This window comes from Triticum urartu, chromosome 1A, assembly GCF_056163025.1.
Source record: "Triticum urartu cultivar PI428250 chromosome 1A, HENAU_Tu73, whole genome shotgun sequence".
Taxonomy (NCBI): domain Eukaryota; kingdom Viridiplantae; phylum Streptophyta; class Magnoliopsida; order Poales; family Poaceae; genus Triticum; species Triticum urartu.
Genome location: NC_141873.1, coordinates 62,276,951 through 62,349,039, shown reverse-complemented (window position 1 = coordinate 62,349,039; position 72,089 = coordinate 62,276,951). Strand labels below are relative to the sequence as shown.

Genomic DNA, 72,089 nt, shown 5'->3' with positions numbered 1-72,089 from the left:
GGCCTGTTGAATAAATGGCCATTTGACCTTATCATACGCTTTCTCAAAATCCACTTAGAAAACTACCCCATCTAGTTTTTTTGTGTGGATTTCATGAAGCATTTCATGTAGGACCACAACCCCTTCTAGGATGTTTCTATCCGGCATGAAAGCAGTTTGAGACGGCTCTACCACATAATGCGCAATCTGCGTAAGCCTATTAGTCCCAACCTTGGTGAACATTTTGAAGCTGACATTAAGAAGACAGATCGGCCTGAACTGCTCAATTCACACAGTCTCTGTTTTCTTAGGAAACAAAGTGATCGTTCCAAAATTCAAGTGAAATAACTGCACCTGTCCAGAAAATAAATCATGGAACATCAGTAGCAAACCCCCCTTAATAATGTGCCAACACTTTTTATAAAACTCCGCCATAAAACCATCAGGTCCTGGAGCTTTATTATTCTTCATTTGTGAAATTGCTTCAAACACCTCTTTCTCCGAAAATGGGGCAGTCAAAATATCATTCTCAACCGCAGCAAGTTGAGGGACATCCTCAACGCTGGACTCATCCAAGGATACGAAATTATCCTCGGGAGGCCCAAACAGCTGCTTATAGTAATTGGTGATGTATAATTTTATGTTCTCATGTCGTAAAATCGTCCCCTCATCCCGCTCAAGCTAAAATATTCTCTTATTTCGATGCTTGCCATTCGCAATCATATGGAAGAATTGAGTGTTATCATCCCCTTGGACGATATTGCGAACCCTAACTCACAGTGCCCACTTCAATTCCTCCTCTTGAAGCAGTTCTTTCAGTCACATTTCCGCCTCCACTTTAGTTTCTGATAACCCATAAGTATAGGGGATCGCAACAGTTTTCGATAAGTAAGAGTGTCAAACCCAACGAGGAGCTAAAGGCAGAACAAATATTCCCTCAAGTTCTATCGACCACCGATACAACTCTACGCACGCTTGATGTTCGCTTTACCTAGAACAAGTATGAAACTAGAAGTACTTTGTAGGTGTTTTTGGATAGGTTTGCAAGATAATAAAGAGCATGTAAATAAAAGCTAGGGGTTGTTTAGGTAAAGACACAACTAAATTAGTTTTAGTAGAGAGCTTTTTGTCAAGAGAAAGTTATTTGTCCCTAGGCAATCGATAACTAGACCGGTAATCATTATTACAATTTTATTTGAGAGAGAGGCATAAGCTAACATACTTTCTCTACTTGGATCATATGCACTTATGATTGGAACTCTAGCAAGCATCCGCAACTACTAAAGATTCATTAAGGTAAAACCCAACCATAGCATTAAAGCATCAAGTCCCCTTTATCCCATACGCAAACAACCTACTTACTCGGGTCTGTGCTTCTGTCACTCACGCCACCCACCATAAGCAAATCATGAACATATTGCAAACCCTACAATGGGGATCCCTCACACTTGCGCGACACGGAGAGCACCATAGGACAGCACCAATAATAAAACATGCAACTCAAACCAATCTTGATCATCAAATAGCCATTAGGACAAAACGGATCTACTCAAACATCATAGGATAGCCATACATCATAGGGAAATAATATATAGCATTGAGCACCATGTTTAAGTAGAGATTACAGCGGGTAAGAGAGAGGTTACACTGCTGCATAGAGGGGGGGAGAGTTGGTGGTGAAGGTGGTGAAGTTGTTGGTGAAGATGATAGTGATGATGATGGCCCCCGGTGGCACTCCAGCGCCACCGGAAGCAAGGGAGAGAGGGCCCCCCCTTCTTCTTCTTCTTCCTTGACCTCATCCCTAGATGGGAGAAGGGTTTCCCCTCTGGTCCTTGGCCTCCATGGCGTGCGAGGGGCGAGAGTCCCTTCGAGATTGGATCTGTCTCTCTGTCTCTCTCTATTTCTGCGTTCTCAGATTCTACCCTTCACCGTTTCTTATATTCCCGGAGATCCGTAACTCCGATTGGGCTGAAATTTGAACACGATCTCTATCCGGATATTAGCTTTCTTGCGGCGAAAGAAGGGCATCAACCGCCCTACGGGGTGGCCACAAGGGTCAGGGGCGTGCCCCCTACCTCGCGGGCCCCTCGAGCATTATCTCGCGTTGGTTTCATTTCCCAAAAATCATATATATTCCAAAAAAATCTCCGTCCGTTTTTATCCCGTTTGGACTCCGTTTGATATGGATTTTCTGCGAAACAAAAAACATGCAACAAACAGGAACTGACACTGGGCACTGGATCAATATGTTAGTCCCAAAAATAGTATAAAAAGTTGCCAAAAATATATGAAAGTTGAATAATATTGGCATGGAACAATCAAAAATTATAGATACGACGGAGACGTATCAGCATCCCCAAGCTTAATTCCTGCTCGTCCTCGAGTAGGTAGATGATAAAAAGGATAATTTTTGATGTGGAATGCTACCTAGCATAATCTTGATCACATATCTAATCATGGCATAAATATTAAGACACGAGTGATTCAAGCCTACTAATAAAGCAATCATCTCTTTTCAAAATAACAAGGCCAAAGAAAGTTATCCCTACAAAATCATATGGTCTGGCTATGCTCCATCTTCACCACACAAAATATTCACATCATGCACAACCCCGATGACAAGCCAAGCAATTGTTTCATACTTTTGACGTTCTCAAACCTTTTCAACTTTCATGCAATACATGAGCTTGAGCCATGGACATAGCACTATAGGTGGAATAGAATGGTGGTTGTGGAGAAGACAAAAAGGAGGAGATAGTCTCACATCAACTAGGCGTATCAACGGGCTATGGAGATGCGCATCAATAGATATCAATGTGAGTGAGTAGGGATTGCCATGCAACGGATGCACTAAGAGCTATAAGTGTATGAAAGCTCAAACTAAAACTAAGTGGGTGTGCATCCAACTTGCTTTCTCACGAAGACCTCGGGCGTTTGAGGAAGCCCATCATTGGAATATACAAGCCAAGTTCTATAATGAAAATTCCCACTAGTATATGAAAGTGATAACTCAAGAGACTCTCTATATGAAGAACATGGTGCTACTCTGAAGCACAAGTGTGGTAAAAGGATAGTAACATTGCCCCTTCTCTCTTTTTCTCTCATTTTTTTGTGGGCTTCTTTGGCCTCTTTTTTATTTGGGCCTCTTTTATTTATTTTAAAAATCTGGAGTCTCATCCCGACTTGTGGGGGAATCATAGTCGCCATCATCCTTTCCTCACTGGGCAATGCTCTAATAATGATGATCATCACACTTTTATTTACTTACAACTCAATATTACAACTCGATACTAGAACAAAGATATGACTCTATATGAATGCCTCCGGCGGTGTACCGGGATGTGCAACGATCTAGCATAGTAATGACATCAAAAAACGGACAAGCCATGAAAACATCATGCTAGCTATCTTACGATCATGCAAAGCAATATGACAATGAATGCTCAAGTCATGTATATGATGATGATGGAAGTTGCATGGCAATATATCTCGGAATGGCTATGGAAATGCCATGATAGGTAGGTATGGTGGCTGTTTTGAGGAAGTTATATGGTGGGTTTATGGTACCGGCGAAAGTTACGCGGTACTAGAGAGGCTAGCAATGATGGAAGGGTGAGAGTGCGTATAATCCATGGACTCAACATTAGTCATAAAGAACTCACATACTTATTGCAAAAGTCTATTAGATATCGAAACAAAGTACTACGCGCATGCTCCTAGGGGGATAGATTGGTAGGAAAAGACCATCGCTCGTCCCCGACCGCCACTCATAAGGAAGACAATCAATAAATAAATTATGCTCCGACTTCATCACATAATAGTTCACCATACGTGCATGCTACGGGAATCACAAACTTCAACACAAGTATTTCTACAATCCACAACTACCCACTAGCATGACTCTAATATCACCATATTTATATCGCAAAACTATTGTAAGGAATCAAACATATCATATTCAGTGATCTACAAGTTTATGTAGGATTTTATGACTAACCATGTGAATGACCAGTTCCTGTCATCTCTCTAAATAGATATAAGTGAAGAAAGAGAGTTCAATTCTTTCTACAAAAGATATGCCCACGCTCTAACAAATATAAGTGAAGCAAAAGAGCATTCTACAAATGGCGGTCGTATATGTAAAGAGAAACAGGCAATCCAAGCTTCAAATGATATAAGTGAAGCACATGAAGCATTCTATAAAGCCATACTCAAAGAATATAAGTGAAGAGCAAAGAGCATTCTATAAATCAACCAAGGACTATCTCATACCAGCATGGTGCATAAAAGAAAAATAAAAACTAAATGCAAAAGACGCTCCAAGATTTGCACATATCACATGAATGAAACGAATCCGAAAACATACCGATATTTGTTGAAGAAAGAGGGGATGCCTTCCCAGCATCCCCAAGCTTAGACGCTTGAGTCTCCTTGAATATTTGCTTGGGGTGCCTCAGGCATCCCCAAGCTTGAGATCTTGCCTCTCTTCCTTCTTCTCACATCGAAACCTTCTCAATCATCGAACACTTCATCCACACAAAACTTCAACAGAAAACTCGGTAAGATCCGTTAGTATAATAAAGCAAATCACTATTCTAAGTACTGTTGCAAACCAATTCATATTTTTTTTGCATTGTGTATACTTTAATATAACTTTTTAGTGGCTTAATCCACTAATATAAATTGATAGTTTCATCAAAACAAGCAAACTATGCATCAAAAACAGAATCTGTCTAAAACAAAACAGTCTGTAATAATCTGAACATTCACCATACTTCTGATACTTGAAAATTTCTGCCAAAATTAGGAAAAATAAAAAATTGTATAGGAAGACAGTGCAAAAAGGATCAGAACCATTTGATGTTCCAGCAAAATATGTAAAATCGCGCACTACAGCCAAAGTTTCTGTCCTGCACCATACAAACCATCAAGCAAATGTAAACATCCTAAAGGCAAACCTTGGCACATTATTTTTATTTCTAAACTTTACAAAAGCACACAAAATAAATAAATGACTCTCTAAAACTTCCGGGTTTTTCTCCCTGGCAGCGCTTTCTTTAAAGCCATTAAACTAGGCATTTAGTGCTCAAGTAATGAATCCACCCGGATCCCAAGGTATATCAAAGCCAATTTTAATTAACAATGATTTAGCATTTAGTAGTGATCACAAAGTAACATATATCATGTAACAAAGAAGTCTAACTCTCTTCCTATGCATCGGCATGTCATAAAAGAACAATTCATGCACACATAGTAAAGGCCAATGCATAGTATAAATAGTTTCTTGCAATTTTATCATATTGGAAACATAGAGAGGTGGAGATATAGTTCCTCTCTCATAATAATTGCAAGTAGGAGCAGCAAGCACATGCATATTATATTCATCAAAATCATCATGTGCAATGGTATAAGGCAACCCATCAATATAATCCTTAATAAGCACAAACTTCCCCGATATAGTGTAGTTTGGAGAATTCAAAAAGATAATAGGACTATCATGCGTGGGTGCAATAGCAACAATTTCATGTTTAACATAAGGAACTATAGCAAGTTCATATCCATAAGCATAATTCATATTGGCATCTTGGCCACAAGCATCATCAAAAAGGGATATTTCAAAAGAATCCAAGGGATCATAACAGTCATCATAGCAATCATCCTTCGGTAAGCACGAAGGGGAATTAAACAATGCATGAGTTGAAGAGTTACTCTCATTAGAAGGTGGGCACGGGTGATCAATCCGCTCTTCCTCCTTTTGTTCTTTGCTCTCTTCCTCATCTTTTTCATCCAATGAGCTCACAGTTTCATCAGTTTCTTCTTCCATGGACTCCTGCAAAATATTAGTATCTTCTTGGACAGCGGAGACTTTCTCAATAAGTGCATTAATTTCGGAATTGTATTCATAATTCTCATAGCAATATTTAGGATAGCTAAATTTTCAGATCTATAAATAACATCATCAAAATCTTCAAACTCTTTACACATAGATTCAATTTCATAAGCACCCATAAAAGCAACAAATTCTTCTATTTGTTCCACATCATAGTAATCATATATACCATTAGCATAAGATGCTAAGGTTTTATTATCATTGAATTTGCATGAAAAGGGAAGGTGTGGAGCCTTCATCCTAGAGCAACAAGTATAATCATAACTCACGCATAATTGCCAAGCATACCACTTCAATATATGAATTTGATCCCATAATAGTTTCCCTTTTTGTGTCAAGCGATAATCCCTAAAGTATTCACGTTGATCTAACGTTACTCCCATTACATAATTAAATGGGGTTTTCTCAGGATTATTAAAGTAGTACATAATATCTTTCACATAACCAGCATCGAGGGTTTTAGGAGGTTCCCCATCTCCATGAGCAGAAAGTACACATAATTTTTTTGGTATTTCGTGTTCCATATCCATAACTAAAGATAGAGAACAACTAAGAACAACAAATAAAAATTACTTAGTGATAAAGCAAACAAGCACACACGAGAATATTCACCCCACGCTATTGCTCCCCGGCAACGGCGCCAGAAAAAGGTCTTGATAACCCACAAGTATAGGGGATCGCAACAGTTTTCGATAAGTAAGAGTGTCGAACCCAACGAGGAGCTAAAGGCAGAACAAATATTCCCTCAAGTTCTATCGACCACCGATACAACTCTACGCACGTTTGATGTTCGCTTTACCTAGAACAAGTATGAAACTAGAAGTACTTTGTAGGTGTTTTTGGATAGGTTTGCAAGATAATAAAGAGCATGTAAATAAAAGCTAGGGGCTGTTTAGGTAAAGACACAACTAAATTAGTTTTAGTAGAGAGCTTGTTGTCAAGAGAAAGTAATTTGTCCCTAGGCAATTGATAACTAGACCGGTAATCATTATTACAATTTTATTTGAGGGAGAGGCATAAGCTAACATACTTTCTCTACTTGGATCATATGCACTTATGATTGGAACTCTAGCAAGCATCCGCAACTACTAAAGATTCATTACGGTAAAAACCCAACCATAGCATTAAAGCGTCAAGTCCCCTTTATCCCGTACGCAAACAACCTACCTACTCGGGTATGTGCTTCTGTCACTCACGCCACCCACCATAAGCAAATCATGAACATATTGCAAACCCTACAACGGGGATCCCTCACGCTTGCGCGACACGGAGAGCACCATAGGACAGCACCAATAATAAAACATGCAACTCAAACCAATCTTGATCATCAAATGGCCATTAGGACAAAACGGATCTACTCAAACATCATAGGATAGCCATACATCATAGGGAAATAATATATAGCATTGAGCACCATGTTTAAGTAGAGATTACAGCGGGTAAGAGAGGGGTTACACCGCTGCATAGAGGGGGGAAGAATTGGTGGTGAAGGCGGTGAAGTTGTTGGTGATGATGATGGCCCTCGGTGGCACTCCGGCGCCACCGGAAGCAAGGGGGAGAGGGCCCCCCTTCTTCTTCTTCTTCTTCCTTGACCTCCTCCCTAGATGGGAGAAGGGTTTCCCCTCTGGTCCTTGGCCTCCATGGCGTGGGAGGGGCGAGAGCCCCTCCGAGATTGGATCTGTCTCTCTCTGTTTCTGCATTCTCAGATTCTACCCCTTTACCGTTTCTTATATTCCCGGAGATCCGTAACTCCGATTGGGATGAAATTTGAACGCGATCTTTATCCGGATATTAGCTTTCTTGCGGCGAAAGAAGGGCATCAACCGCCTTACGGGGTGGCCACAAGGGTCAGGGGCGCGCCTGCCCCCCTGGGGTGCGCCCCCTACCTTGTGGGCCCCTCGAGCATCGTCTCGCGTTGATTTCACTTCCCAAAAATCACATATATTCCAAAAAAAATCTCTGTCCGTTTTTATCCCATTTGGACTCCGTTTGATATGGATTTTCTGCGAAACAAAAAACATGCAACAAACAGGAACTGGCACTGGGCACTGGATCAATATGTTAGTCCGAAAAATAGTATAAAAAGTTGCCAAAAGTATATGAAAGTTGAATAATATTGGCATGGAACAATCAAAAATTATAGATACGACGGAGACGTATCAGTTTCCAGCTCCCTGGTATCTAGAATGGAGGACTCAGCTTTTAAATCTAGGGATTGAATAAGTATAAGGAGCCTTTTCTTTTCAACCTTATATATCCCACTCAAATGTTTGGCCCACCCACATAAGAATCTTCTTAGGTGCCTTATCTTATTCTGCCATCTTTCAACATTCGACCTCCCTGCTGAATCTTTAGCCCATTCTCTTGCTATCAGATCTAGGAACCCTTCTCTTTCAAACCACGCTAATTCAAAAGAAAAAGTATTTTTATTCCCCACATGCGTTGCCTCTTCAGAGTCAACCAACAATGGGGTGTGGTCAGAGATCGAGCGCGATAACGCTTGGACTGTTACCAGGTGAAACTTCTGCTCCCATTCGAAATGATGAATTAGTAACTTAGTTGGCTCATTCAATCACAAATATAGCCAGGCAAGATGATCTTTTGTACTTTGCTTCTGAATCTGGAACACTCTTGTTCTTGGAACAACTCAAGTAGGAAAGAGAAACAAAAAAGGCCTATTCTTTCTTGCGAAGAGTATCCTTATCTTTTCCTCTTCTAGCGTTTTTTTGCGAGGCTCTTTCTCGGTGTCAAAACCAGCGGATCTCGGGTAGGGGGTCCCGAACTGTGCGTCTAGGCCGGATGGTAACAGGAGGCAAGGGACACGAAGTTTTACCCAGGTTCGGGCCCTCTCAATGGAGGTAAAACCCTATGTCCTGCTTGATTAATATTGATGATATGGGTAGTACAAGAGTAGATCTACCACGAGATCGAGGAGGCTAAACCCTAGAAGCTAGCCTATGGTATGATTGTTGATGTGTACGTTATCCTACGGACTAAAACCCTCCGGTTTATATAGACACCGGAGAGGGTTTGGGTTACACAAAGTCAGTTACAATGGTAGGAGATCTTCATATCCGTATCGCCAAGCTTGCCTTCCACGCCAAGGAAAGTCCCTTCCGGACACGGGACGGAGTCTTCAATCTTGTATCTTCATAGTCCAGGAGTCCGGCTGAAGGTATAGTCCAGCTATCCGAACACCCCCTAATCGAGGACTCCCTCAGTAGCCCCCGAACCAGGCTTCAATGACGATGAGTCCGGCGCGCAGATTGTCTTCGGCATTGCAAGGCGGGTTCTCCTCCAAATTTCGTGTACCTGTCGAATAAAGTCCGGTTTCTTGTAGATGTTTGCGCTCCTTGGCTTCTATGCCCAATAATGGCCGCTTCCCACGTGTCAAACGAATATGAAAAGTCTGAGTGTTTTTACATTCACACCCCTAGCCGCGTAAATGAGCTGCCCTATTTAAGGGGACGAGGATTTAGATCCAATCCACACCTTCTCCCCTCCGCGAGTGTTCATCAGAGCGCATCCGACAAAGGTCCATTCCACCATGGCCATCCATCACAACTCCTCCCCTCGCCCTTCCAGCCCTAAGCCTGGATATTGGGAGAGATGTTCCATCCCGCATAGCGAGCTAGTGACGCTCCAGACCAAGGGATTTCTCCCCCGACCTATATGGTCCCAGTTCGAGCCGGTCTTGCCGTCTACAACGGCGGACTGCAATCAGAGAATGCCCCTAATCCCTCCAAAGGAGAGCGGGTGTGCCTCGTCCCTTACTTAATAAGGGGGCTCGGATTTCCAATCCATCCATTTCTCCGGGGGCTGGTGGAGTTCTACGGCCTCCAGCTACATCATCTCACGCCTGCCTCAGTATTGCATATCGCGGGCTTTGTAGCCCTCTGCGAGCTGTTCTTGGGTGTTGAAGCTCATTTCGGACTGTGGAAGGAGCTATTTTGCCTCGTGCCCCGTTCCAAGAAGGGGTCAATGTATCAAGTGGGCGAAGCCGAAGTGTGGCGCATTGCCGGGACCGGATATCTGTCCGGAACCCCAAAGAAGGCGTCCGAAGACTGGCCCTCGGAATGGTTTTATATAGAAGATGTCCCGCTGCCGGATCCTGTCCGGATCGACCTCCCTGAATTCAACAGTGCTCCCTTAAAGAAGCGCCTTAGCTGGCGCCCACGGAGCCCTCAGAGGGGAGGTGACAGGGACATCTTTTACCTGATGGGCCGAATACGATTGTTAGCCCATTCCGGACTAACCATGATCGGGGTTATGGCTGAATGCATTATGCGGGGGGTGCAGCCGTTTCAGTATAGAAGCCGCCCCATGTGGGACTTCAACGGGGAGGACGACGCCACCCGCTACGGCCGTAAGGGGCCGGATTCAGCTTCTGCTCTACTAAAGATCTTGTCCACTTTGTATAAGGGAGAAGAGGAGGAATTTCTCTGCGTCAACCCTCAGGGTGTGTCGTGGAATTGTCACGGCAGGTGTCCTTAGTGTCAGGACTTAGTCGCGAGGCCAACGCATCTGTGTGGTAGCTTGAGAGGGGTTGAGCGCGACGAGAGATGCGATGTTTACCCAGGTTCGGCCCTCACGGTGGAGGTAAAAGCCTACATCCTACTTCATTGATATTGATGATGATGACCATGGTTACAAGAGTGCTCTATCTTAAGAGCTATTGTCTAAACCTAACTTGTCCAACTTGTGGAACTTGTGAATCTTCTCTCCTTTTGGGGAGCCCTGCCCCTCCTTATATATGTTGAAGGGGCGGTTTACATGTGGAGTCCTATTAGGATTAGGACTAGTCTATCTCTAATACAAACCGGATACAAGTCCAGGTCTTAGCTCCTTGTAAGATAATGTTCCTCATGCCTTTCCTCTTAAACCGGCCCACCGTTAAACGTGAACCAGCCTTCTGGGCTTTGGGCCTTGTCATCCGTCGATCCCGCACGCCGGATCACCAGTGAGTCATAATGACCAGGTGGGTTGCTTGTAAACCGCCAGGTCAGGGCAGGTCGCCAGTAACTCGCCAAGTGTCAGCGGGGTCTTCAGATAAACCGCCAAGTCCGTCCGGGTTAACTTCCGGCCGGTTTACACCGCGGGGTATATCCCCGACATTAGCCCCCAAGTTTAGCTTGGATTTATTCATGGTAAACTTATGCTGCAAAATAAACACAAGAACAAATTTGACAGGTTATGCTCCGGGTTAAGAATTTTTGTAAACCGGTACCTGATCATCCTTAAGTCCTTGTTATTTCCTCCTTCTGGGAAATCCGGGTCAACAGACCAGCTTCATAATCAATTTGCCGATATTGGCTTCTCACCGAGAAATATTGTGAAGAATAACTCCTTTTACTCAGCTCCGCTGGTTTAAGAAATATGGGTCTGAAAATACTTATCTGATATTCAGCCGGTTTGAAGATGTAAAACTTGCCGGTTTAATTGAAGGAAATATGCCCTAGAGACAATAATAAAGTTATTATTTATTTCCTTATATCATGATAAATGTTTATTATTCATGCTAGAATTGTATTAACCGGAAACATAACACATGTGTGAATACATAGACAAACAAAGTGTCACTAGTATGCCTCTACTTGATTAGCTCGTTAATCCAAGATGGTTATGTTTCCTAACCATGAACAATGAGTTGTTATTTGATTAACGGGATCACATCATTAGTTAAATGATCTGATTGACATGACCCATTCCATTAGCTTAGCACCAGATCGTTTAGTATGTTGGTATTGCTTTCTTCATGACTTATACATGTTCCTATAACTATGAGATTATGCAACTCCCGTTTGCCGGAGGAACACTTTGGGTGCTACCAAACGTCACAACGTAACTGGGTGATTATAAAGGAGCATTACAGGTGTCTCCAAAGGTAGATGTTGGGTTGGCGTATTTCGAGATTAGGATTTGTCACTCCGATTGTCGGAGAGGTATCTCAGGGCCCTCTCGGTAATACACATCACATAAGCCTTGCAAGCATTGCAACTAATGAGTTAGTTGCGGGATGATGTATTACAGAACAAGTAAAGAGACTTTCCGGTAACGAGATTGAACTAGGTATTGGATACCGACGATCGAATCTCAGGCAAGTAACATACCGATGACAAAGGGAACAACGTATGTTGTTATGCGGTCTGACCGATAAAGATCTTCGTAGAATATGTAGGAACCAATATGGGCATCCAGGTCCCGCTATTGGTTATTGACCGGAGACGTGTCTCGGTCATGTCTACATTGTTCTCGAACCCGTAGGGTCCGCACGCTTAAGGTTACGATGACAGTTATATTATGAGTTTATGCATTTTGATGTACCGAAGGTTGTTCGGAGTCCCGGATATGATCACGGACATGACGAGGAGTCTCGAAATGGTCGAGACGTAAAGATTGATATATTGGAAGCCTATGTTTGGATATCGGAAGTATTCCGGGTGAAATCGGGATTTTACCGGAGTACCGGGAAGGTTACCGGAACCCCCCGGGAGCTAAATGGGCCATGATGGGCCTTAGTGGAAAAGAGAAGAGGCAGCCTTACATGGGCTGTGCGCCTCCCCCTTCCCCTAGTCCTATTAGGACTAGGAGAGGTGGCCGGCCCCCTCTCTCTCTTTTCCCCCTCCGCGAATCCTATTCCAACTAGGATTGGGAGGGGGGGAATCCTACTCCTAGAGGGAGTAGGACTCTCCTGGCGCACCCCTTGTGGCCGGCCAGCCTTCCCCCCTTTGGTCCTTTATATACTGAGGTAGAGGCACCCCAGAAACACACTAGTTGATCCACGTGATCTATTCCTTAGCCGTGTGCGGTGCCCCCAGCCACCATAGTCCTCGATAATACTGTAGCGGAGTTTAGGCGAAGCCCTGCTGCTGTAGTGCATCAAGATCGTCACCACGCCGTCGTGCTGACGGAACTCTTTCCCGACACTTTGCTGGATCGGAGTCCGGGGATCGTCATCGAGCTGAACGTGTGCTCGAACTCGGAGGTGCCGTAGTTTCGGTGCTTGATCGGTTGGATCGTGAAGACGTACGACTACTTCCTCTACGTTGTGTCAGCGCTTCCGTAGTCGGTCTGCGTTGGGTACATAGACAACACTCTCCCCTCTCGTTACTATGCATCACATGATCTTGCGTGTGCGTAGGAAATTTTTTGAAATTACTACGAAACCCAACAGTGGCATCCGAGCCTAGGTTATTTATGTTGATGCTATATGCACGAGTAGAACACAAGTGAGTTGTGGGCGATATAAGTCATACTGCCTACCAGCATGTCATACTTTGGTTTGGCGGCATTGTTGGACGAGACGACCCGGACAAACATTACGCGTACGCTTACGCGAGACCGGTTCCCCCGACGTGCTTTGCACATAGGTGGCTTGCGGGCGACTGTCTCTCCAACTTTAGTTGAACCAAGTATGGCTACGCCCGGTCCTTGCGAAGGTTAAAACGGAGTCTATTTGACAAACTATCGTTGTGGTTTTGATACGTAGGTGAGATTGGTTCTTGCTTAAGCCCGTAGCAGCCACGTAAAACTTGCAACAACAAAGTAGAGGACGTCTAACTTGTTTTTGCAGGGCATGTTGTGATGTGATATGGTCAAGACATAATGCTGAATTTTATTGTATGAGATGATCATGTTTTGTAACCGAGTTATCGGCAACTGGCAGGAGCCATATGGTTGTCGCTTTATTGTATGCAATGCAATCGCGATGTAATGCTTTACTTTATTTACTAAGCGGTAGTGATAGTCGTAGAAGCATAAGCTTGGCGAGACGACAACGATGCTACGATGGAGATCAAGGTGTCACGCCGATGACGATGGTGATCACGACGGTGCTTCGGAGATGGAGATCACAAGCACAAGATGATGATGGCCATATCATATCACTTATATTGATTGCATGTGATGTTTATCCTTTTATGCATCTTATCTTGCTTTGATTGACGGTAGCATTATAAGATGATCTCTCACTAAATTATCAAGAAGTGTTCTCCCTGAGTATGCACCGTTGCGAAAGTTCTTCGTGCTGAGACACCACGTGATGATCGGGTGTGATAGGTTCTACGTTCAAATACAACGGGTGCAAAACAGTTGCACACGCGGAATACTCAGGTTATACTTGACGAGCCAAGCATATACAGATATGGCCTCGGAACACGGAGACCGAAAGGTCGAGCGTGAATCATATAGTAGATATGATCAACATAACGATGTTCACCATTGAAAACTACTCCATCTCACGTGATGATCGGTTATGGTTTAGTTGATTTGGATCACGTAATCACTTAGAGGATTAGAAGGATGTCTATCTAAGTGGGAGTTCTTTAATTAATTTGATTAACTGAACTTAAATTTGTCATGAAACTTAGTACCTGATTATTATCTTGCTTGTTTATGTTTGATTGTAGATAGATGGCTCGTGCTGTTGTTCCGTTGAATTTTAATGTGTTCCTTGAGAAAGCAAAGTTGAAAGATGATGGTAGCAATTACACGGACTGGGTCCGTAGCTTGAGGATTATCCTCATTGCTGCACAGAAGAATTACGTCCTGGAAGCACCGCTGGGTGCCAGGCCTGCTGCAGGAGCAACGCCGGATGTTATGAACGTCTGGCAGAGCAAAGCTGATGACTACTCGATAGTTCAGTGTGCCATGCTTTACGGCTTAGAATCGGAACTTCAACGACGTTTTGAACGTCATGGAGCATATGAGATGTTCCAGGAGTTGAAGTTAATATTTCAAGCAAATGCCCGGATTGAGAGATATGAAGTCTCCAATAAGTTCTATAGCTGCAAGATGGAGGAGAACAGTTCTATCAGTGAGCATATACTCAAAATGTCTGGGTATAATAATCACTTGATTCAATTGGGAGTTAATCTTCCAGATGGTTGCGTCATTGACAGAATTCTTCAATCACTGCCACCAAGCTACAAGAGCTTCGTGATGAACTATAATATGCAAGGGATGAACAAGACTATTCCCGAGCTCTTCGCGATGCTGAAAGCTGCGGAGGTAGAAATCAAGAAGGAGCATCAAGTGTTGATGGTTAACAAGACCACTAGTTTCAAGAAAAAGGGCAAAGGGAAGTAGAAGGGGAACTTCAAAAAGAACGGCAAGCAAGTTGCTACTGAAGAGAAGAAACCCAAGCCTGGACCTAAGCCTGAAACTGAGTGCTTCTATTGCAAGCAGACTGGTCACTGGAAGCGGAACTGCCCCAAGTATTTGGCAGATAAGAAGGATGGCAAGGTGAACAAAGGTATATGTGATATACATGTTATTGATGTGTATCTTACTAATGCTCGCAGTAGCACCTGGGTATTTGATACTGGTTCTGTTGCTAATATTTGCAACTCGAAACAGGGACTACGGATCAAGCGAAGATTGGTTAAGGACGAGGTGACGATGCGCGTGGGAAACGGTTCCAAAGTCGATGTTATCGCAGTCGACACGCTACCTCTACATCTACCTTCGGGATTAGTATTAGACCTAAATAATTGTTATTTGGTGCCAGCGTTAAGCATGAACATTATATCTGGATCTTGTTTGATGCGAGACGGTTATTCATTTAAATCAGAGAATAATGGTTGTTCTATTTATATGAGTAATATCTTTTATGGTCATGCACCCTTGAAGAGTGGTCTATTCTTGTTGAATCTCGATAGTAGTAACACACATATTCATAATGTTGAAGCCAAAAGATGCAGAGTTGATAATGAGAGTGCAACTTATTTGTGGCACTGCCGTTTAGGTCATATCGGTGTAAAGCTCATGAAGAAACTCCATTCTGATGGACTTTTGGAACCACTTGATTATGAATCACTTGGTACTTGCGAACCGTGCCTCATGGGCAAGATGACTAAAACACCGTTCTCCGGAACTATGGAGAGAGCAACAGATTTGTTGGAGATCATACATACAGATGTATGTGGTCCGATGAATATTGAGGCTCGTGGCGGATATCGTTATTTTCTCACCTTCACAGATGATTTAAGCAGATATGGGTATATCTACTTAATGAAACATAAGTCTGAAACATTTGAAAAGTTCAAAGAATTTCAGAGTGAAGTTGAAAATCATCGTAACAAGAAAATAAAGTTTCTATGATCTGATCGTGGAGGAGAATATTTGAGTTACGAGTTTGGTGTACATTTGAAAAATTGTGGAATAGTTTCGCAACTCACGCCACCCGGAACACCACAGCGTAATGGTGTGTTCGAACGTCGTAATCGTACTTTACTAGATATGGTGCGATCTATGATGTCTCTTACTGATTTACCGCTATCATTTTGGGGATACGCTCTAGAGACGACCGCATTCACATTAAATAGGGCACCATCAAAATCCGTTGAGACGACGCCTTATGAACTGTGGTTTGGCAAGAAACCAAAGTTGTCGTTTCTGAAAGTTTGGGGCTGCGATGCTTATGTGAAAAAGCTTCAACCGGATAAGCTCGAACCCAAATCGGAGAAATGTGTCTTCATAGGATATCCAAAGGAAACTATTGGATACACCTTCTATCACAGATCCGAAGGCAAGACTTTTGTTGCTAAATTCGGAAACTTTCTAGAGAAGGAGTTTCTCTCAAAAGAAGTGAGTGGGAGGAAAGTAGAACTTGACGAGGTAACTGTACCTGCTCCCTTACTGGAAAGTAGTACATCACAGAAAACCGTTCCAGTGACACCTACACCAGTTAGTGAGGAAGCTAATGATAATGATCATGAAACTTCAGATCAAGATACTACTGAACCTCATAGATCAACCAGAGTAAGATCCGCACCAGAGTGGTACGGTAATCCTGTTCTGGAAATCATGCTACTAGATCATAATGAACCTACGAACTATGAAGAAGCGATGTGAGCCCAGATTCCGCAAAATGGCTTGAAGCCATGAAATCTGAGATGGGATCCATGTATGAGAACAAAGTATGGACTTTGGTTGACTTGCTCGATGATCGGCAAGCAATTGAGAATAAATGGATCTTCAAGAAGAAGACTGACGCTGACGGTAATATTACTGTCTACAAAGCTCGACTTGTCGCGAAAGGTTTCGGCAAGTTCAAGGGATTGACTACGATGAGACCTTCTCACCCGTAGCGATGCTTAAGTCTGTCCGAATCATGTTAGCAATTGCCGCATTTTATGATTATGAAATTTGGCAGATGGATGTCAAAACTGCATTCCTGAATGGATTTCTGGAAGAAGAGTTGTATATGATGCAACCAGAAGGTTTTGTCGATCCAAAGGGAGCTAACAAAGTGTGCAAGCTCCAGCGATCCATTTATGGACTGGTGCAAGCCTCTCGGAGTTGGAATAAACGTTTTGATAGTGTGATCAAAGCATTTGGTTTTATACAGACTTTTGGAGAAGCCTGTATTTACAAGAAAGTGAGTGGGAGCTCTGTAGCATTTCTGATATTATATGTGGATGACATATTGTTAATTGGAAATGATATAGAATTTCTGGATAGCATAAAGGGATACTTGAATAAGAGTTTTTCAATGAAAGACCTCGGTGAAGCTGCTTACATATTAGGCATTAAGATCTATAGAGATAGATCAAGACGCTTGATTGGACTTTCACAAACAACATACCTTGACAAAATTTTGAAGAAGTTCAAAATGGATCAAGCAAAGAAAGGATTCTTGCCTGTGTTACAAGGTGTGAAATTGAGTAAGACTCAATGCCCGACCACTGCAGAAGATAGAGAGAATATGAAAGATGTTCCCTATGCATCAGCAATAGGATCTATCATGTATGCAATGTTGTGTACCAGACCTGATGTGTGCCTTGCTATAAGTCTAGCAGGGAGGTACCAAAGTAATCCAGGAGTGGATCACTGGACAGCGGTCAAGAACATCCTGAAATACCTGAAAAGGACTAAAGATATGCTTCTCGTATATGGAGGTGACAAAGAGCTCATCGTAAAAGGTTACGTTGATGCAAGCTTTGACACTGATCCGGACGATTCTAAATCGCAAACCGGATACGTTTTTACATTAAACGGTGGAGCTGTCAGTTGGTGCAGTTCTAAACAAAGCGTCGTAGCAGGATCTACATGTGAAGCGGAGTACATAGCTGCTTCGGAAGCAGCGAACGAAGGAGTCTGGATGAAGGAGTTCATATCCGATCTAGGTGTCATACCTAGTGCATCGGGTTCAATGAAAATCTTTTGTGACAATACTGGTGCAATTTCCTTGGCAAAGGAATCCAGATTTCACAAGAGAACCAAGCACATCAAAAGATGCTTCAATTCCATCCGGGATCTAGTCCAGGTGGGAGACATAGAGATTTGCAAGATACATACGGATCTGAATATTGCAGACCCGTTAACTAAGCCTCTTCCACGAGCAAAACATGATCAGCACCAAAACTCCATGGGTGTTAGAATCATTACAGTGTAATCTAGATTATTGACTCTAGTGCAAGTGGGAGACTGGAGGAAATATGCCCTAGAGGCAATAATAAAGTTATTATTTATTTCCTTATATCATGATAAATGTTTATTATTCATGCTATAATTGTATTAACCGGAAACATAATACATGTGTGAATACATAGACAAACAAAGTGTCACTAGTATGCCTCTACTTGACTAGCTCGTTAATCAAAGATGGTTATGTTTCCTAACCATGAACAATGAGTTGTTATTTGATTAACGGGATCACATCATTAGTTGAATGATCTGATTGACATGACCCATTCCATTAGCTTAGCACCAGATCGTTTAGTATGTTTCTATTGCTTTCTTCATGACTTATACATGTTCCTATAACTATGAGATTATGCAACTCCCGTTTGCCGGAGGAACACTTTGGGTGCTACCAAACGTCACAACGTAACTGGGTGATTATAAAGGAGCATTATAGGTGTCTCCAAAGGTAGATGTTGGGTTGGCGTATTTCGAGATTAGGATTTGTCACTCCGATTATCGGAGAGGTATCTCTGGGCCCTCTCGGTAATACACATCACATAAGCCTTGGAAGCATTGCAACTAATGAGTTAGTTGCGGGATGATGTATTACAGAACGAGTAAAGAGACTTGCCGGTAACGAGATTGAACTAGGTATTGGATACCGACGATCGAATCTCGGGCAAGTAACATACCGATGACAAAGGGAACAACGTATGTTGTTATGCGGTCTGACCGATAAAGATCTTCGTAGAATATGTAGGAACCAATATGGGCATCCAGGTCCCGCTATTGGTTATTGACCGGAGACGTGTCTCGGTCATTTCTACATTGTTCTCGAACCCGTAGGGTCCGCACGCTTAAGGTTACGATGATAGTTATATTATGAGTTTATGCATTTTGATGTACCGAAGGTTGTTCGGAGTCCCGGATATGATCACGGACATGACGAGGAGTCTCGAAATGGTCGAGACGTAAAGATTGATATATTGGAAGCCTATGTTTGGATATCGGAAGTGTTCCGGGTGAAATCGGGATTTTACCAGAGTACCGGGAAGGTTACCGGAACCCCCCGGGAGCTAAATGGGCCATGATGGGCCTTAGTGGAAAAGAGAAGAGGCAGCCCTACATGGGCTGTGCGCCTCCCCCTTCCCCTAGTACTATTAGGACTAGGAGAGGTGGCCGGCCCCCTCTCTCTCTTTTCCCCCTCCGCGAATCCTATTCCAACTAGGATTGGGGGGGGGGGGAATCCTACTCCCAGAGGGAGTAGGACTCTCCTGGCGCACCCCTTGTGGCCGGCCAGCCTTCCCCCCTTTGGTCCTTTATATACTGAGGTAGAGGCACCCCAGAAACACACAAGTTGATCCACGTGATCTATTCCTTAGCCGTGTGCGGTGCCCCCAGCCACCATAGTCCTCGATAATACTGTAGTGGAGTTTAGGCGAAGCCCTGCTGCTGTAGTGCATCAAGATCGTCACCATGCCGTCGTGCTGACGGAACTCTTCCCCGACACTTTGCTGGATCGGAGTCCGGGGATCGTCATCGAGCTGAACGTGTGCTCGAACTCGGAGGTGCCGTAGTTTCGGTGCTTGATCGGTTGGATCGTGAAGACGTACGACTACTTCCTCTACGTTGTGTCAGCGCTTCCGCAGTCGGTCTGTGTTGGGTACGTAGACAACACTCTCCCCTCTCGTTGCTATGCATCACATGATCTTGCGTGTGCGTAGGAAATTTTTTGAAATTACTACGAAACCCAACATTAATATCACCAAAATGGCCGGTTTATAAATATTGATGGCGCCGGGTCATAATTGTTGTCGACACCGGGTCATGTAATTGATCTTCCTGATTTGCTCAAAAGTGATAAAATGAAGATGTTCCTCCTTTATATGCATAATACCTGTAGCACCCAAGTTTTAAGAGGAGAACATAGTGATAACTTAAGACTTGCTCCAATAAGTGTTTCAACCTTGAAGAAATCCGGTTTGTTCATCTCAATCATATAAACTGAATACTCCATATATGTAGCCCCCAAGTGCCGGGTTGTCATGCTTGCAGCAACCTGGGACTTGCAATTGCTTATAAAAACTTCAATCAGTGTAGCCCCCAAGGGCCGGGTCATTATGCAATAATTAGCAGGGACTTTATAAATATAATCATGTAGACTTGAGCAGTGATGTGTAGCCCCCAATGGCCGGCTTAGTAAGATAATACGGAACCAGGACTTGATATATACTTCAATGAAAATAACATCTTATAATGTAGCTTCCATCGTAGGGCTTGAACCCACGTCCACAAGGTTAAGAGTTTTGTGCTTTACCAACTGAGCAATGGATCCTTCAATATTATGGACGAAAACTTGTGTACCTTGAATTGTTGACAGGAGCAATTGGTAGCCCCCAAGGGCCGGCTCATTATAATATGATGAGTCGGGTCTTTAATAAGACTAGTAAAAATGACTTTGCATTAGCCCCCAAGTGTCATGATGCATGCTTGCAGTGACATGAGACTTGCATGTAATCTTGATTTGAATAATGTAGCCCCCAAGTGCCGGTTTGTAAGCCTGCAGCAACTCGGGACTATTCCTTCCATTGTAGAATAAATCATATCCTTTGATAAAATAATAACCATTGCGCTAAAGCGACTTTGAAAACTGAATAATACCGGTTATTAATAACCATAAAAATCCAGCCATGTTGGCTATTCAAGATAATATAATCCGGTGAAAACCTTATTCATTCAATATCATAATGAATAATATGACCCAATGATTTATAAACGCATGATTCCAATGGCGCAATCCAAATATATATACTGCGACTTATAGTCCAAAATCAGGCCGGTTTAACAAACCTGTTTCTGCATACAACAAATTTAAAGTGTCCTGGCGGTTTACCGCCGGACGGGTCATAATGCCCAACATATAACCTGGGTTTATAACCAAGGCTGCATTTAGAATAATCAAATATGAAATATATCATACCTGTGATATTGAATCACATCGTTGGTTTTATCAACTTTTTGTAGTAAGGGTGATAACCCAAATCTTGAGTACTGATAACTCCTTCCATATTGTGCCGGTTTATGATAAAACTGTGCCGGGTTGTGATAAACACCGTGTTACTCCATAAGAGGATGTTAACAACAAGGATCAAACCGGGCAAATAGTCTTCGGATTGATGTGAACTGTGTTCCGTCAATTGATTGGTTGAAAACTTTGTCGGTTTAAAAAACGCAATAAAAAGAAATATCTTTCAAAGAAAAGTGCGAAGCAAAAGCAATGACAAAACCGTTTGCAAAAAAGATTTATTTGAGCTGATCAAATGGCGTTACCATGGCCGAACACGACCAAGCTCCCGTTAGGTGTAACTACGGTTCTAGTCAGCCAGGTCCCCAAATGAAACCGTGGCAGTTATGCCGACCAAGTGGCATGGCGATGGTTCGGGTTCGACCAAGCCCCCAAGTGATTCTGTGGCCTTAGGCCGATCAAGAGGCATGAGTGGTTCAGACATGACCAAGTCCCCAAGTGATCTGGTGGCTCTCGCCTATCAAGAGGTATGGTATTGGTTCGGACACGACCAATCCTCCAAGTGATATAATACGATGCTTTTAGAAAAGCGAACTCAAGGGGTAAACTGAAAGCCGCTTTAGAACAACTCCGTGTAACCACACATGATGTAAAAGAACAGAGACCCCGCTTTATGAAGCAGAAGCCCCCATGTGATCAATAATATATCAGGCCAGTAAGGCGGGATACCCATGTTTGAACTGCGCATCATGGCAGCAGGTCCTCTTCCGCAATTTTTAACTTTTGCAAGAGATAAATTCTTCTTGAACCGGGATCTTGAACCGGATATTGAGAGCTTCAAAGCTTTGTTGGAGACATCTTTCCCTTGAACCGGATTTTAAACCGGAATCTTCATTTTTAGCCGGAAAATTTTCTGACGGCCTTTAAACTTTCATCAATATAACAGTAGCCTCCAGGACTGGGTTATCTTTCCCTCCATCATCCTGGGGTTCTTAAACCGGCTGAAACTGGCAAGATTTGCTGAGTCATGTCATCGTAGCCCCCGAGTCTCAAGGTGACTCGAGGAGTTGGCTTGAGATTCTCCGTGTTTAACCATAGCAGAAGGTGTATATCATTGATGTTGATAATGCGGTGTGAATCCACAGAAAGTTGAGGTGACTGCGGCGGGTTATAAATGATCCCATACGAGCCGTGTCAGCAACTCGGCCAATGGTTCCTTCTAGCTGGCGATTTGAAGTTTAACTAAAACTGTAGTGGCGGCGACTTGCGTGCCTGCCCATTGAGCCATCCAGTGCAGATGGCAGCTGATAATACATGATAATTTGCCTCCAATTTGTTGGAATAAAACCGGCTCCCCAAGCAGTGACTTGCTCATACTCAAATAAACAGCTCATGCAGACAGGTGCGGCCCGGTGTGTTGATGTAGACCAGGCCGCGAGAGACGGACGGCAGAGACGACCACAACATCAGTGGCGGCTCCGACAGATGAGTCGGCCGCGGCGTTGTAAGCCGGTGTGGACGGGGGAAAATTCTTCACCGGTGTTGTAAACCGGCACGGACGGGCGAGTTAATCGCGGGTGCGGTCCCGGTGAGTCAAAGTAGTCCGGGCCACAAGGACGGCGTCTTGCACACATATTCTTTGATCATTGTGGCACGGTCATATGCTAGCACATGACAGTAATTACGCAATTTATATATCCATGATCCGGCCATCGGCTTTGCAATGACCAATTGTCCTGCATATAAAATGCAAAGACCAAAGTAATTGCTCTCTGACAAAAACAATATGTGCTAAATTATACTTAGAGGGATATCACCTGATTCGCCCGAACAACAGATGAGTCGGCCGTGGCATTGTAAGCCGGTGCGAACGCGTGAACCGCCGTGAGGGCAGATGGACGAGTCGTCCATGGCGTTTGTAAAGCGGCGCGGGTGGCGATTCAAACACGATGTTGTTTAACCGGTGTAGATGCACGAATCGGCGGCAGGTGCGGACGGATGTAATCCGAACATCGGGACGGTGACTTGCACGTATATCCGTCGAGCATCCTAGCACGGACAAACACCAATGCAAAAAGTGATGTTGATGCACCCCCTTAGGCGACACCTTTTCGTAACGGTTCTGCAAAAATATTATAAGACCAAGTAATTGTTCTTTGATAAAAACAATATTTTTAATAAAATAAATTTTAGATGGATACCACCTGACTCGTCCGGGCAGTAAATGAGTCGGCTGCGGCATGAGCCAATGCGGACAAGGAAGTCGGCACCGGTATTGTAAACCGGCACACACGGGAAAATCGGCCGCGACGCTGTAGGCCGGTGCAAACACGCGAGTCGGCCGCAGGTGCGGACAGATATAAACTGAACAGCAGGGGTGGCGACCTTTGTGATAAACAATGATCCTGATGTTGTGTCAGGTGAACGCCATATTCCAGCAATGATAGACTTGCAGCCTCGTTTCTCTGCGGCCCGGAGTAGCAGCGTAGGCCGGGGCGGCTCACGGTGTGGGAGACTCGTCGGGGCACACAGAAGCCAGAGCAAAAAACCCTCCTCGATCCATGTGTCCACCGAAATCCTTGCTGTTTTTTCCTTCTTCAAACTGACGATAATTTGACAGCAGTGTAGACGTATTGTTTACGTACATCAGCCTTGGCAATCGGGAATAGTGAATCAGCCTCATCCTTCAGGTGAGATGTACCTTTTAGGCAACAATTGGCCTGGGAACTTGTGCCTTTGTAAGTTTACCTTTCCTAGTAGCAATTGCCAATTCAAAAAGTGCAACTTGACTTGTACAACTCGGTCTTTATACCAGAATAAGTAGCAGCAGCAGAGGCGTAACCCGGCGACTCCAGAGGGGCGTCGGCAAGACGGGCCGCGGCCAGGTAGCAGCGGCTCTCGGGGCGACGGCTGTGGAGATCCGTCCAGAGTGGCTCGTATTGTGGAGATCCGTCCACATGGTAGCCTGCAATTTACTATTCCAGGATGCTTTCTTTGGATGGCTTTGATTTTGACTCGGAGTGCTAATAATAATACTATTCAGTAGCGATTTGATCTGACACGCTTGCTTTAATTGAATCTTCAAGCGGCGGCTCGCAGGCAGGACCTGACCGAGACGGAACACCGGTTTGGATGCGGCAGCAGCAGGGTCCCGGCGATTTGATGTTCGTCTTGGCTCGCATAATAGCCACTGTAACAGATATTGATTCACCTTCGGATTCGTCGGATCGCCGGGTCACGTTCATCCACACGTAACCCTAATTTTCTTTTGACCTCAAACCTCACAGATTTACATCTGGATTGATGAATTTGAACTTGATGTAAATCTTTTCAAACCGGCTCTTCTGACAAAATGCAAACTTCCCGATTCTTGGGAGAGATCCCTTCAAAAACTCAACACCACTGTGCGCAGGCCCCACGGTGGGCGCCAACTCTCGTGGAATTGTCACGGCAGGTGTCCTTACTGTCAGGACTTAGTCGCGAGGCCAACGCATCTGTATGGTAGCTTGAGAGGGGTTGAGCGGGACGAGAGACACGATGTTTACCCAGGTTCGGCCCCCTCACGGTGGAGGTAAAAGCCTACATCCTGCTTCATTGATATTGATGATGATGACCATGGTTACAAGAGTGCTCTATCTTAAGAGCTATTGTCTAAACCTAACTTGTCCAACTTGTGGAACTTGTGAATCTTCTCTTCTTTTGGGGAGCCCTACCCCTCCTTATATATGTTGAAGGGGCGGTTTACATGTGGAGTCCTATTAGGATTAGGACTAGTCTATCTCTAATACAAACCGGATACAAGTCCAGGTCTTAGCTCCTTGTAAGATAATGTTCCTCATGCCTTTCCTCTTAAACCGGCCCACCGTTAAACATGAACCGGCCTTCTGGGCTTTGGGCCTTGTCATCCGTCGATCCCGCACGCCGGATCACCAGTGAGTCATAATGACTAGGTGGGTTGCTTGTAAACCGCCAGGTCAGGGCGGGTCGCCAGTAACTCGCCAAGTGTCAGCGGGGTCTTCAGATAAACCGCCAAGTCCGGCCGGGTTAACTTCGGGCCGGTTTACACCGCGGGGTATATCCCCGACAGGGTGGATTCTCCATGCACAATCCCCCAAGCTGGGTAAGTGGCCGTATTTACTTGTCCATCCATTTTGTATTCCCATTGTTAAATATTTGGTCTGACGACTTCAACGCAGGAACTGCGCCGGGTTGTTAAGGAAATAAGCAGCCCTCCTCCACAACCCGAGGACCCAGGACGGTCCCTCGACCCGGTCTCTCAAGAGAATCCGGACATATCTGTGGAGCTGATTGATGGAGTGTTCCATCAATTGAGTAAGGACAACGCCTTGGTTGCCATTATGGCCGATTACCCAGGGCTAATCCTGACGCCCCAGGTACCTGAGATCGAAGTCCCAATACCCCGAATAGGTGTCTGCCCACTCGTGTTCAGTTTCCTGATTGCAACCGAACTTTGCAGGGGGGGGGGGGGGTTTAAGGCGGAAGGCCGAACCTGCGGCGACAAGCCAACGAGGGGCCGCAGGGCCCCGCGGGCAGAAAATAAGTGCAGTCCGGACCGAGGCGTCAGCGCAAAGGTATGGCGCGCCCCCTTATCCCAGGTGTTATACCTTCGAGGCATATTGACACTTGCGCTCTTTTCAGGACAAAGAGACCTCGCCGGATTATATCCGGGGAGGCTGCCAATCGCGCCTCCACCAGCCAGGCTCCAAAGCCTGGTCCGGAGGCGGAGGCGAACGCAAGGCGCGCGCCAGACGCTCCTCCGAAGGGAGGATGTGGACGGGTTGTCTGCCACCAACTCTGAGGTGGAGAGTGCCATGAACCACAGGCGTTGCCGGACAATTCTTCGCGACGCTTGTTTCTCCCAAGGGGCATTAGATGCCTTCAACTCGGGAGATGCGTACCTCCGTGCCGCTCAAAATGGTCTGGCCAGAGCCACGGAGCAGTATGTAAAAGACATACGGGTAAGAAAATTCTGGTAATTATATGTATATACCAGTAGCCCCTGAGACTTGGAACAGTTAGAATAACTGTTTTAAGGATCATTTGTTTTGCAGGTTCTTACAGAAAAGAATTCCCTACTGTCCAAGGAGCTGGCTGAAGGAAATATGCCCTAGAGGCAATAATAAAGTTATTATTTATTTCCTTATATCATGATAAATGTTTATTATTCATGCTAGAATTGTATTAACCGGAAACATAATACTTGTATGAATACATAGATAAACAAAGTGTCATTAGTATGCCTCTACTTGACTAGCTCGTTAATCAAAGATGGTTATGTTTCCTAACCATAAACAAAAGAGTTGTTATTTGATTAACGGGATCACATCATTAGGAGAATGATGTGATTGGCATGACCCATTCCATTAGCTTAGCACCCGATCGTTTAGTATGTTGCTATTGCTTTCTTCATGACTTATACATGTTCCTATGACTATGAGATTATGCCACTCCCGTTTGCCGGAGGAACACTTTGTGTGCTACCAAACGTCACAACGTAACTGGGTGATTATAAAGGAGCTCTACAGGTGTCTCCAAAGGTACATGTTGGGTTGGCGTATTTCGAGATTAGGATTTGTCACTCCGATTGTCGGAGAGGTATCTCTGGGCCCTCTCGGTAATGCACATCACATAAGCCTTGCAAGCATTGCAACTAATGAGTTAGTTGTGAGATGATGTATTACGGAACGAGTAAAGAGACTTGCCGGTAACGAGATTGAACTAGGTATTAAGATACCTACGATCGAATCTCGGGCAAGTAACATACCGATGACAAAGGGAACAACGTATGTTGTTATGCGGTCTGACCGATAAAGATCTTCGTAGAATATGTAGGAGCCAATATGGGCATCCAGGTCCCGCTATTGGTTATTGACCGGAGACATGTCTCGGTCATGTCTACATTGTTCTCGAACCGTAGGGTCCGCATGCTTAAGGTTTCGATGACAGCTATATTATGGGTTTATGAGTTTTGATGTACCGAAGGAGTTCGGAGTCCCGGATGAGATCGGGGACATGACGAGGAGTCTCAAAATGGTCGAGACGTAAAGATCGATATATTGGACGACTATATTCAGACATCGGAAAGGTTCCGAGTGATTCGGATATTTTTCGGAGTACCGAGTAGTTACGGGAGAAGCAATGGGCCTTGATGGGCTTTAGTGGGAAGAGGAGAAAGGGCCAAGGGGCTGATGCGCCCCCCTCCCCTCTAGTCCGAATTGGACTAGGGAAAAGGGGGCCGGCCACCTCTCCTTCTCCTCCACTTCCTTCTCCCTTCCTCCCCTTTTCGTGAACTCCTACTAGGACTTGGAGTCCTAGTAGGACTCCACATCCTGGCCGCACCAAGCCTTGGCCGGCCTCCTCCTCCATCCTTTATATACTGAGGCAAGGGGCACCCCATGGACACACAAATTGATCTTCGTGATCGTTCCTTAGCTGTGTGCGGTGCCCCCCTCCACCATATTCCACCTCGGTCATATTATAACGGTGCTTAGGCGAAGCCCTGCGACGATAGAACATCAAGATCGTCACCACGCCGTCGTGCTGACGGAACTCCTCCCCGACGCTTTGCTGGATCGGAGCTCGGGGATCGTCATCGAGCTGAACGTGTGCCAAGAACTCGGAGGTGCCGGAGTAACGGTGCTTGGATCGATCGGATCGTGAAGACGTACGACTACATCAACCGCGTTGTCACAACGCTTCCGCTGTCGGTCTACAAGGGTACGTAGATCACACTCTCCCCTCTCGTTGCTATGCATCACCATGATCTTGCGTGTGCATAGGAAAATTTTGAAATTACTACGTTCCCCAACACTGGCAGAGTGCAAAGCCCAACTTGAGGCCGCACTAGCCGCGGCAGGGGAGCCTAAGGAGACCCCCTCTGGTAATATACACTTCGAAAGATAAGTATTTTGCGAAGCACGACATTGGTGCGAATGTGACAAATGAAATTGCAGATGGTGCCGGATTGAATCCGGAAAGGCAACACCTCCTACGCCAGCTAAAGGCTGGTGAGAAGGTGCTGACAAAGGTGAGGTGGGAGAAGAACGATCTCCAAGATGCCAACACCAAGCTGGGTGTCGAGCTGAAAGATGTTCGTGCTCAGCTGTCAAACTCCGTGAAGGAGAATCGGCGGCTTCAGCGCGTCATATTTAGTAAGTGCTTGAACGAACCTTTGAAAGAAAGTTCGGCGGGGAAGTCGACTAATAGAGCAATGTCTGTAGGTGTGCTAACAGGTCGTCCTGTAGAGGAGATGCCCGTTTCTACGGGTGACCTTCTTCCCGAGCTCTCGCAACTGCTCGATCGAGTAAGGCAGGCGATGCAAGGCGTCGCCCAGGCCCTGTGGCCATCCGCCTCCATGCTCGAAGGTCTTGGAGAACTTGCGGAGAAGCTAAAGGGAGCACGGCAGCACTTCTGATATGGAAGATATCAGCCTGCCGTCAAGGCGCTAGGGAGGCCTGGGCTATGGTGAAGACGCGGTACGCAAAGGCTGACCCCAACCACATGGCCGAGGTCGGTCTTGTAGGGCCCGATGGGAAGGAGATCCCTGTAAGCTTAGTATATGGCCAAGTAGAGTTGGCCGCAAAGTATTCCCAGCAGGACCGTAAATTAGACAGCCTGTTAGATGGTATTGAAGAGGAATACAATCAGTCAAAATGACTATGTACTTTAATTGACATTTATAATGCCTTCTAGCCGGATTGTAGATCATTTGTCATGGCTGACCTTTTAGCTTCAGCCTCGGGACCTGACGGTCCGGAGTGTGTCCGAATTCCCATGCGGTTATATAGGAACCAGGGAATGCATGGAAACCAGGCGTAGGGGTCATTATGGCTTGAACAGACAAGTGCCCGACTAGTTATGTTATATTACATGGTTAGTAAGAAACATCTTCCAGGGAGAATAGTTCCGTTAGGGGTTCCTTTCCCTGGGAGGCATGCCCTAAGGTGCATGTCCATGCTGCGAAAAGAAACGCAGGAAAAACATCTGGGGGCGTATAGATAAAAATAAAAAAAGATCATCTTTAGTTCACCGACCGAATATTCCCTTAAGAACGCTAGCTTTCGGCTTCACCCAGTCTGAGGTACACGTCCGGCTGACCCGGCAGTAACAATCACAAAGGTGCTCCCTTTACCACCTAGCCGAACAATCGGGAATGTAGGGGTAAGTACAGGAGCCAGGCAACTCAGCTTGGCCAAAACTTAAGTCATATCGATGCATATAATGGTGAATAAAAGGTACATGCGGAAGTGTGACACATATGTTGGGCATGAAGCCCGTATGAATAAGCTTCTGTTTAAAGAAGCCCCCAGGTTTAATGAGCGCAGATAGCGCGTCACTTTATGAGCCTTTAGAGGCTATAAGAGAGAGAGAGAAGAAGAAGAGAAATGTAAGACATAAAATATATATAAAAAATGGACAGAGGAAGGAGACGAACACAGAGTCCGGCGCTAGGCATAGAATCTTCGGAGACGGGCTGCGTTCCATAGGTTTGACTCGAGTCGGTTATCCGATGCATCTCGCAGGAGGTACGCTCCACCAGTCAGGACTTGGTCAATTATGAAGGGACCTTCCCACTTGGGCTTGAGTTTGTCCTTTTTCTTGTCCGGTAGTCGTAGAACTAATTCGCCAATGTTGTAATTTTTGACCCGTACTTCTCTACTTTGGTATCTTCGAGCCTGCTGTTGATAGAATGCGGAACGGGCTTTTGCCACGTCACGCTCCTCCTCCAATGCGTCCAAGCTGTCCTGCTGATCGAGCTCAGCTTCTCTTTCTTCGTACATGCGCACTCGAGGTGAGTCATGAATTATATCGCAAGGCAAAACTGCCTCTGCGCCGTACACCATAAAAAATGGTGTGTATTCGGTGGTGCGATTCGGTGTGGTCCGCAGTCCCCAGAGTACGGAGTCGAGCTCCTCTACCCAGTGCGTGTTAGATTACTTGAGGGACCGCACTAATCTGGGTTTGATGCCGCTCATGATAAGACTATTTGCACGTTTGACCTGGCCGTTAGTTTGTGGGTGATAGATGGAAGCATAATCGAGCTTGATGCCCATGTTTTTGCACCAGAGTTTTACCTCGTCGGCCGTGAAGTTCGTGCCGTTGTCAGTGATGATGCTGTGGGGGACGTCGTAACAGTGTATAACCCCGGATATAAAGTCTATCACCGGTCCGGATTCGGGCGTCCTAACAGGCTTGGCTTCTATCCATTTGGTGAACTTATCCACCATGACCAGTAAGTATTTTTGCTTGTGGGTTCCGCCTTTAAGGGGTCCAACCATGTCAAGCCCCCAGGCCGCGAAGGGCCAAGTAATGGGGATAGTTTGAAGGGCGGTGGGTGGCATATGGCTTTGGTTTGCAAAGAGCTGGCAACCGGTGCATCGTTGGACTAAGTCCTGAGCGTCTGCCCGGGCCGTCGGCCAATAAAAGCCTGTACAGAAGGCCTTGCTTACAAGGGACCAGGCTGCAGCGTGATGACCGCCGAGTCCGGCATGAATTTCAGCCAGGAGGTTCCGCCCCTCCTCTTCGAAGGTGCACCTTTGAAGGACTCCGGTAGTGCTTTTCTTATAAAGCTCTCCCTCGTGGACTCTGTAGGCTTTGGATTGCCGCACTATGCAGCGTGCCTCATTTTGGTCCTCGGGGAGTTCCTGCCTAGTAAGGTAGGCGAGGAATGGTTCTGTCCACGGGGCGATGACGGCCATTATTACGTGGGCTGAAGGTGTTATTTCATTGGCAGAGCCTCCGATTGTGTCAGAGTGTTCGATGTCGGGCAGTGCGGTTGGGTCCGGGCTATTATTGTTTGGCTCCCCCTCCCATACTACGGATGACTTGAACAACCTTTCCAAGAAGATGTTGGGGGGGACTACATCGCGCTTTGCGCCGATGCGTGCCAGGACATCTGCCGCCTGATTATTTTCCCGGGCTATATGGTGAAATTCAAGCCCCTCGAACCGAGCTGACATTTTTAGGACGGCGTTGCGGTAGATGTCCGTGCAATTATTGCAGAAGATTGAGATTGCATCTTCCTCGCGACAGTCCCTTAGCCTGTTCTTAACCAGGAGGAATCTGGCCCAGTAATGATGTACTGTTTCATCGGGTTCTTGCCTGATTTTGGATAGATCGCTTATGTTGGGGTGGGTGAGTGGAATTAAATCCGAAGCCTCACCCCATCTAAGGCTCAGAGGCTGAGGGATTTCCGAACTCAAAAATTTGGATTCCTGGATGTTGTCCAATGAATCCAGCCCGTTGCCTGACTCTAAATTCAGGTCTTGAGTGATATCCTCCCCTCCGCGGGTATCCGGCTTGGAGGGATCGGGAATCCGGACGTAGCGATTCCTTAAGATAGATGAACGCACTGTCCCTCTACCACGGCAACATGATGGGTGACTTGGGGAGAGTTAATCTCTGTCAGATCGGGTTTAGGCCCAATCTGGTCGTAATCCACGGCGACTCCCAGGGCGGCGAAGCGATCCAAGAGCTCGTTTATGGAGGAGAGCTCCATTGGATCTAACTGCTCGGCGAGTTCCGAGCTGACATGAAGATTGTTTTCGATGGCTCGAGAGGTCATCGTCGGCGCAGAAGCCGAACAGGCGGTCATAAGAAAACCACCTAGCCGGAGGGTTTGGCCGACAGCCAAAGCTCCCTTAGCAACGGTGCCGTCTTTAAAGACGGGGCGAGGCATCCTTCCTGATGGCGACGACATAGAGGAACTCTTAATGAAAGCACCAATGTCGGTGTCAAAACCGATGGATCTCGGGTAGGGGGTCCCGAACTGTGCGTCTAGACCGGATGGTAACAGGAGGCAAGGGACACGAAGTTTTACCCAGGTTCGGGCCCTCTCGATGGAGGTAAAACCCTACGTCCTGCTTGATTAATATTGATGATATGGGTAGTACAAGAGTAGATCTACCACGAGATCGAGGAGGCTAAACTCTAGAAGCTAGCCTATGGTATGATTGTTGATGTGTACGTTGTCCTACGGACTAAAACCCTCCGGTTTATATAGACACCGGAGAAGGTTAGGGTTATACAAAGTCGGTTACAATGGTAGGAGATCTTCATATCCGTATCGCCAAGCTTGCCTTCCACGTCAAGAAAAGTCCTTTCCGGACACGGGACGGAGTCTTCAATCTTGTATCTTCATAGTCCAGTAGTCCGGCTGAAGGTATAGTCCGGCTATCCGAACACCCCCTAATTCAGGACTCCCTCATTCTTCCAGCGTTAATCGAATAAGATATCCATGGTCATTTTTCTCGCGGGAAAGAAATTCATGGTCATTACTCATGAGGTCATGTGAACCTTACTTGATCAGACTGTACCTCATCATTCATCAACTGAGTGAATCGGCGAAAAAATGGGCATCCTCTCATCAGAGAACTCATCGGGGCATAGTCAAGGGTGTGCATGCAATTAGATAACAGTTAGTAGTACGACTTAGTACACCTTTTCTTATGATCACATTACACAAAATGGGCGTTTCTGTAAAAACTTGGTCTGATGTACAAATATATTTTATTTCCCTATCGATGCTATAAGCATTCTTCAAATGCAAAAATGGCGAAAACTTGAAACATATCTTGGTAGGAGTTACATGGATATAAATCATTTGACTCCACCCACCAGAGATCAAAACATGATAGAAATTAATTTTATTAACTAAGTGAGATCCATGTAATACGTCTGGTCTCCGTCAATACTAGTACTCCCTTGGTTCGGAAATACTTGTCAGAGAAATGGACGTATCTAGACGTATTTTAGTTTTAGATGTATTTCATGAACTTTGTAGTAGTAAATTATTTGTTGGCTAGACGCATCATACTAATCAAGAAAAATATTCTTTTCAAAAGGAATGGCTAAAAAAACTAGCATCGGTATGAACGAACGTTTAATAAAGCAAACTCTCATATTTCTGACATACCAAAAGATAAAGTCGCAAGATTCATATTAAATATTGACGTACCAGAGGATAAATGGCTTAATGTCACCTGTCATGTCTTTTATAAGCCAAAGTCTTTTATAGGGCAAAGACTTCTACAAGCAGATGATAAATAGCTCATTCCTCATTTTACTCGAGTGTCTTATAATATTTCAACCCTAGTTGGTTTGGTATTTTCTTTGTCTCTACTCATTAGAAATTTGAATTTGATATCCATAAGCATAGAAGGCACCAGGAATTTCCAAAGAATCGCCAGAACTACAACATGCACTGGTATGATAGCATCAACGTCATGCTGCTCCCTCCTACTTCTCCGACCCACCTATTTTCCCTTTGCCTTGTCCCTTCGCTCCCCATCAAGCAATTCTGGCGCAACTAGCCTATACCCCACACTCTAATGTGATCTTGAGAAACTAGCTTGGTAGAGAAGCCTCACTTGGCTTGCATGGAATGAATTGGGATACACGGCCGAATGATTAGTATCTTCATTTTGTGACGGGTATGTGCATCTTCGGTATGTTGTAGGCGGATAATACTAATTGTGGACGCTTGCTAAACTGGTCCATTAAAACCTAATGATGCAACGAGAGACATGATGGGCTCAGAACTACATCTAGCAAAACACAGTTGTTAGATTCATGTTTGTGCTTATGCAGAATGATTAGCCTAAAATTAACATTGTCCCTGCTATACATCGTGTGACTTATTCAACCAATTTTGGCTACTAGCTAAATAATAAGGTCAAGGACCGTAATGCCATTTGTGGTACATACCATTGCGTTATTAAGTTGCAAAACCTGGTTGTCGTGCCTCACTGGCACGGCTTCATAATAGCTTCTGCCCCCACACGCCCCACGAAGCTAGCGCACTAGGTGGGTTGTTGCTCTACAGTAAATATTCAAAAAAAAAAACTAGCGCACCAGCTAACGCTACTTCCTGATATGCTCTCTAGTGAGCAATCAGCATGGGCAGTTGTGCATGTTTGTTTATTTTTTATCAGCCATTTTTAACAATGAATTTGATAGTGCAACTATCAACATTCCAAAGTAAACATGGGCAGTTGTACATGTTTGTCGGTTCTGAGTTTGTTATACATTTTGAAATCAAATTTCATATAGCTATTACAGTTGCAATTATAGCAAAAAACCACAGTCCGCTTCTTTTAATTCATGGGAGTTTGTGGCTCTTCGGAAGATTGCTTGTATGCCAAAAACACCTGTTGGGTAGTCCTTTTAACAACAATTCATGGCAGCATCAAGATACCAAGTTTGGCTAGATGCACTATAGAGAATTCTAGGCAAGAAAATTATACTCAATAAACTGTTGATAGCATGTTGCGAGAATTTTGCTATGGTACAAAGTATGCACACAACGAAGGAGAAACAAAATGACAGCCTTGGAATACTGCATTGGATGCATGCAATGAAATCTGGTAACCGAAAACCACATCAGAAACGCAATTCTTCTCCTGCCTCCAAGAAGCAACAACCACACTCCATGTACCCCTTCAAATGTAGCCCACTCAGCTAACTCGCACAATATATTATGTTTCCTATTCATCATCATTGAGGTTGTCCAAAGGGACCTCACTCGGTTTAGCGACGTCAGTATCCTTCCTAGTAAACAAAACATTTTGCACTGACATAAGTAATGCAAAATCCCGCGAGTTTTTACCTGTGCTATATCCTAGTCCTTCAATTTGGAACCAAGCATGTATGTGCCACATAGAGGGGCCCACCCTGGCTCATCTTCGTGCTCACCAATATGTTGGTAAGCCGATCAATTATGAGATATTACATGCACATAAGTACATGAATTAAAATTTTGCAACATTGTTCAAAAATATGTTGCAAAATACTCCTCTGTACTAACTGTGTACTAAATCTGCGAAACTTATTTTGGGATGGAGGGAGTACTTAGGAACCAGGTAGTTCAGCTAATTAACTACACCAACCAGTGAACTGCAACTTAGTTGGCTTAATCAATGATCCGCCTTTTATGATTGATGTTAGCATCCATTGTTCACCTGATATTTATCCCCTAACTATTTGATATATCCTGCAGCTTTTATCGCCTTATGGCTCGTGATAAATCCTCATTTTCAAAATTATTAGCTTCAACAAAGAAGACATAGTGTGCTCAGACTCCACTATACCAGGATGGTTGGTTTCATATGGAAAACAACAGGGTGCACTGCGGGCTTTGCTTTATGTTTCATGTCAATTAAATTGCACTGCGGTAAAACTCCACTATACTCTATAAACCAAATAATTTATTTCAAAATCGATTCTTATTTGAAGCTTAGCGCGAGTGCTTGATGCACTAGCAACAATGACTTCCATAGTCCACTAAATTGAATCGGACGGCACACTATTAGTACTTAGTATCGTAAGCCCATAAACTAAATGGCCACACTTTACTGAAGAAAGAATCAGGTATAACTACCTTTGAGAAATTGGAAGATTTCTGGCTTGTTGTGCTTGGTTAGATGGTAAGACGAACAGGAAACCAATCAACCCATTTGGATGTCGGTATAGAAATGGTTGTGAACATCAAAACTGAATGCAGAAAATAAGCATGATGTGCACGACCATGGGCCAACATGAATATATATGATGGTGTACTCCATCAAAAGAACCATAGCATGTGACATCTCCAGCTGTTTTCAGTTAGAATTGATCAATACTAGTAGTTGATTAAAGAAGTCCTCCCCTAAGTGTGTGAGTATAATGTCCAAGTAAGCAAGAGACAGAGGACTGCAAAGTGTTTTGGTGATGATTTCCTCATGTACCTCGTCGATGATGACACTCGCAGTTCCATTTCAGAAGCTTATGCATCTCCGGATGCTGACTACTGGAAGGATGCGGTCCGTAGCGAGATGGATTCCATCTTGGCTAACGGGACATGGGAAATCACTAATCGTCCTTATGGTTGCCAACCATTGGGATGTAAGTGGGTGTTCAAGAAGAAGCTTAGGCCCGATGGTACTGTTGAGAAGTACAAGGCTAGGCTTGTGGCCAAGGGTTATACCCAGAAAGAAGAAGAGGATTTCTTCGACACTTATTCACATGTGTCTAGACTGACAACCATTCGAGTGTTACTCGCTTTGGCTGTCTCGCATGGTCTTCTCATCCACCAGATGGACGTCAAGACGGCTTTCCTTAATGGAGAGATAGACGAGGAAATTTACATGCAATAGCCAGGTGGCTTTGTAGTAAATGGTTAGGAAAGAAAGGTGTGCAAGCTAGTGAAATCTCTGTATGGCCTGAAACAAGAGCCTAAGCAATGGCAGGAGAAGTTCAACACTACTCTAACATCTGTTGGCTTTGTTGTGAACGAAGCTGACAAATGTGTATACTATCGCTATGGTGGGAGCGAAGGAGCTATACTGTGTCTGTATGTCGATGACATACTGATATTTGGGACCCACCTCAAAGTCATTGAGGAGGTCAAGGCTTTTCTATCTCATAACTTTGAGATGAAAGACTTTGGTGTGGCTGATGTTATCTTGAACATCAAGCTGCTGAGAAATTATGAGGGTGGAATTACACTTTTGCAATCCCACTATGTTGAGAAGATTTTGAGCCAGTTTGGATATTCGGACTGCAAACCTCTGCAACACCATATGATCCTAGCGTGCGGATTTGAAAGTTCGAAGGGACGACTATAGATCAATTGAGATATTCTCAAGTGGTTGGTTCACTGATGTACCTAGCATGTGCTACTCATCCTGACATCTCATTTGTTATGTGCAAATTGAGCCAGTTTGTTTCCAATCCGGGAGATGTGCATTGGCATGCCGTTGAACGAGTGATGTGTTATTTGCAAGGTACTGCGAACTATGGAATTCACTATTCTGGGTACTCAACGGTACTTGAGGGGTATAGTGATTCGAATTGGATATCTAATGCTGATGAGATGAAAGCCACAAGTGGACATGTCTTCACACTTGGTGGTGGTGCTGTTTCCTGGAAGTCTTGCAAGCAGACGATCTTAACCAGATCGACTATGGAAGCAGAACTCACAACATTAGACACATCATGCGTCGAAGCAGAATGGCTTCGAGAGCTTTTGATGGATTCGCCCGTGGTTGATAAACCAGTGCCGGCTGTCCTTATGAACCGTGACAATCAAATGGTGATTGCCAAGGCTAAGAATTCAAAGGACAACATGAAATCCACAAAGCACATAAAAAGAAGATTGAAATCTGTCAGGAAATCAAGAAACTCCGGAGTGATAGCGTTGGATTATATGCAGACGGCTAAGAATCTGGTAGACCCTTTTACGAAAGGGCTAACACGGATTGTGATAGAAAATGCATCGAGGGAGATGGGTATGAGACCCACGTAAGTTTCCATGGGGGTAACCCAACCTATGTGATCGGAGATCCCGTGAATTAGGACCTGGGAAAACAATCTAGCGATCAACTGAGGAGAGTATCCTTAATAAACCCACTCCGTTGGAGATGTAGTAATACTCTCAATTCTGTAAGGCAGGCTAACTTTTGTCTTAATGTGTTCCAAAGCTTATGTAAGCAAGATTCTAACCTATAGAGCATTCTTTGGAGGAACACACCTATGTGAGCCCGACTGCTGGTTGCTACGTCTTGAGCTTGCGTTGGTTTTCCCCGAAGAGGAAGGGATGATGCAGCAAAGTAGCGTAAGTATTTCCCTCAGTTTTTGAGAACCAAGGTATCAATCCAGTAGGAGCCCACGCTCAAGTCCCTCGTACCTGCACAAAGCGATAGCTACTCGCAACCAACACGATTAGGCATTGTCAAGCCCTTCACGGTCACTTACGAGAGTGAGATCTGATAGATATAATATTTTTGGTATTTTTGATATAAAGATGCAAAGTAAAAAAGTAAAGGCAAAGTAAATAGCAAAACAATATAAAAGTGATGGAGATTGACATGATGAGAATAGACCCGGGGCCATAGGTTTCACTAGTGGCTTCTCTCAAGAGCATAAGTATTCTACGGTGGGTGAACAAATTACTGTTGAGCAATTGATAGAATTGTGCATAATTATGAGAATATCTAGGCATGATCATGTATATAGGCATCACGTCCGTGACAAGTAGATCGAAACGATTCTGCATCTACTACTATTACTTCACTCATCGACCGCTATCCAGCATGCATCTAGAGTATTAAGTTAAAAAAAGAGTAACGCCTTAAGCAAGATGACATGATGTAGAGAGATAAATTCATGCAATATGAAATAAACCCCATCTTGTTATCCTCGATGGCAACGATACAATACGTGCCTTGCTGCCCCTTCTGTCACTGGGTAAGGACACCGCAAGATCGAACCCAAAGCTAAGCACTTCTCCCATGGCAAGAACTACCAATCTAGTTGGCCAAACCAAACGGATAATTCGAAGAGACTTGCAAAGATAACCAATCATGCATAATAGAATTTAGAGAAGATTCAAATATTATTCATAGATAGACTTGATCATAAACCCACAATTCATCGGTCTCAACAAACACACCGCAAAAAGAAGATTACATCGAATAGATCTCCACGAGAGAGGGGGAGAACTTTGTATTGAGATTCAAAGAGAGAGAAGAAGCCATCTAGCTACTAACTATGGACCCGAAGGTCTGATGTAAACTACTCACACTTCATCGGAGGGGCTAGGATGATGTAGAAGCCCTCCGTGATGACGGCCCTCTTCCGGCGGAGCTCCGGAACAGGCCCCAAGATGGGATCTCGTGGATATAGAAAGTTGCGGCAGTGGAATTAGGTTTTTGGCTCTCATTCTGATCATTTGGGGGTACGTGTGTATATATAGGAGGAAGGAGTACGTCGGTGGAGCACCGAGGGGCCCACGAGGCAGGGGGCGCACCCTAGGGGGGGCCCCCACCCTCGTGACCACCTCTTTGATCCCTTGCAGTAGGGTCTAAGTCTCCTGGATCACGTTTGGTGAGAAAATCACGTTTCCGAAGATTTTGTTCCGTTTGGACTCCGTTTGATATTCTGTTTATCCGAAACACTGAAATAGGCAAAAAAAACAACAATTCTATGTTGGGCCTCCGGTTAATAGGTTAGTCCCAAAAATAATATAAAAGTGGAAAATAAAGCCCAATATAGTCCAAAACAGTAGATAATATAGCATGGAGCAATCAAAAATTATAGATACGTTGGAGACGTATCAGGCATCCCCAAGCTTAATTCCTGCTCGTCCTCGAGTAGGTAAATGACAAAAAGAGAATTTTTGATGCGGAGTGCTACTTGGCATAATTTCAATGCAAATCTTCTTAATTGTGGTATGAATATTCAGATTAGAAAGATTCAAGACAAAAGTTTATATTGCCATAGAAAATAATAATACTTCAAGCATACTAACAAAGCAATTATGTCTTCTCAAAATAACATGGCCAAAGAAAGTTATCCCTACAAAATCATATAGTCTGGCTATGCTCCATCTTCCCCACACAAAGTATTTAAATCATGCACAACCCCGATGACAAGCCAAGCAATTGTTTCATACTCTAACTTTTTCAAAACTTTTTCAATATTCACGCAATACATGAGCGTGAGCCATGGATATAGCACTATAGGTGGAATAGAATGGTGGTTGCGGAGAAGACAAAAAAGGAGAAGATAGTCTCACATCAACTAGGCGTATCAACGGGCTATGGAGATGCCCATCGATAGATATCAATGTGAGTGAGTAGGGATTGCCATGCAACGGATGCACTAGAGCTATAAATGTATGAAAGCACAAAAGAAACTAGTGGGTGTGCATCCAACTTGCTTGCTCACGAAGACCTAGGGCAATTTGAGGAAGCCCATCATTGGAATATACAAGCCAAGTTCTATAACGTAAAACTCCCACTAGTATATGAAAGTGACAACATATGAGACTCTCTATATGAAGAACATGGTGCTACTTTGAAGCACAAAATATGGGACTCGCTATATCATGGTGCTACTTTGAAGCACAAGTGTGGAAAAAAAAAGTAGCATTGCCCCTTTTTTATTTATATATTTTTGGGCCTTTTTTTGGCCTTTTTCTGGGACAATGCTCTATTGAATGATGATCATCACACTTCTATTTATTTACAACTCAATGATTACAACTCGATACTAAAACAAAGTATGACTCTATATGAATGCCTCCGGCGATGTACCGGGATATGTGATGAATCAAGAGTGACAAGTATGAAAGAATTATGAATGGTGGCTTTGCCACAAATACTATGTCAACTACATGATCATGCTAAGCAATATGACAATGATGGATGTGTCATGATGAACTAGATGGTGGAAAGTTGCATGGCAATATATCTCAGAATGGCTATGGAAATGCCATAATAGGTAGGTATGGTGGCTGTTTTGAGGAAGGTATATGGTAGGTGTATGATACCGGCGAAAGGTGCGCGGTATTAGAGAGGCTAGCAAGGGTGGAAGGGTGAGAATGCGTATAATCCATGGACTCAACATTAGTCATAAAGAACTCATATACTTATTGCAAAAATTTTAGAAGTTATCAAAGCAAAGTATTACGCGCATGCTCCTAGGGGGATAGATTGGTAGGAAAAGACCATCGCTCGTCCCCGACCACCACTCATAAGGAAGACAATCAATAAATAAATCATGCTCCGACTTCATCACATAACAGTTCACCATGCGTGCATGCTACGGGAATCACAAACTTCAACACAAGTATTCTTTAAATTCACAACTACTCAACTAGCATGACTTTAATATTATCACCTCCATATCTCAAAAAAATTATCATGCTTAAATCTTTTCTTAGTATTCAACACACTCAAAAGAAAGTTTCACAAATCTTGAATACCAAGCATATTATTATTAGGCAAATTACCATGCTATTAAGATACTCTCAAATTAATTTAAGTGAAGCATGAGAGATCAATAGTTTCTTTAAAACGAATCCACCACTGTGCTCTAAAAGATCTAAGTGAAGCACATAGAGCAAAATTATCTATCTCAAAGGATATAAGTGAAGCACATAGAGCAAAATTATCTAGCTCAAAAGATATAAGTGAAGAACATAGAGCAAAATTATCTAGCTCAAAAGATATAAGTGAAGCACATAGAGTATTCTATCAAATTTTAATTCATGTATGGCTCTCTCAAAAGGTGTGTACAGCAAGGATGATTGTGGCATACTAACAACAAAATACACAAATAATACAAGACGCTCCAAGCAAAACACATACCATGTTGGTGAATAAAAATATAACTCCAAGTAAATTACCGATGGAAGTGGACGAAAAGAGGGGATGTCTTCCGGGGCATCCCCAAGCTTTGACTTTTTGGTGTCCTTGGATTATATTGGGGGTTCCATGGGCATCCCCAAGCTTAGGCTCTTGCCACTACTTTTTCCATGATCCATCAAAAGAATTCACCCAAAACTTGAAAACTTCACAACACAAAACTCAAGATAGAAAACTCGCGAGCTCCGTTAGCGAAAGAAAACAAAACACCACTTCAAGGTACTGTAATGAACTCATTCTTTATTTATATTGGTTTTAAACCTACTGTATTCCAACTTCTCTATGGATTATAAACTATTTTACTAGCCATAGATTCATCAAAATAAGCAAACAACACACGAAAAACAGAATCTGTCAAAAACAGAACAGTCTGTAGTAATCTGTAGCTAGCGCAAAATATGGAACCCCAAAAATTCTAAAATAAATTGTTAGACGTGAGGAATTTATCTATTAATAATCTGCAAAAAGAATGAACTAAATATCACTCTTCAAATAAAAATGACAGCAGTTCTCGTGAGCGCTAAAGTTTCTGTTTTTTACAGCAAGTTCAACAAGACTTTCCCCAAGTCTTCCCAACGGTTCTACTTGGCACAAACACTAATTAAACACAAAAAACACAACCAAAACAGAGGCTAAATAATTTATTTATTACTAAACAGGAGCAAATAGCAAGGAATAAAAATAAAATTGGGTTGCCTCCCAACAAGCGCTATCGTTTAACGCCCCTAGCTAGGCATAACGAGCAAGAATAGATCTAAGTATTGCCATCTTTGGTAGGTAATCCATAAGTGGCTCTCATGATAGTTTCATATGGTAATTTTATTTTCTTTCTTGGAAAGTGTTCCATGCCCTTTTTTAATGGAAATTGAAATCTAATATTCCCTTCCTTCATATCAATAATCGCACCAACCGTTCTAAGGAAAGGTCTACCAAGAATAATAGGGCAAGAAGGATTGCAATCTATATCAAGAACAATGAAATCTACGGGCACATAATTCCTATTTGCAACAATAATAACATCATTAATTCTTCCCACAGGTTTCTTAATAGTGTAATCCGCAAGATGCAAGTTTAGAAAGCAATCATCAAAATTACGGAAATCTAGTGAATCACACAAAGTCTTGGGAATAGTAGAGACACTAGCACCCAAATCACACAAAGCATAAAACTCATGATCTTTAATTTTAATTTTAATAGTTGGTTCACACTCATCATAGAGTTTTCTAGGGATAGAAACTTTCAACTCAAGTTTTTCTTCATAAGATTGCATCAAGGCATCAACAATATGTTCGGTGAAGGCTTTATTTCGACTATAAGCATGTGGAGAATTTAGCACGGATTGCAACAAGGAAATACAATCAATCAAAGAGCAATTTTCATAATTAAATTCCTTGAAATCCAATATAGTGGGTTTAGCAACATCTAGATTTTTATTTCTTTCCATCCCACTTTCATCAATTTCACCATTAAGATCTAAACACTCCGAATTTTTAGAATGCCTTCTAGGTAAAGGAAGATCATATTCAGTTTCATCAAGATTCATATTGCAAAATAAAGATTTAATAGGAGACGCATCAATAACTTTTAGATCTTCATCTTAATTTTCATAAGAATTAGAAGAACACGCTTTAATAAAGGCATCTTTGGAAGCACGCATCCTAGCGGTTCTTTCTTTACACTCATCAATTGAAATTCTCATGGCTTTTAGAGACTCATTAATATCATGCTTAGGTGGAATAGATCTAAGTTTCAAAGCATCAACATCAAGAGCAATTCTATCAAGTTCCTAGCCAAATCATCAATCTTAAGCAATTTTTCTTCAATCATAGCATTAAAATTCTTTTGCGAAGAAATAAATTATTTAATATTAGATTCAAAATCAGAGGACATCTTATTATAATTTCCATAAGAGTTGTTGTAGGAATTCCCATAATTATTAGAAGGATTACTAGGATATGGCCTAGGATTAAAATTCCCTCTATAAGTGTTGTTACCAAAATTATTCCTACCAACAAAATTCACATCCATAGATTCATTGTTATTCTCAATCAAAGTAGACAAAGGCATATATCATTAGGATCAAAAGAAACACTCTTAGTAGCAAATAATTTCATAAGTTCATCCATATTTCCACTCAACACATTAATTTCTTCTATCGCATGCACTTTTTTATTAGAAGTTCTTTCAGTATGCCATTGAGAATAATTAACTATAATATTATCTAGGAGTTTAGTAGCATCTCCTAAAGTGATTTCCATAAAAGTGCCTCCCGTGGCCGAATATAAAAGATTTCTAGAAGCAAAATTCAATCCGGCATAAAATTTTTGTATAATCATCCACAAATTCAAACCATGAGTAGGGCAATTACGTATCATTAATTTCATTCTCTCCCAAGCTTGTGCAACATGTTCATGATCAAGTTGTTTAAAGTTCATTATATCGTTTCTAAGAGAGATGATCTTAGCGGGAGGAAAATACTTAGAGATAAAAGCATCTTTGCACTTGTTCCATGAATCAATATTATTCTTAGGCAAAGATGAAAACCAAGCTTTAGCACGATCTCTAAGCGAAAAAGGAAATAGCTTCAATTTAACGACATCATTGTTGACATATTTTTTCTTTTGCATATCACATAAATCAACGAAACTATTCAGATGAGTAGCGGCATCTTCACTAGGAAGGCCGGCGAATTGATCTTTCATAACAAGATTCAACAAAGCAGTATTAATTTCAGCATCGGTAAGAGGAGCAATCAGCGTGCTAAGGAAATCATTATTATTGGTATTGGTGAAGTCACACAATTTAGTACTCTCTTGAGCCATCGCGACAAACAAGCAATCTAACACACGAGCAAACAAAAAGCAAGCGGACAAAAAAAGGCAAATAGAGAGGGAGGATAGAGAGAGAGGGCGAATAAAACGGCAAGGGTGAATTGGGGGGGAGGAAAACGAGAGGCAAATGAAAAATAATGTAATGCGAGAGATAGGGATTGTGATGGGTACTTGGTATGTTGACTTTCGCGTAGACTCCCCGGCAACGGCGCCAGAAATCCTTCTTGCTACGTCTTGAGCTTGCGTTGGTTTTCCCCGAAGAGGAAGGGATGATGCAGCAGAGTAGCGTAAGTATTTCCCTCAGTTTTTGAGAACCAAGGTATCAATCCAGTAGGAGCCCACGCTCAAGTCCCTCGTACCTGCACAAAGCGATAGCTACTCGCAACCAACACGATTAGGCATTGTCAAGCCCTTCACGGTCACTTACGAGAGTGAGATCTGATAGATATAATATTTTTGGTATTTTTGATATAAAGATGCAAAGTAAAAAAGTAAAGGCAAAGTAAATAGCAAAACAATATAAAAGTGATGGAGATTGACATGATGAGAATAGACCCGGGGCCATAGGTTTCACTAGTGGCTTCTCTCAAGAGCATAAGTATTCTACGGTGGGTGAACAAATTACTGTTGAGCAATTGATAGAATTGTGCATAATTATGAGAATATCTAGGCATGATCATGTATATAGGCATCACGTCCGTGACAAGTAGATCGAAACGATTCTGCATCTACTACTATTACTTCACTCATCGACCGCTATCCAGCATGCATCTAGAGTATTAAGTTAAAAAAAGAGTAACGCCTTAAGCAAGATGACATGATGTAGAGAGATAAATTCATGCAATATGAAATAAACCCCATCTTGTTATCCTCGATGGCAACGATACAATACGTGCCTTGCTGCCCCTTCTGTCACTGGGTAAGGACACCGCAAGATCGAACCCAAAGCTAAGCACTTCTCCCATGGCAAGAACTACCAATCTAGTTGGCCAAACCAAACGGATAATTCGAAGAGACTTGCAAAGATAACCAATCATGCATAATAGAATTTAGAGAAGATTCAAATATTATTCATAGATAGACTTGATCATAAACCCACAATTCATCGGTCTCAACAAACACACCGCAAAAAGAAGATTACATCGAATAGATCTCCACGAGAGAGGGGGAGAACTTTGTATTGAGATTCAAAGAGAGAGAAGAAGCCATCTAGCTACTAACTATGGACCCGAAGGTCTGAGGTAAACTACTCACACTTTATCGGAGGGGCTAGGATGATGTAGAAGCCCTCCGTGATGACGGCCCTCTTCCGGCGGAGCTCCGGAACAGGCCCCAAGATGGCATATCGTGGATACAGAAAGTTGCGGCAGTGGAATTAGGTTTTTGGCTCTCATTCTGATCGTTTGGGGGTACGTGTGTATATATAGGAGGAAGGAGTACGTCGGTGGAGCACCGAGGGGCCCACGAGGCAGGGGCGCGCCCTAGGGGGGCGCCCCCACCCTCGTGACCACCTCTTTGATCCCTTGCAGCACGGTCCAAGTCTCCTGGATCACGTTCGGTGAGAAAATCACGTTTCCGAAGATTTTATTCCGTTTGGACTCCGTTTGATATTCTGTTTATCCGAAACACTGAAATAGGCAAAAAAAATAACAATTCTGGGTTGGGCCTCCAGTTAATAGGTTAGTCCCAAAAATAATATAAAAATGGAAAATAAAGCCCAATATAGTCCAAAACAGTAGATAATATAGAATGGAGTAATCAAAAATTATAGATACGTTGGAGACGTATCACTGGTCACAGTCTATGAGATTGGGTAATCTCTAGTAAGCTCATGAGAAGGTACAGAGTATGACTAATAAGCTCCACCTGTGGGGTTTAGCCTTCACAGCCACGTATCAACTGACAATAGGCGAAACTTCTGTACGTCAAACTGACAATTCAAGGCATAGTCCATTGTTCAGTTGTGAAGAAGTCTAATCCTGTTGCTCTAGGTGGAAGTTCAACTTAACAGTCTCCACTGAAATTTCTGATATATCAAACATTGTTTGGAACAGTTGACAAACTTATGTGCCTCGGGATCTGATGGGGGATTGATGGATTATGGATGGGCTTAGGCACATATAAGACACTAATCCTCGGTTAATCTTGAGGCCCATGTATGAGATGGCAGGTGGTGGAAAGTTTAGTCCCACCTTGCTAGTTAAGGAGAGCTGAGACCCCTTTATAAGGGCTGCTCTACCACTTGCCATTGGGAGCTTGGGAAGAGGAGTGGTACACGCGCGCACGCTCCTCCTCCGCCGCCCGCCTTGCCTCGCCCCGCCTCGTCACGACGCGCACGCACCGCAGGTTGCGGGAATGAGCTGAGCCGGAACTTATTTTTGCCGCTCAGGAATGAATTAATTAATCATGGATTAATTAATGAGTCACTAACAGGTGGGCCACTGTCCGAGCTGTGGGGTCACTGACTTGCGTTCCCGGGATTCGTCGACTCCGTTCGCGGGTGTGCGACCCTTCTCCGGGAACGACGACTCCCTTCCCTGCAGTGCGTCGACTCGGTCGTGGGCCTCCGCCCAGGCCCACGACTTCCTGCCCGACGGCCTATATAAGAAGGATCTGCCCAGTGGAGTGACCTAGTCTGGTTCACTCACCCCCTCTTGCGTAACCTAGCCGTCATCTACTGTTCCTCACTTTGTGCTATCTCCGGCGACCCCATCCCGACGACGTGCACGGCTGGTCGGGAGAGCAGGTGCCTCCGGAACCCTGTCGTTCGAGATCCTGCCAGGGAGAACCGCAATAAGGTTTTTGGGGAGCGTCTCGTCGCGACTGCTCCCGATCCGTCCCCAACTCCGCCCGCCTCTGCTTCCACTGTTTCCCCTGCATCGACACCATGGCTGACGCCGCAGCCGCCAAGAAGAAGGCCACGGACGACGCCGAGGCCGCCGCTGCCGTCGCCGCGTTGGCCTGGCCAACCGAAGGGTATGATCTGTTCATCCCTCGTTTACTCGTACGTGTACTAGCCATATATGTGCTCCTCATAGATGGTTCGTTTCTATGTTCTGTACGTGCTAGTATGCTTAGGTATCACTATGAAATGCATACCTTTTACGCCATGCTTACTGTTTACTCGTGGATTAGTCTAATCGGAAAAGTGCTAATATTTCCAACAAACCATACACATCATTGACTAAAAAAAAGTACACATCGTTGCGGCAGAAATCAGGTTTGGCTTAATGCACTACAAAGAATTCCGGCAAAAAATTATACTCTATAAGCTGTGATAAAGTTAGAAGTTGAAAATAGTTTGTGGATTTGAAAAAAAGTTCACGGATTTGAGAACAAAGTTCATGGGTTTAAGAAAATGTTCGTGAATTTGAAAAGTTAAGAAAAAGTTCATGATTCAAAAATAGTTCATGAATTATAAAAAATAAAATTAAATGAAAAAATAAAAAGAAACTGAAAAATAAAAAAGAAGAAAAGGTGGACAAAAAAGGGGCTCGTGTTGGTTAATATTATATTTAAAGAAAAAAAGGTAACTAGATACAACAAGAAAGTAGTCCAGTTGGTTACCGCGGTTGAACTAAGCGTAGGAATGTTGGGTTTGTATCTCGTCGGGCACTCATATTTTGAAGGTTTTACAGAAGAGGGAAAAAGTGTAAAATGAGCCGGCCCAGGGTGGTACGTACACAGGCATGTATTGCGCTTGACGTGCACGACGTACTTTAAAAAAAGACTATCTTGCTCTTCATTATGAAGGGTATGAAGAGATCTCCAGATACAAGTCCATCGCTTGTCTCTTCCACATACGAGCTCTATTACCTCTGACCTACCCAAGGACAAATTTCATAACAGAAGAGTTCTTCTCTATTGACCTAACGAAGGATTGATGACTTATATCGCTGGGTACCGAGTTGTCCTATAAGGAGGAAGGACTTGTATCGCATTCATATGCATCGCATTCCTTATCTTACTCCTCATTCTTCAAACTTCCCAATCACATTTCAAGTATTATTTGTTGTGCCTCTGTGCATTAGGGATTTCAATATAATATCTATAGGCATAGAAGATACCGGGAATTACTGGTGGATTGCCAGAATTAATTACAAATTGCACTCCCGGATTCATATACACCAATAATTGCTCTCGCCAGATGTTTTTTCATATAGCTAGCCTATAGGAAATTCAGAAAGAATTCTTTTCCTCATAGCAATCGATACAATAATAGCCCTATGGTACAGGTACACACGAAAGCATGGTGATTCTGGTTAACACTTCAGAGGTTTTTCATGTAAACTGGAACTTGAGCTAGTTAACCACACCGAACAATGAACCAGTAACTTAGTTGGCCCGTTCGATAATCCAGCTTTTATGACCACAATTAGGATTCATCCGGCTGTCCTAGTATTTTGATAAAAAAAAAATATCGCCAGGCAAGCCAAGTTTACGCACTTCGCTTCTGAATCTGGAACACTCTAGTTCTTGAAACAACTCAAGGTTGAAAGAGAAACACAAAAGGCTAATCTTTCTTGTGAAGAGTATCCTTGTCGTTTCCTCTTCTAGTGGGCTTTTTTCGAGGCTCTTCTAGCGGTAATTGAATAAGAAATTCATGGTCATTGCTCATGGGGTCATATGAACCTTACTCGATCATACTAGTACCTCATCAAGTGGACTGAATCAGCGACGAAAACAGGCATTCTCTCACCGGAGAACTCGTCGGAGCCTAGAGGTTGTGGGGATAATCAAGGGTGTGCATACAATAAGATACTAGTAATAACATTTAGTACAACTTAGAGCCAGCTTTTCTTATGCTCGCGTTACACAAACATGGGTGCTTTCTGCCAAAACCTTATGTGATTTACAAATATATTTTATTTCCATGTCAATGCCAGAAGCATACTTTGGAATAAAAAAAAAGGTGAATGGAGACACATATTGGTAGGAGTTTACGTGGATATAAATCATGTGACTCCACCCACCGGAGTTCAAAACGTGGTAGGAAGTAACTAAGTGAGAACCATGTACTGTAATACGTCCGGTCTTCATCAATACTGGTAGTTGGTTAAGGAATTTCACCCCTGAGTGTGTTACTATTATTAATGTCCAAGTATATATGGGGTAATCATTTTTTTTTTGAAACTGGTAATCATTTTTCTTGTAGTTAAAAAGTATGAATAGCCTAAACTCTTGCGATTTCTGCAACTGTGAATCTGTGATTATATACATAAATAATATAGTTCTACAAAATGTATGAGTATAGTCCACAATCACATATGACCAGACCTACATGATATTGTTCTACTTAGCTCAGTTTTTCTCGTGAGGATGAAACATTAGCCGATGGGCTATATTTTCATGAACTTTATAGTACTCAAAAAAAATCATACTAATCAAGAAAAAACTTTCTTTTCAAAAGGAAAGGCTAAGAAAATTCATCGCTTGTATGAACGAACGATTAATAAAGCAAAGTCTCATACTTCTGACCTACAAAAGGACAAAGTCACGAGATTCTTAGATATTGACCTACCAAAGGACCAATGGATTTATGTCACTGTTCCACCGCCCATGTCTTCTACAAGGAGCAAGGCTTTTGCAAGCAAATGATAAAAAGCGCATTCCTCATTTTACTCATGTGTCTTACAATATTTCAACCCTGATTGGTGTGCTATTTGCTTTGTCTCGATATGAGTTTGATATCCATAGGCATAGAAGGCACCAGGAATTTCCAATGAATCGCCTGAACTACAGCATGCACATGAAGAAAAATGTCATCGATGTACCTCTCCCTCCTACTCTGCCGACGCAATTATTTTCGCTTTGCCTCGTCCCTTCTCTCACCACCAGGAAATTCTGCTCCGATTAGCCTATACGCCACGCTCTAATGTGATCTCGGTCACTTGGCTAGAATGTAATGAATGGGGATACATGGGCAAAAGATTAGCATCTTCATTTTGTGCCAGGTGCGTGCATCTTCGGGTATGTCGTAAGCGGATAATGCTAATTGTGGACACTTGCTAAACTGGTCCACTAAGACCTAATGATGCTACGAGAGTGGAGAGATCTGGTGGGCAAGCGACTACGTGCTGCAAAATATAGTTGCTTCCTAGTGATTTTTATGCAACACGATTAGCCATCAGTCACACTGTCCCTACTATACATCCTCCTATGACTTGTCCAGCTGTCTGGTAGCCAAATAATAAGATCGAGGACACGGTGACACTGCACTGCTTGCAAGTTGCAAAACCTGGTCCTCTCGCCGAAGCTCCATCATTGCGCAGCTCCGTCGTTGCTTCTGTCCCCCCACACGCAGCAAAGAATGAGCAATCAGCATGAGCTATTGGGCATGTTCGTCAGTTCTGAGTTTGTTATACATTTTGAAATCAAATTCATATAGCTAATCCAGTTACAATTATAGCAAAGCACTGGTCGCTTCTTTTAATTCATTGGAGTTTGCCCATCGCCAGTGGCTCTACGGAGGACTGCTTTTATGCCAAAAACATCTCTCCGGGGAAACTGGGCTCTTTTACAACACATCATTGCAGCAGATATCAGGTTAAAGAATTCTGGCAAAAAAAAAATTGTACTCCATAAGCTGTGACAACGAGTTTGCAAGAGGTTGTTGTAATACAAAGGATGAAGAGAAACTAAAGCTACATGTTTTTCTTAGATGAAAACTACAGGCTTCGCATTAAGAAATCTTGCGCTCTTGAAATCTACTAGCACGGAGTACTAGCAGAAAACCACATCAGAGACGCCATTCTTCTCCTGCTACCAGGAAGCATCAATCACACTCCATTAAAACCATAGCCCCTCAGCCAACCATATATCCCAGTCTTTCGATTTGGAACCAAGCATGTGTCACATAGAGGTGCCCGCCCTGGCTCATCTTCACCTTTGCCAATATTCTAAATTTCTAATAAGCAGATCAATTATGAGAAATTACATGCACAGAAATCCACGAGTTCAATTTCAGTTATATATGCAACATTTCATAAAAAAATATGTCGCAAAATACTTAGAAACCAGCAATTCAGCTTGTTAACTGCACCAACCAGTGAACTAGAAATGTAATTGGTTTAATCAATGATCCACCTTTTATGACTACTATTAGGATCCCTTGTTCATCCGGTGGTTCTGGTCGATCGGTATACTGGTATTTATCTCTTAATAACTATTGGATATATCCTGCAGCTCTCTTGTCTCTTAGGGCCCATGTCAAAGTCTCTTATTTTTTCAAAATTGCTAACTCCGTATTCTCGAATTATTATTATTTTCGCAAAAAAGAAATCAAACTGTACTGTACTTCAGTATATGCAAGAGAGCAGGAGTGCATAACGGGCTTGCTTTAATGTTTCATGCCAACCTGCACTGTGGTAATTTTTTCAAGCTATTATTTTACATGTTTCGGCTATGCAAATTATTCATTTACTCCTTTGATAAATTGGAAGATGACTGGCCTTTGCTGTCCTTGCTTAGATGGTAGAGTGTTTTGTCAAAGCTGCTAGGGTGAACATGAAAGTAATCATCCCATTTGGAAATCAGTATAGAAATGGTTGCATACATTAAAACTGAATGTAGAAAATAAGCATGATGTGCACAATCATAGGTCGATAACTCGATATGATAGTTTGTGACATCTCCAGGGTTTTCAGTTCTGCTTGATTTTCAAGATTCTGTGCAAACTATCAAACAAATGTATGTGTACTATTCTTACACTAAAACATCAGGTTGTCAATTCAAACATTCTAAGATGCTAGCAGTTCTATGCCTTTCCCAACACTTGTTCATTCAGTGGACCATGAAATGGTATGGTTTTCATAGGGTAGATAGCAGAATTGTATCCTGCTCCACGAAAACACTAAGCAATCTCAACCTGAACTTTGAAGCTCCAGACAGCACCTAATAATTAGGTAAAGGCTTCTGAGTCACCAAATTTCAGTGGTCACAAGTTGAACTCTGCCATTGAGATATTTTAAAACAAGATTTCATATAATCCTTTTCAAGCTTGATTAAACAAAAACTATTCTCAAGACTCCAGAAATACACATCACTAATTAATGGCCGTGTGCTGATGTTCTTGGATGCAAAGTGCAAGCAAATAATAACAGTTCTTGTGTTAACAACTTAATGATACGGTTCATGCGGTCACAATAAAAACTAAAACAAACTAACAACCAAAAGTGACAACACTTGTAACACACTTCACTGTCAAATCAACACCTTTCTACCTCAGAGAAAATCATTTTTTGCCTCCAGCAGTGTGCACTTTGGGTACTCCCTTCTTTTTAGATGATCAGTCCTCATGTTAGTAGCATAGTGAAATATGGCAAACGACTCAATCCCAGCGGTCATTCTCTTCTTCAGTGAGATCCTCTGCCTTTTAGTCCAGGGGTACCTGCCAGGCTTCTTGTCCGGGCAATTGTCACACTCCAACCCACAACACAGGAACACATCCTCTAGATTGACCGCCGCCGCGAGAACACGTCTGACATAACTCACAAAGCAATCTTCAGATTCAAAGCCAAACATGACGAGTGTGACCAAACTGTGGTGTTGGAAATCTGCCGCGGCTGAGTCCCACTCTACACCCTTGTTCTCACTATATGATTCTTCTTTCCTCTTCTCCTCGTCCATTTCCATTTTACACTCATGATCCCATACCTGCATGGCAGCAAAAAGGGCAAAGACGAAAATAAATTGTCAATAGAGCAGCCACCTTTGGTATCTGGTGAGACAATATTGCAAAAACTTAAGCCCATGTGGCCAAAAAAAATATCTTTAGGTAAACACATACCGTTATGTATAGCTCCTTCAGTAAGGGCGCAGCTTCAAGAAAATACATTGTCCAGGTGAGATCATACCCTTCAGGAAGATCAACTATATTCAAAAACCTTAGTTGGCGGAAAACAGATGCCAAACATTGCGTCGGACATTCTGGCTGCACCCAAATCTGCAACGAACAAGCACATGATGAGATGGGCAGAGAAAAAGTGAAGGCACACAGCTCGCAAAGCAACAATCACGACTTACCTTTTCGGAACAAAATCGCAACTTCAGGTCTCGTATAGAGCTACCACTAAGAAACTCACTTAACTTCACCATCTTGTGGTAACTAAGGCTGAGATTTGTGAGGCTTACAGCCTCCAGCAATGGGACATGACCAATTAACAGTGGATCTTGGAATTGCAGCCAGCCTTCAAAGACCATCCTTGTGAGTTGAGGGAGCCAGTTCAGCATAACTCGTTCGAGACTACAGTGGACAATACTAAGCTCACTGAGATGAGAATGTTCAACTGGCAGTGTGCTGCAATCACCAGAGTCGCAATTGTACAAACGAAGACGCTTCAACCGCTTGCAAGTGATGAGGACATTGGATATGTCTGATTCACCAAATCTCAAATTCTCGAGGTCGAGGGCAGTGAGACCACCAAACTCACTTGGACAGGCATCAAAGAACAGCATGAAATTTCTCGCGGAGGTGACCAGATCATCCTCAACCATGTCAATGATGTCATACGCCCCTGTCATAACACTGAATTTGACATCCTCGACCAAGTGTGCCGTCATGGCATGACAAACAGCATGCCCAATGGATATGGGGACATCGTCTCTCAAGTAGAACGTGGTCCACAGAAGGCGGATGGTGTGTTCTCCAGGATTTCTGCGTGTCAGTATGCTCTCTCCAGGATTTTTTGTCGAAAGAGACCCTCTGCCCACTGAAATTGCTAAAAGAGACCCCCTACGGACGAAATTGACAAAAGAGACCCCCTCACAAGTGGCGGCAGGCGCGGCAGGCGACACGTGTCACCTGCCGCCACGCCATGAGGCGGCGGGCCCGGCCGCCACCGCAGGAGGCGGCCGCGCGGGGCACAACGGCTTCTGCACAGTGCAGCGTGCCGCGATGGAACGGGCTGCGCCAGGTGGGCCCGGCCGCCACTGGGTGAGGCGGCCGCCGCTGCCGCTGTCACTCCCCGGCCGACACGGCCTGCTGCGCGCGGGCCCAGCAGGTGGGCCACGCCGCCACCAGCCGAGGCGGCATGTCTTGTGCTACTGCACGCGCGACAGTGCGCAAACGGCGCTGATTCCGAGGCGCGACAGTGACACTGACGGCGGTGACTCCGACGCGCGAGAATATGGACGCTTTTGGTTCTTTCGCCCGGGAATCAGTCCTGGCTTTGCTTCTTTTGCCTCAGCGGATGCGATGGCACTGGGAATCTGATGCTGCAGGAAGCTGTTGTGCCGACACTACAAGGATCCTAAATTTCCCCGCTTAATTTTCTCGCCATCATTTATCGTCTGAGCTTATAAAAGGAGATACCGAGGCTCTCGTCCAGCCATCCTCGAAATCAGCACTACGCAAAGTGTGTAACACATTTTTTCAGTCGGTATGAGTTTGCCTTGCTCGGATCAAAGCATTAGGCCGAGGAAAATGAAGAATGCAAGTTTGCCTCCGGGGGTGGCAGTCCTGCGGTGTTGGTGTGGCGATCTTTGCAAGGTGAAGGAGGTTACGGATTTTTCAGATTGGTTGGGCATGAAGTTTTTCATGTGCGCCAATTATGAGGAAGATCCACCCATAGCTATTTCAGAGTACGACAAGCCTCCGGTATGCTTTAACCATCACAAATAGATATTGTTGGTATTTTGATAGATTCTTTAATAACATTTTGGTTTCTTGTTGTAGTCTCCTCCGCCTCTGTGCATGTACTATCGTTGGATTGACACAGAGATGTCGGCTTGGGCAGTGACTGAGATTCGTGAAAGAAGTCGCCGTGCGTGAAATAGTTTCTATGCGGAAGAGCGACGCGAGAAGGCGGAAGCTGAGGAGAAAGCAGAGCAAGAGAGAGAGTTAAAAGAATACTATGCGGAGCAACATCAGTTTTTTCAGGATTTAGGAAAGAAAACAGGGAAGAGGCTCGTCGCATGGAGGAGCAGGAACGACAGCGAAAGGAGGCTCATGAGGCGGAGAGGTAGAGAAAGAAAGAAAGGGCTCGTCAGGCCAAGACAGCAGAAGAAGCTGGCGATGGAAAAGGAAAATATCCACGTTGGACTCAGTAGATTCCTGTGGTAGTATTTTAAATTTCGCAATCATTTGTATCTTTATTTCTGCAGTTTAATGTAGCTTTATTTCAGTAGTTAAATGTAGCTTTATTTAAATTCTACGATGTATCTTATTTTCAGTTGTACCTTGTCATGTTGTATCTTATTTTCAGTTGTACCTTGTCGTGATGGAAAAAAATATAGTTTTAGAATAAAATAGTGGCATTTTCTTTCCCTCCACTAATTATCAAACATCGTGCAACAACTACAAAATAAAATTAAGATAGAACATAATGCCTTACAATAAGAGAGTACAAACTAATAATGCAAGTACATCTGAATTAAACGGTACAACTGAAATACAACTTAAAAACTACATGAAGGCATCATCGTCATCCTCCATCGATGCAGAAATCTTGCCCTTCGAGGATGCAGAACTCTTACCCTTGGACGATGAAGAACTCTTGCCCTTCGAGGATGCAGTACTCTTGCCCTTGGACGATGCGGAACTCTTGCCCTTTGACGATGCAGAACCCGAAAGCGGCGGCATGAAGATATCATCTTCGTCCTCGCTCTCCTCAATCCATAAAAATGGATGCTTTTCTGCAGTCCTTCTAAAAGTTTCACTCTTCGGCTCCACTACCTTCTTCCACCTTGCATTCAACCTAAGAAGTTCTTTGCGTACCTCCTCATAGGTCCTTTCAGGCCACCCAGACCTACGTAATTGGTGAGCCAACTCATTCATTATGGTGTCACTACCGGTGAGTTCGTCCCATGGAACTATCCTATTATCCATCCTGAAGTCGGTAGCTAGCCTCAGAAGAGTGTTGCTCATCCCAGGGTGAAAACTACGATCGAAAGGATAATGGGACATCTCGCCTACACTACACTCGAATGATTATCAACCTCCGTCTGAAGGGGGTTTTATAGGTAGAGAGGAGAAAATGGCGGGAAAGAACGATTGCGGTATGGCGGGAAAGGGTTGGCGGGAACATATGGCGGGAAGGGGTTGGCGGGAAACGGGTGGCAGGAAGATATGGCGGGAAGGGGTTGGCGGGAAATGGGTGGCGGGAACATATGGAGGGAAAGCGTTGGCGGGAAAATATTGAGGGGAAAGCGTTGCCTGAAAATATATTTTTCCAATGTCTAAGATGGGCAATGGTTGCACAGTATTCATCAGCCAAAACTAAAAAAAATCATTTCAGCCTAACATAAGCAAAAGAGTGGAGCGGGATAGTATGGCGGGAGATATAGGCGGGAAAAATTGTTCCTGACTGGTGCACTTTTATTTCAGCATACATAGATGTTTAAATCGAAAAGTCTGATACAGACATATGTAGATACAATGGGTCGCGCATGTGGATAGATGAATCACTCTACTTTACGATGACCACCTGGACTTTCCTTACGACCGGAAGGCGACAAGCGATTAGGTGGCCGAGTTACACGAAGACCGCGACCGTACTCGAATTCGGCTTCATGTGTCTGTGAGTCCTGCATAGGTGGTGGAGTCGCGAATCCTTGTTGCGAACCTGAAGCGTAATTGTAGGCGTATGGTTGTGACTCCGCAGGGATAAAAGATGGGCCAATAACGTCCCCTCCGAAGAACTCTGTAACTAATGATGTAACCGTGTCGCCATGATCATGTGATGCTCCCCGGAGGCCTGTGTTGACGTCATGATCATGTGATGCTCCCCGGAGGCCTGTGTTGACGCCACATTGGGTGTTCTCATTGCCCCAATTAACATCAGGTATGTCCTGCACATAGAAATATTGTAAACAAACTGTTAGAGGATAATATATGATATCATTGTAAATGCATTGAAATGTAAACATGACTACCTGATCAGATCCCTCTCCTATACTGTCTGGCCATTGTACGTGGTGCTGGTTTAAATCTGGTACACGAGTCTCCTCGGGCATGGGGATCCCTCGCGTGGAGAGATACAGCTGAGATCCCTCACCTTGGGTGTATGCATCATATCCTGTGTACGCATATGGGTTAGGGGAAAGAAACTGCTCGGGCATCGAATCCAAGCCCGTGCCATGGTCCTAAGAAGTCTGCCCCTGACGAAGCTGCATCGAAAAAGAGCGATGCAGTGGCAGAGATGAGTCATGTCGTGGCAATGTCGTTCTAGTACTCGGACCCTCCCCGCACTGCCCATGGCTCGTACGCGCCTCGCTCGGTCTGGACGACGGCGCCGCACTCGGTCTGGCTGACCTCGCTACCGGCATGTTGTATGCTCCAGTGACAACGCCGTCGCCTCTACCGCATCTGAACTTCTTTGCCACGTATTGTTGAAAACGTTTCTGGAATGTCTTGCGAGATGGGCCCTAGGCCGGCATGCTATCCGTAGCCATCTGCCCTACTTCATTGCAATTTTGAAGCTGAACAATATTTGGATGTTATTTAGTTCAAATGATTATGAAATGATGGACCTAAAAAAGTTACAAGTGATTACCATCTGATCACGATAGTAAGCTGCATGCAGCTCAACATGTCTCCGCGCCTGCTCCTCGTGTGTGAGATGTGTTGGTATAGTAGTTGGCTGACTGGCTAGGCTAGCACGTGTGTTCATGCAGTACCACTGCTTGTACGCTTGATCTGTACTTCCATCGTATGGTCTGCAAAATTAAATAATTACATAAACCGTTGTGATGAAAGCAAAGCATCTTCACGCATCGTATGATCATCGTAATAAAATAATGTGCATAAAATAATGTAAATAAAATATACCTAAGTTGATGCACTATATCTGCTAGTGCTTCATTTTCCCACTTGTGTACCCATTCAATGTTCTCTTCCCTCCAATCGTATAAACTCCAACCCCTGCCCATATTGGTTAGCCTGCAAATTATGTAACGAAGTGTGAGTTTAGTAAATTAAAAATGACACTAACTATTTAGGGATGTCACATCTTACTTATGTGTCTCCTCGTCGATACGTCTGGGAAAAGGTGGTGGAATTTCTTGATAGAGACCGAACTGTCTCATTACACGCTCTGGGTTGTAAGGCTCAACACACCATAGGAACAATAAGTTGCAGCGAGTCAGCCAGAATGCACTACCGGTCAACATGCCTGGTGTGAAGTGTCGAGCATCAAAGACCATTTGTAGCTGGTCCTGAGTCCACGGGTTCCATGTGACTTCTGCCTCATCAAGTATCTCAAACTGCCGGTGGTACATAGGGTAACAATTTTTCGCAATATCTGGAGACCAACGTTTCCGTGCCTTTGTCCACCTGGTGGCCATAGTTGCGCTGGCACCCTCGCTAAAGTCGTATGGGTATACGGGTTGTACTATACGAGGTCGTCCTACAGGGAGGTATTTCCAGGACCACAACTGTAGAAACTCATAGGCGACACAAAGTAATGGAGCTTTTTGTGCGAAAGAGGTTTTTTGCGTGGCATCACACAAGCCTCTGTATGTATGAGATAGCATGGCAGAACCGAAGCTGTATTTTGGCTGCTCGGGTAAAGGTTCATCTATCATATTCTCTGCAATGTAGATGAGACCAGGGACAACAACGTCCCCATGTGAATTTGGAAATAGATTCCCGAGGAGCCACAACAAATACGCAAACAGATGTCTTTTCATTGCGATGACGCCTAGACTGACGTAGTCCCTTTGTGTTTCTCATCAAGTCGGTGTTCGGAACCCATTTCGGCCCATCTAGCCACAACATTTTGTAGTTCATATCAATGCCCCAAGCCCAGAACTCACCGTTCCAAGTGTTGTACAGATTGTACATGTTGAAGTACGGCGGTATGTATGGCTCGACGCTGATTTTTTGATCAGCAGCCGCCCAGAGCACATGACTGCAAGAGTAGCCCTCAAGCTTGGGCTTGTTACAAGTGCACTCACAGGAGGTTGAGCCAAGGGTGACAGCTTGCTTTTTTGATCCTCTGTGGTGACCCTTAACGTACTTGGCTCGCACATTGACCTCCCACTTATTCCTAAGTGCGTCCACTTTCCTGCAGCCATGACTTTGGGACTTCTTTGCTTTCTCGTCCAGATGTCTTTGCATCTTCTAGGACCATGGCTTGTTCAATTCAACTTGTGCTTTGGCGACGGTGACCCTGTCTGCAAAGTATGACAGGGTCCGGTTCCAAGTTTCTTCAATTAGGGTTGTGATAGGCAGTGCTCGCACCCCTTTAAGAACACCATTGTACACCTCTGACATGTTGCTGGTCATTATTCCATACCGAGCCCCGGTGTTGTGAGCCTGCGCCCACTTGTCCAAATGAGGGCAATTCTCGCGGATCCACTGGCTCAAATTTATGGGCGTCCTACGACCCCTCCGGTCTTCTCTCTGCGGCAAGGCCGCGCGGTCGATCTCACCATTGATACCTGCCCAGATCGCATTCATTTTGGCTTCAGTTTTTTGCATGCACATCCTCTTGAATAACTTGAACCAATCCTTGTTTTTGAATTTGGAGTAAAAGTCTGCTGTCAAATGCCTCATGCACCACCTTCCCTCTAGATCGGGCCATCCCCACTCTTCTTCCGACGCCTTAATTATTTCAAGAGCGCTTAATAATCCAGTGTTGCGATCAGAGATGATGCAAACACCTTTACGCTCTTTCACGACACCAATCTTCACGCAGCTCAGGAACCACAAACAGCTATCTTTGTTCTCGCTCTCGACCAATGCATATGCAATAGGAAGAAGCTGATTATTTGCATCCGCTGCAATCGCCACCAATAGTGTGCCCTTGTACTTTCCAGTGAGAAAGGTACCATCAACAGATAATACCGGGCGACAGTGCCTGAAGGCTTGTATAGTCTGGGCGAATGTCTAGAATAAGCGGTCCAGGATTAGCTCACCCAGGTTCATTGGGTTTGGACGTTCTCTCCGCCAAACTTGAGTCCCCTTATTAGCACTTGCTATTTGATGAAGCATTCTAGGGGCATAAGAATATGCCTCCTCATAGGTACCATACAAGTTCTTGAATATATTTTCCTTCGCACGCCTAGCCTTGCTGTAGCTAACAGGGAATCCAATTAGATCCCCTGCATCTTTTTGCAGAGCCCTAACACTAATGTTGAGACTTCCCTGCACAATTGTTTCCATCGTCTGTGCCACATATTTTGCTGTCACATTGCAGTGATCTGAAAGAGTCCCAGTTTGCTCACAGGTATGCTCCACTATTTTTGTGATATGCCATGACTGACATACCCCAGGCTTCAGTCTAGCGAGAACTCTTCCGCGGCAACCTTTCGCGGTGTGGATGCATATGACCTTCAACTCTTTTTTATCAGACTGCTTCACTCTATGTTGGCGGTGGATGCCGATTGCATAGCTACCCATTGCCTGGTAAGCAGACTTCTTGTCTGGGGAAAACTTGCCCAACCTCCAGGCTCCCTGCTCCTAGGCCAGAAGCAGAGTGAAATTCGTTGGTGATGCTCATATCATGTAAAAACCCAGGTTGCAGTGCCGCCGCGACCGCCCTCTGAGGAGGAACATCTTCTTCTTCGCTTGACTCCGAAGACGCAGAAGAATGATCATCATCATCTAGCGCCTCCAGCAATCCCTCCACGTGTTCGCTCATGTCAATGGCCGCAGACCAATATCCTGTGTCATACACAGGTTGGCCGCCCGTCGGTTCCGATGGGCCGACGCTAGGGGCTGATGTGATGGCCAACTCGACCTCACCACCCCTGCTACTGCATCCGGCAACATCAGTGACTGAAATGAACTCCACATACACCATCGGCTGACCATACATGGAGTTATTGGGATTGCTTGCAAACCTCATGTACGACCCCCACGACCGATCACCTGTGACCGGCCGCAAACCCCAACGGGCAACTGTCCCATCATTTCCTCCGTCAACGATGAAGGCCTCCATTGTCATTTTTTTTCTCCTGCATCCCTGGGCCAAACACCGCTCGGATGCACCTTCTAACTGCTGTGTAACCCACGTTGACCATGTCTCTCACTACAACTGTAGTCGACTCGCACAAGGACACATCCACCCCCAATGGACCGTCGCGTAAGACGTTCCCATAGTACACTACTAAATTTTCCATAGTACCTAACCAACATACATGTTTACATTGCAAACAATTAGTAACAGAACATTTAGTAGTAGTACGATGACAACATTTACATATCATACGACTAAAATAATAATTGTATTTTCGTTACAAATATTCGGTTTGTTTCTAGAATCATTTGCTTAGACTTTCCGGGGTTGTTTGGTTAACGAGTATTTAGAGATCTAATTTTTCTCAAACTCGTCTACTAGTGTCACAAACTAAAACTCTGTTTGTTTTTCTCTAACTACCCCTAAAATATCGTAAACTGGTTCTCGTAACATGCAAAAACCGAGCTTTTGAAAAAACGACTATTAGTAAAAGCTAATTTTCTTACAACAGGTTATGACAAAACCGAGGGTAATTACTCGCTATCCAAACAACCACTAAACATAATAGTACGATAATAACATTTTAATATCATATGAGTAAAACATTTAATTTCTTCCGGCTTTATAAATTTTTTTCATATCATACGATAACAATCATTTATTTACAAATAATAATATTTGCAGGGGCATGCACATTATTCACAACAGTACATCAATATAAAAAATATTAACAACATTACGGTGTCATTTTATACCTTAGCTCCAATATGGATGTGCTTGCGAATGCAATTAAGAGTCCAAATAGTTCGAATAAATATCCGTCACCAATATTATATGAACACAGTCAACCTATTATCATATAAACATCAATATTACACACGGATTTTTCTTTCTGCTATCAAAAGTATGAAAATAGCACTTGCATGTATGTGGTCATCACCTCAAAAGGGACAGCGATGATGGAAACACAATTTCTTCAATCACGTCATCTCCTCCTTGTTTGCTATTAAGATGAATTATTTTACCTAATTACATACATCATCAAGTACATTAGCACATTATCGTAACATATAAAATTTAGATTATTGCGACATAACAAAGTAGACCTACGGCTTCCTAACTATAGACTTATTAATAAACATACCACATGCAATGAACAATTACAGTACAGGTTTTTCTTAATTACTGTATTAAGATTTCTCGCATGTCAATACTAATGGACGCACCTAACATTGATAAAACATCTTCAACCTACTCTTCTAAAAAATATATTATAAATGCTACATATGTTGTTTGAAATTATTTCTAACCTCTAAGCACTAACATTGCATAGCTAATGACGAGTTAAAAGACTAACTAATTACCACCCTGCATGCACAAAAAAAAATTAATTTATTGCAAAACTCATACCTTGATCTTCAACTTCGTAGTTCACTTCGCTAGGCAAATCGTACTCCTAAAGCTCTAAATGACTCCAAAAGGTGATGAAATAATGCCTAACAAAACAGAGAATACATAGTTATGAACTAAACAAAAAGAGTAAAAACATCATGCATGCGAACGAAACCAACAAAAATGGATAGACCTTACCTTCATCTATCTTTTCTTCCACTTCAGCATATTCAAAATCCAACTCTAAATAGCCCTAAATCACGAGTGAAAGTGCTTAGTGAGTATTTCTTTCTCTCTGTTCTTACCACTTAGAGAGCAGAAGAGGAGGCCAGAGACAGTGTGCTTGCGCACGGAGCAGAAGCATAGTATATAAAAGGAAGAGGATTCCTGTAGTGTCGGCACAACAGGATAAACTCACCTACCGCAGCCTCGGATTCCCGCAGCGAGTGAGTGTATTTCTGCAGTGCCATCGCGTCCTTTGAAGCAAAAGCCAGCACTGGGTGAATGATTCCCGCAGTGCCGTCGCGTCCGCTCAAGCAAAAGGCAGTTGAGTCCCTAGGCAGCAACACAGCGGAATCAGTGCGGGTGCATACAAAGCAGACGCAAAAGCCAGCTCACGGGCAGCAGAATCATCGTGAATAAAGAAATAAAAGGCGTAGATTCCCGCCCTCTGCAGCATCGGATTCCCGCGCGTGGGAATTAGCGTTGTCTGCAACAGTGAGGTTGTCGGCGCGCATGCAGCAGCAACAGTGTCGCCACCCCCCTACAGTGGCGGCCTGGCCCACGTCTCGCTTTCCGTGCATAAGAGTCTGTCGGCCTGCGAGCGACAGGACCAGCGCCGGCCGCCTCGTCTTGTGGCGGCAGGGCCCGCAAGGCCCGCCCCGTTCCGTCCCGGCGATAGACACTGTGCAGATAACGTTATACCCCACGCGGCCGCCTCCTGTTGTGGCGGCAGGGCCCGCCGCCTCCTGGCGTGGCGGCAGGTGACACGTGTCGCCTGCCGCCACTAGTGAGAGGGTCCTTTTTGGCAATGTTTTCGGCATGTGGTCCTTTTTGGCAATTCTGTTTGCCAGTGGGTCCTTTTGGACAAAAAATCGGCGGATGGTGTGTTCTCCAAGATTTCTGCGTGTCAGTATGCTCTCTATCGCTTGAACCACGGCTTCATTGATGCGAACCAATTCAACATCAGAGATGTCGGTGCATGACACGCCCTTGGGCAGGAAGTGCTGAGCGCTTATTATAAGCCAAGACAGCTTGGCGCAGAGTTGAGTCCATCGTCTGGAGAGGATGTTGGTTCTTGCAGCATCGCGGACAGTGGGTCGGTCAAGAATGTTGACCAGAACGTCATCAGGCAATGCGCTGAGCGCATCAACTTTCTTGCCTTTCTGCATTTGGCATGAATACAAATTAGAGTTGATTCCACACTAGTCGCAAATAAGCAAAAAAAAATGATATTCTCCGATACGCAACATCTAGACAGTTGCAAGCATGTAATTTCAACGGCTCAAGACACTCAGACTTGACATATTCGTTTGCAACCCAAAAATTGCAATTATCAAATATACTACAATTTTGATGTAGAAGTGGAAAATTTTCAACTTTGATTACAGATCTATATAACGTGTTCTCTCTGAAAACAAAAGATCCGCCAAGGAAAAGAGGAGAATGAACTCACCCCCATGGCCCCATTGCTCCCGCGTAGATCAGCCGAGGCCCGAGAAGAGTTGGTCAGCCTGAATTTGGTAGCTGACGGCTCAGGAGTTGCCGTGAATTCGCCTCCTCCGGATATTGGTGTCCTCACGAGTTGATTCATCAGCTAACAGGAAAACCATATATACTCCGGCCTGCAATTGAGGAATGTGGCACGGATGGCCTGGCCGCTATTTCCTTCTCTCTCTTTTTTTGAGACAAACCCCGAAGCTTTTTATTCCGACGTCACAATGTTTACAGGGACGAAAGAGAGACCGTCCGGCTGTCCCAACCAAACATGTCGGCCAGCCGAAAGGGATAATGCATGCTTCGCGAGCTTGTGAGCCTCGATATTCGAGCTCCTAAATTCGTGAGAAATATTACAGACTTGGAAAGATAGTGTATGCTCTATTATTTCATGTATGATCGCACCATACTCTGTCGGGTTCTTCTCTTGGATATCTTGTACCACCACCTTCGCATCGGAGGCCACCTGGATGTTTGCCACGTTCAAATCATCAGCTAGAGCTAGAGCCTCCCTGATCGCCATGCATTCGAGAGTCGCCGGTTCTGATATACCTCTGAAGACCACACAGCCGAGGCTCCCAAGAAGTGTCCGTCTGAATCTCTAGAAATCGCTGCTACAGCTCCATGTTCTCTTCCTCTCCCCACTGCAGCATCAACATTAAACTTTGCCAGCCCCCCAGGTGGAGCGATCCAACCTGATCGTCGTGGCGCAGGTCTTGCGATCTGAGTCGATTTGATGGACTGCAGTGCGTTGAGTTCATTCACGTATGAGTGTACAAATGCTTGAACATAAGATGGGCTCTGATAGATATGCTCATAGATTGCCTTGCGGCGTGCTCCCCACAGTGCCCAAAGAGTGACCACAAAGTTTGTAAACTCATCATTAGGTAGCGCCTCTTGCATGAAGAAAAGCCACCTCTTCGGATCTGGTTCCTCATTTCTGTTCGGCACATCAATAATATGTTCAGAAGACAGCGCCCATGCACTTCGAGAAACAGTGCAGTTTAACAACGCGTGTCTCCTAGTGTCTTCGGCTCCGCATAGGCAATACACGGCTGAATCCGCTATGTTTCGGTGATGTAAAAGTGCGGCCGTCAGAGTGGTACGCCTAGCAAATCTCCACAGGAAGACCTTGAGCTTTGATGGTACCTTGATTCCCCAAAGTCTTGTCCAACCATCGCCATCTGTGTGTGTGTGAGAAGACCCATCTTGCTCATATAACCAAGCTTCACGACTTAATTTCCTCTGTTGAATCATCCTATAGGCGGTTCTCACCGAGAATATCCCCCGCCTATCTTCGCTCCATGCCCAAAAGTCGTCAATCTGTCTGGTGCAAAGTGGGATCTGCAATATTGCCTTCACATCAATTGGTATAAAGGTCAAAGTGGGATCTGCAATATTGCCTCCGCATCAATTGGTATAAAGGTTGACTGAACTAGCTGTTCATTCCACGAGGATGTAGCGTGGTTGATTAGTTCTGAAACTTTGTGTGGCGGATGTTGGATAAGAGATGTGATCGGTCTCTTTATAAATGAGCGAGGTAGCCAATTGTCAAGCCATATGTCGGTAGTTTCACCGTTACCAATTCTCCTTACTAGTCCTTGCACCATAATGTCTCTCCCGTCCAGAATAGCCCGCCAGATCTGTGATGGATGGTGGCCCAATTCTGCTTCAAACAAAGATACGTCCACATCCTGTAAGCTACTGATAGTTCCTATACAGTCCGGCCCATGTAGTTTTTCTTCTCATTGGTTTTGGGAACCTTCTCCGATTTATTTTTTCGGGCAGTTTTTCCAGGATGAGTGACGTTCAGTTTTATTTTATATTATTTTCTTAAACAAATTCAAAACCTTTTTGAATCCGTGAATTTTAAAAAAATCATAAAAATTTAAAATTTGCGAAGATTTTTCAAATTTGTATTTTTTTAATGCACGATATTTCTAAAATCCATGAAAAAATTAACCTTGTGAACATTTTTCGAATACATGGATTTTTTAAAATTCCACGAAGTTCTCTGTAAAAGTCAACGATCAATGGTCAAACACTTAACTTATGGCCATGATCATGAAAATAGAACCATCATGCAACAATTAAACTAATCTAAGAGTTGAGACTAGGAATGTATTTACCGTTTATTATTCTACACGTGCATATGAGTTTTCCTCTGAGCTTCATGGTTATTGCATACTAAGAACCATAACAGTTGTAAGATAGAACATAAACATTAACTACGTACATGAAACTGAACAATAACTTTTATTACTGTCTCTAAGGAATATTCCAAGACAGTTATCGTCGACCGCCATGTGGGCCAACCATGTGACCCCGTGACCATGTGTGTGTGTGTGCGCGGAGGAAGATGGTTTAGGGGTTGCTCAATCCGGCTCCGAACAGGCTCCCATGAGCCTGAGACATTGAGGTCGGTGTTCCCAGTGCAGGTTGAAGTTTTTTTTAAAAGTTGCATACATTTTTTTGACATGTAGGAAGCTCATATGTTTTGTTGCAAACACATGGACGACATGTTGGCATGTTGCGATGATCATGGGCGTACGTTACAAATTGTGTCTTTATGTTGCAAGGTTATTTTTTGCGATGTTGCAAGCTTGCATGTTGTATATGTATAAACCCTAAAATACTATGTATTCTGAAATTACTTTTCAAGAGAATTTACTGCTTGTATGAATGGTTGGTAAACTTCTTATAGCATCTTGACCTACCCAACCGAACTAACGGGGTATTTTGATAGGGTCTTATTGGTGGAATTACCAATGGAGTGGATCTTGCTAGTTTTTGTACAGGTGAAGAAATTAAATATGTAGGGGCGTAAGTCCATCCAACAGAGATAGGTCGAGAAGAAATAAAGGAGAAAACTAACCTTACAAATCGGTACTTCGCTTTCCTCACTGTACACACCATAGTAAGCAATATGAAACGAGTAACTTCATACTAGACTAAAATTAATGTTCGATAAAGTTTCTGGTGAGCTACCCAAGGACAAAGTCACAACAAAGAGATTATTAGGCATTGACCCACTAGAGGACGAATAACTTTATGTCAATGTCAACCGCCCAAGTATTTTATATAGGATCAGGCTTTTCTATGCAGAGGATACATAGCTCATTCTTATTTGTGTTAACAGCTTTCTTATTTTTGTGGGTTATATGTTGTGTACCTACTTACTGGAGATATGAATTTGATATCCATATAGGCATAGAAGGCATCAGGAGTTTCAATGAATCGCCAGAATTACAACATGCACAATATTGGCGGCTGTTGCTGCTTCCTGGTACACTTTATGATGGGTGATAGAGGTTCTCAAATCAAAAGAAAACTAAGTGTTACCACTGCTTCTTGGACTACTGGTGCATTTTTCAGTTGCATTTTTCAGGCAATAAGGATTGGCGCCATAGTTAGTCGCTTGTGTATATGTGCAGCTTAGCAAAGCATGCAGTGGCTAGCTGGTCTCCATTTTTGTTAATCCTGAGTTATATATTGTGAAATCAAAATTCATATATCTATTCCAACTAAAATTGTCTGTATGCCAGATAAACCTCTTCGGGCAAACTAGTAGGAATTTGACCAACAAATCATTGCAGCACCAAAATATCAGGTTTGTCTTGATGCACTACAAAGAATTCTGGGCAAAACAATTATACTCATTAAGCTGTGACAACAGTTCTGCAAGAACTTTGTTGTGATACAAGGATGAAGAGACTAAAAACTACAACGTTTGCATGGAGAAATATTGCGCTCTTGGATGCACGCAATGAAACCTAGTAAACCAGAACCACATCAGAGACGCCATTCTTCCCTTCTCCAAAATCTTGCGCTCTTGGATGCATCCAAAAGCATCAACCGCCCTCCATTCCCCCCTTCAAAATGTAGCCCCCCAGCCAACCGGGCAATAGATTTCGTTGCCTATTCATCATCAGAAAAGTTGTCCAAAGGGACCTCGCTCGGTTTAGCCACATCAGAATCCTGCCGAGTAAACAAAACATTAGTTAATTATACAGTTGTTGTACTCACACAAATAATATTGTATCCAGAAGATTTTTACCTGCGCTTTATCCCAGTCCTTCAATTTGGAACCAAGCATGTATGTGTCACGTAGAGGGGGCCACCCTGGCTCATCTTCACCTTTGCCAATATTCTAATAAGCAGATCAATTATGAGTTACATGCACAGAAATCCACAAGTTCAGTTATATATGCAACATTGTATTAAAAATATGTTGCAAAATACTTAGAAACCCGCAGTTCAGCTAGTTAATTACACCAACCGGTGAACTAGCAGCTTGGTTGGATAAACCAGTGATCCGGCTTTTTTTATTATTGTTAGGATCCCCTGCTCACCCGTTGATTATGGTAGGTATACTGGTACTTGTCTCCCAACTGCTCGTATATCCTACAGCTTCTATTGTCTTATGGCTCATGGCAATCTTCACTTTTCAAAATTGCTAGCCTCAATAAATTATACATAGTGTTCAAACTCCACTATGCCACCATGGTCACATTCATATGCAATAGAGAAGGGGTGCGCAACGGTCTTTGCTTTAATGTTTCATTTCAAGTTGTGATGTGGTAACTTTTTCCAGCTATTAGTTTACATTTTTCGACTATGCATAGTTTCATTTACTTTGTACACCAAATAACTAGTTTCAAAATCGAGTCTTGTTTGAAGTTTAGTGTGACTGCTTGATACACTAGTAACGATGACTTCCATTGTCCACAAATTTAATCGGACAACACAACATTAATGCCTAGTACCATAAGCCCCTAAACTGAAGGGACAGACTTTTAGGGATTGTTCGGATAGCATGTTTTGACAAAATCCGTTTTAAGTAAAAGTGATTTTCACCCCGAGGTTGCTAGCCTGAACTGTGAGTGCTCGAAGCCGAACTGCGAGTACTCGAGGGACACAATAAGCAAGCTAGCAAAAGAATTGTGGACTAGCACGGCAGACTCTTGATGGTGAGGGTCAGTTCCTGAAGTTTAAACCGACTATGTTACATTCGCTTCCTTACTAAGAGAGCTCTAGCTGACTTGTATCTTATCCTGAAATGCTGCTAGGATAAGATAACCTGCTCCTAGCAGCATATTTTGACTTGTGTTGCTCTGTTCAAGAGATTTCTGTTGACAGGGTTTAACCCACAGAGATTAGCGCAAACTTTGTTTACTCAATCCGTGGATTACTAGAACTTGTTTCACCTAAACTCATAATTTTGCGTTTACGGAAAATCGACCAATAATCATTTTTACCAAAAAGTGTTCTCTCATGAAGCAACGAAAGCCAGTCTTGGATAGTTTCTTGGCGTGACGTGTTGGGTTAAGTCTCGCAACAAGCGCAACCCTCGTGTTTAGTTTCCACTATGAGTTTGGAACCCTGAACAGACCGCCGGTGTTAAGCTGGAGGAAGGAGAGGATGAGGCCAAGTCATCATGCCCCTTATGCCCTGGGCGACACACGTGCTACAATGGGCAGGACAAAGGGTCGCGATCACGCGAGGGTGAGCTAACTCCAAAAACCCGTCCTCGGTTCGGATTGCAGAGTGCAACTCACCTGCATGAAGCCGGAATCGCTAGTAATCGCCGGCCAGCCATACGGCGGTGAATCCATTCCCGGGCCTTGTACACACCGCCCGTCACACTATAGGAGCTGCCGTCGCCATGAAGGATTGCGCTGCCCCTTGCCAGTCATCATTTTGCAATGATTACTCGTGGTCACCATCGGTGTTTTCCCCCTCCGCCACTATCGGCCCTCGGCCATGGTCGCCGCTGACACTTCCACCCCACAACATTGCTAGCCCTCACCCGTGGTCGCCGTCGTCGCTTCTGCCCCACACCATTGTTGGCCCTGCCCATAGTCGCCGTCGTAGCTTCCGCCCTACGACACTGCAGGCCCTCGCCGATTGTCACCAGCGACGCTTCAGCCTTACGCGGCTACACCACTGCAACCCTCGCTGATGGCCGCAGGCGTCACTTCGGCCATCCGCCACAAACGGCCCACTCCCATGGTCCTCGTCCAGTAACTAAAGTTTCCATGTGAATCTGCTGTTTTGGCTACCCGTGGAGGATGCATACGGGTAAGCTACTGCTTGAGGAGATTGAATATTCCTGCCCCAAAGCATGTGGACGACGTCGTTGAATGTTGCTGACCACCAGCAACACTGATGCTACTTCCTACCAAGGTTCACACGGATTGAGCAAATCCCCACAGCCAGTAGCCGCAGCTACTACTCTACCTCAACACTCATGGATCTCCCTTGTATATGCCCTAGTTTGTCAGTGCTTGCTCTCCTCTCTTAAGGTGGTGGTGGATGGAGGAGCTCAATGTCATCATCGACCTTGGAGGAAGATGGTTTGGGGATTTGCTCAATCCGTCTCCGAACAGGCTCCCATGAGCCTGAGACAGACATTGAGGTCAGTGCTCCAAATGGAAGTTAGAGTTTGATTTTTCTTTAAGTTGCAAACATTTTTTTACATGTTGGAAGCTCATGTGTTTTGCTGCAAACACATGGACAACATGTTGGGATGATCATGGAGGTATGTTACAAATTGTGTGTTTATGTTGAAAGGTTATTTTTTGCGGTGTTGCAAGTGTTGGCTTGTACTCCCTTCGTTCCTTTATATAAGGTGTATTTGTTTTTTGATAAAAATTCCACAATGTAAGGTGCATTTGTTCTAATTCTTTGTAATTCCGATCTTGGCCCTGCAGAAAAAGGAAAGTATCTCTCCTCTGATTGCATGTGTCTCTCCTTGTAGAGAAAGAAAAGAAAACTATCTCTCTCCTGACTGCATGTATCTCTTCCTTTTCTAGACTAAATGATTTACTTGCCGCTAATCTACTAATTAGACTAGTAGAGTGCCCGTGCGTTGCAACGGACTCTTGAAAAAGTTTATAACAGTTACATGTTAAATTTCACATGCACAAACAATATAACACAAACACAATTACTGAATAATTGAAGTCCATTTTGCAATGAAAATTGATAACAAAAAGGAAGACTAACGACATGTCCATGTAACAAATTGAGCGATGTTCCAGCTAAACATCTATTGCAAAATTATCAATATCTAGATGATGCGCTTAAGAAGTTCTTTAACACTATCAGGAAAGTTTTCTTTAGCTTCATTCTCACGGTGTTTTAGCAAGTATAATAAAAAATGCTTTCTCAACTCATACTCATTCTGCACAAATAATATATGTAGTTAGTATGCAAATTTCACGCCGAAGGTCTTAAAACATGTAACGGACAATACTTACCACGCAAAACCGGCTTGACCAATTCTATACTGTTCCACCAGAGCATAAAATGAAAAACAAAATAGCCAGACACATTCCTGCAATATTTTAAATTAATAATGTAAAGAATATAGTGATAACAAAAATAAATATTTATTTTATTATGAATTCATTGCCCGTCTATACTCGTTGGAATACCAAATGGAAATAAACGTTGCCATTTAGAAATATCGGAATTCCAACCAAGCAGCTTTATTTCGAGTGCTTCTTTGAAACCCCTTGCAAAAGTTTTAAATTTCAGTGCATGTCTTAAATTTTTACCCTCTAACGATTGTGATGTTTGAATAGGGTCCATAATATATATCCGACATGCCTCTTTGTCGATCACGTACAAGATGTATCGGCCGATGGATGCATAGGGAAGATAAATCTACAAGTGGAGGTATTAAAAACAACAATAAACCATGATAACAATAGACAAAATACTTTACTTACCATG

At 43.7% G+C, this 72,089-nt stretch overlaps 2 protein-coding genes across 2 annotated transcripts; both read right to left on the bottom strand.

The window, feature by feature from the left end:
* Positions 1-52,463: 52,463 nt before the first annotated feature.
* On the bottom strand, positions 52,464-64,024 carry LOC147990032 (uncharacterized). Its single transcript, XM_087521264.1, has 4 exons — positions 63,772-64,024; positions 53,365-54,014; positions 53,129-53,284; positions 52,464-52,995 (listed from the first exon to the last, which is right to left on the bottom strand). Exons 1-4 carry the CDS (start codon positions 64,022-64,024, stop codon positions 52,564-52,566), a joined length of 1,491 nt encoding a protein of 496 aa, XP_087377390.1. The 3' UTR covers positions 52,464-52,563.
* LOC147990033 (uncharacterized) lies at positions 56,743-57,399 on the bottom strand. Its single transcript, XM_087521309.1, has 2 exons — positions 57,214-57,399; positions 56,743-57,129 (listed from the first exon to the last, which is right to left on the bottom strand). The coding sequence occupies exons 1-2, from the start codon at positions 57,397-57,399 to the stop codon at positions 56,743-56,745; spliced, it is 573 nt and encodes a 190-aa protein (XP_087377435.1).
* Positions 64,025-72,089: the final 8,065 nt, after the last annotated feature.

Excerpts from the sequence above, each read along its gene's own strand:
- LOC147990033 (XM_087521309.1), bottom strand. The coding sequence starts at position 57,399 with ATGCCCGAGCAGTTTCTTTCCCCTAACCCATATGCGTACACAGGATAT. Across the intron at positions 57,130-57,213 it reads TAGGAGAGGGATCTGATCAG|GACATACCTGATGTTAATTG; the intron begins GTAGTCATGTTT and ends TTCTATGTGCAG.
- LOC147990032 (XM_087521264.1), bottom strand. The coding sequence starts at position 64,024 with ATGCAGAAAGGCAAGAAAGTTGATGCGCTCAGCGCATTGCCTGATGAC. Across the intron at positions 53,285-53,364 it reads TGCGATTTTGTTCCGAAAAG|ATTTGGGTGCAGCCAGAATG; the intron begins GTAAGTCGTGAT and ends TGTTCGTTGCAG. Across the intron at positions 52,996-53,128 it reads TGAAGGAGCTATACATAACG|GTATGGGATCATGAGTGTAA; the intron begins GTATGTGTTTAC and ends GCTGCCATGCAG.